Source organism: Nuphar pumila, chromosome 14 (genome assembly GCF_984573655.1).
Source record: "Nuphar pumila chromosome 14, dmNupPumi1.hap1.1, whole genome shotgun sequence".
Taxonomy (NCBI): Eukaryota; Viridiplantae; Streptophyta; class Magnoliopsida; order Nymphaeales; family Nymphaeaceae; genus Nuphar; species Nuphar pumila.
Genome location: NC_143262.1, coordinates 22,815,023 through 22,887,111, shown reverse-complemented (window position 1 = coordinate 22,887,111; position 72,089 = coordinate 22,815,023). Strand labels below are relative to the sequence as shown.

Genomic DNA, 72,089 nt, shown 5'->3' with positions numbered 1-72,089 from the left:
TGAATCCAATCATTCCTTCCAAGTAACCGATTCAGGGTACAATTAGTTGCATCTAGCAATGCAAAGATGGAACACAAACTAGAACTAACACTAGCAAATCTAAGCATATGCAGTACTACGGCAACAAGAAGCAAGTAAAGGAAATTAATGACAGAAAAGTAACTGCAGAACTAATCAATGCATGTAGAATATGACAACTACAGGAAGCATGTAATAAAGACAAGTAAAAAACACAGTCATATGAATATCATCTATCATTATCTCAATTTCCTAAATCTTTATTTAATTCATCCAGAGTCCTCGTGCGACTTTTCTCTACCTCGAAAAGTTATTTCGCTGCGTGTGCCTATGAGTGTAGATGATGCAGAGCACGGGTCGTGGATCACGAGCGGGATCCATCATGTAAGCTGTAAAAAGGTAAATAATTAGCAATTTGTAAAGAAACGAGAGAAGTGGGGCGGATTCGTCTGTGAGCCTAGCCCAACCTAGCATTTATTAAGGGAGACAAAGGCAAGAGCTTCGCCCCTGCCGACCTGCTGAAGCTACAGAGGGTGGTGGAGAACGACAGGGGACCCAACTCTTGCTGATCTGCAAGGAAGATAGAAGGAAACATGGGCTAAGTTCCTTGCCGACCTTCTGTTATCGCAAACAGGGGCAGAGGCTTGCCCCCCTGTCGACCTGCTGAAAGGCAGAAAGACGACAAGGCTTGGTCCCTACCATCTGGCAGAAGGCGGCAAGGACTTGGCTCCTGCTGACCTACCACAAGCAAGAAGGTGGCAAAAGCGGCAGGGGCATCGCCCCTGCCTATCGACCGGTCAAGGGAGAACAGGGGACGACAGACCTTGATCCTGCTGACCCATCGAGACAAGCACAGATGACATGGGCTTGGCCCCTACCGACCTTGCCAGGAGACGAGTGGCAAGGCAAAAGCCCCTACTCAACCAAGGTGAGGTAGGGCTTCACCCCGCCCACCAAGAATCTTGGGCGGCAAGGGCGAAACCCCTACTAGAAAAAAACTCAAGAGGTAGGGGCGAAGCTCCTGCCGAAAAGTCAATAGAGGCAGCCCCCCCCCCTAAGGTCTGATCGACCGGGGTTGCGCTCACTATTGGATGGGGAAGGTGCAGGGTCTGACTCTGCCTGCCAGAGTGCGTGAACGGCTGGGTCAAGGCCTCTACCCGAACGAAAAGGCAGGGACTCACCCTGCCTACAGAAAAGAACCCTAGTGGCAGGTGTTGAGGCCCCTGCCATACGAGAGTTCCAAGGGAAGGAAGAGCATGACAGAGAAGGGGAGAGCGCAAAAAGCGCGATAGAGGCCCGTCGGCCTCCCGACAAGCGCAAAGGAAAGAGAAGAAGAAGAACACGTACCTGGAGAGAAGGCGGGGTCGACTGTCGTGTGAGGTCACCGACGGTGTCGGTCGATGTCAGGGCGATCGTTGAGGTTGCTGCACATAGGGAGCAAGAGAGGAGATGAGGAAGAGCGCATAGGTGAGGGCTCCTCCCTCACCCTTGCGTGTTGTTAAAGGCACGGGGGGGGGGGGGTGCGATTCGGGAAACCCCAAAGGGGTTTCCTCTTTAAGACGAGGGGGAAGGGGAGAGCGGCACAGGGGAGGAAGAAGGTTTTAAAAACCCTCGTCCCCTGCGTTGGGTGTTATAACCCTAATGGGTTATCAGATCTGGGTTGGATCTGGATCCGACCCTGGTCTGATTTTTTTTCTTGGATTTATAGTGTTCCTAGCCACAATTGTTGGAAACTTTTCACCATTTTTCTTGGAGATGGTAAGGTTGGCTCAGTTGTAGTATATTGGTATACTAAAAAAAGTAGTGGCCTTGGGTGAAAATGCCCTTTGTCATCCTGACATTAGATAAAAATGTCTGATGTTACGACTTACGTTGAGGATACCCGATGTCGGTCGAGGGACATATGCAAGACCTAGTCAATAAAATATAATTATGTGTGGTTAATATACACATGAAAATTGCCTTGGACATTGGGTTTTTGCATGTGACAATACCCACAGAGGGGTCAAGAGGAAACTAAAATTAATTGCAAGTGAAATGCTCATGCATGCAAAATTAATTGTCAAAAACAGAGTTAAAAGTTACAGTATGAATTAGTTTATGTATCATGTGTGCATGGGTGCATGCATCAAGTGAGGTTGTAAGCATGTTTGAATTTTGATGCATTGAGTTTTGTATCATGTGTGGTTGCAAGCATGTTTGAATTGTTTTTGTGCTTAAATGTTTTATAAGGTTGATGTTTGTTGGATTTATGTTTTAGTCTTTACTGCTAGATAATGTAAGATTTCATACAAAAACTGTGAGTTTTCATCCATCTTTTAACAATTTTTAGATGGTGAGGCTCAAACTTAATTGAGCGGCGTGATGGTGGAACTGACTTGTTGGAGATGGCATGATTTATTATTGGTTATTAGGTTCTAAACATTTGGATTGATTTAAACTTTGTGAACTTTAAATTACAGTTTATTAAGTCAAATTATGATTTGAACTATTTCATTTTAAATTATAGTCTGAAATGAATGGTTGGTAAGGTGGATATGAATATGTGATGTACCTCAGATCTGTGGGATATTTTTTGCATTAAAAAATTTGCATTTCGTATTTTTGACAAAGGATCTTGTCTTTAGTGTTTCTTTTAAGAACTCAGTTATAGTGGGCTATTAAATGCTAACACTACCGCATAAGCTAATTTTCTAGAGCTTAGTCTGGTTGGAGCATAACCAAATATTAGTCCTGGCGTCATTTACTTCCTTTAAAAAAAATAAATCGTGTATTTTCGAGGGGTGAATTTGGGGTTGTTACAACCTGAGCCTTTGAGGTATGCCCTACAACTCCTTGTTCTCTCGACTGCTCTGGTTCTGGGACAACAAGTCTGGTAGGGGAGGAGCCAACCCCTCCTGGTCTTGGCTTTCAGTCTGGTGGGTTGGGTCTCCCTCTAACCCGGGTCGCTCCCTTAGGCCCAGATCCTGCTGTCGCCCAAAATGGTGCCGATCTGTGGGTGTTGTCCGAGGACCTGTTGGGCAAAACATCCACAAGGGTCGTGTGTGGCCCTCGTAGTCTAGGCACCACTCTGTCAGGTCTGGGGACAAACCCAGTTTTTGTTGGATTTTTTTAGCAACCCCATGGTGACATCAACAATTAGCATGGAGACGGGCGTGGATGCATTTGTACACTCATGGGAGTTGTTGAAGGGTCGTGGAGTAGGGGCCTCAACTGATGGTGCTTTATCCCCTGTGGCTCTAGTCGGAGATGTTTCAGCATCTCTCGATGTTTCTCATAAGGTTGTTTATATGACGATTAGTGGTTTTTCTGGTGGCAGTCTTGCTGATTCTTGCATATGGGCCCAGGTGGTAGTTTGGATTTTGCCTAATCTAAACCTTCTCAGGCCCTCAATGATTGATGAAAAACACACTTTTTGTCTTCTTCATTTATTTTGTGATAAGAGATAGAGATCATTCATCCATTGCCTTGTTTGTAAATGGGATACCAAGGCAATATAATGGAAATTTTATATTTGTGAGCTCTATAAGCAATGGAAGCTCCTTGTTAACCCAATCTTCTCTGCGCTTCTGGACAACAAGTTTCTGGAGCATTTTTTCTTGCAAAATGATCTAACATCTGTTTTGAGAAGATGATAGTAGATGGTTGTTGGTCGCACTCTACTTATGGAAACTTAGAACGAATATGGCATTCCCAAATTTCAAGGTTTAAGGTCTATTCTGGTATGAATTAAAGTTCTTGGCCTTCCACTTACCTATTATTGCAATGATGTCTTCCGCTTAATAGAGAATGAGTTGGAGGAAAAGCTGGTTGTTGCTGATGATAAGACCTCTGCCCAAGCTCGCTTGCACTTTGCTAGGATCCTCATTGAAGTTCAATCTCATTCAAAGATCCCTGATTCGATCCTTATTGTCTTGGGTGGGTTCTATAAGAGAAATCTTCATATTATACTTGAATCGAGCATGCATATTTGTGAGGTGTGTAATGTAAGATCACATGCCACTGTAAATTGTTCGCATAAGAATCCAACATCCAATGCACCTAGTCTTGGCAAAAGGTAACAACAACAGAAGCACACAGCTAAACGTCATGGGTCCCGAAAGTCTTGTCTGAATATCATAATTCTTTTAAGACTCTTGAGGAGAATCAGGAAGAGGAAGATATTGTTGCTCCCCCCCCCCCAAGCAACCAAATGAGAATGTTAGCACTTCTCACCATAGAAAACATGTCCCTTCTACTGTTTAGAATGTTGGTTGCCTTGTCTTGGAGAAAAGTTAATGCTTGCCTCTCTGCCCAACACATTGATAGCCCAACTTTTTATTCTTCTACGATTATGCATCACACCAAAAAAAAAAAGATACCACTAATAAAAAAAAATTGTAACCTTTTTTACTTTGACCCTGCTTCTTCTCCCGGCTATCCTAAAAAGTAAGAGGTTCAGATAGTGGCTAAGGTGTGCAACAAGGATCCTTTGCATGATCTTGCTCCATTACCTTTGAACATAGTCTTTAGACCATTGATTACAGAAGATCATTGTACCTTTAAACATACGTTGTGTGATGCCCAAGCTAGGTGCACGCGCATTTCTGCCATTCCCCCTATCAAGTTAGTGCTCGAGAGTGCTACAAAGGTGTACAACCCTAAAAGAACTAAAATTGAGATGCTAAATGTGAACTCCGAGTAATCTAACAGGGGGTTCGAGGAGTAGGACCACAAGATGTGCTTAGTCTACAATTGTAATATCCATATTGTTGGCTCTTTACCTATGGGATGAATGAGCACCATCAAATATAATCACCATCTCATCCTGAGTGATATCTCATCGGTTAGTATCTTCGATGTAATTCATTTATAAAATAAGAATGAGAATATTTGTTTTTCTTCTCAAAAAAAGATTTAACTAGCTTCCATCCTCTAAGACGATGTCATAAATCTTATTCTTGGGAAAATCTCAAAAAGAATCTTTGGATATGTAAGATATATACAAAAATATAAATAAAATATAAAACACTACAAAAACCATTTTTATCGTGTTAATATTATGATAAAAAATGCAACACTTTAAGAATTGATGATATTTTGAAAATATTGCATGTTTTGGTATTTCGTGAGCCTCTAGATCATATTTGGACATCGATGACCCCACCCAATGTTTACTTTGTAGGGTCGAGTCCATTAAGTGATCGGTTCTCGGCGAGGGTTCCTCGTTATAAAAAAAGGTATGTGTTTGTGATATCATCGCATTATCAGCAATATTTGTGATAGTTTTGGGCATGTGTGTTTGGAATCTGTTTGGCAATTGCTTGTACAGATCTTCCTCGAGTTCGAGTGCAATAAGTCCCAACAATATGTTTTCAGACTTGGTCGTTAATAAATATAAAAATACCAACAATGATTTTTTTAAATTATTTTAAAATTATTTTAATGGTTTTAACATGTGTTACGTTATGATTGACATATAATAACTTATTATCATTTTTGAGCTGATGCAGCTGAATCGGTGGCCCAACGATTCATTCAAGACCGATACCGATACTAACAACATTGGTATGGATTATGAAGGTTTCATGTGAACAGCCTGCACTAAAAAGCTGCCATTATATAGAGGGTAAGCGAAGAAATTTCCAAGGTTCTTCAAAAGGCCAAGAAAGTAAAACTAATGAAAAAGATGTGATGCAAGCCAAAAAAGAAATAAAATATTTTAATCAAACATCAAATTGAAATTAATTGAATTTCAAATCAAATAGCAAAAAGCCAAAGAAACAAACAACAATTTCAATCAATCAATCCCTTGAAAGTAATCTCTATTCTTCTAGAGAACCTCAAGACTTTAAGGGGGCATTTGCAAAATGGCATAAGGCACGAACTATTTTTGCAAATAGGCTATAAGGCGGGACGCTTTGCCGAAAACCTTAACTTTTATCAAGGAGTTGAGTAACTTTTCAAAAAAAAAAATGAAAAAATGGCTAACAAATAGTGAGAAAATTAAGAAGGAATATGTCTTATGAAATATTAAAACAATTCATTTAAAAAAAATTAAAAAGAATTTAAACAACCATAGGCAAGGGGTATATGAGTAACAAATTTCTATTATAATGGTAAGGTGTAGATGGGTAACATATTTTTAAAATATCTTTAAATATCTAAATCCAAGATGCACGCCTATGCACAAGAAATTTGGAGTTGCACTTGATCTGGTCGAGCCATGCCAATATATTTTTCACCTTGACTTGAGCTCTGCTCAATTAGCTATTGTGCTAGGCTAGGTTTGGTTCTTTTGGATTTTGTGTTGCATGTGCAAGTTATACACTGCCTATCTTAGTGTTATATCTTTTGGGTCAATAAGTACCTAGAACAATGGTTGTTGCCTACGATCCTAGGGTCTCAAATATTAGTCTATAATGGTAGCATATACCATTGGTGATGAATGAGATGTCCAAATCAATTTGATTACAAAGTTCTTTTTAACATGAACCCCATGATAATTTTCAGAGCAATTTAGCCATATGGGCAATATCAATGTGTTGGTGTGAATTATGCCTGAATCCTTCTGAAATAAAGGGAGAATGTTTTAGGGAGTAATAAGAAGGAAAGATAAAGAAAACATGAGGAATCAAATGATTACTTGAAGGTACCAACGGGGGCTATGTTTGTCTGGTAGGACCCGCTTGTGCACATCACTTGCGATCGGATGGCTTCCCTTCTCTGATGCTTGAGCATCTCATTGATCGAACATCATATATTTTCTTTATAATTTATTTAATAAAAATATGCTTTACACAAAGACTTTGCGACATATAGACATGTTTACAATGCATTTAAAACTTTACAATACAAAGTATTGTAGGTTGTTGAATTTTAGCACTTAAAAAAATGCATCTAAACATAAAAAATTTATAATCCAATATGTCAAGTCCGATCAATAAAAAAATCTATTGTTAGATTTTGGACCTTCTTTTGGTTGGATAATCCTATATATATGTGGTAATTATAAGGGCTCCTGTAGTACCTACTCTCAACTAATAGAAGCTTTAGATTTTTAAAGTTTTTAAATTTTTTTTATTGATCCGACCCATTAGATATTATCTATAAGCATTATTTAGTAGAAAACAAGTTTTGGATCATGGGATTATAACATGCATGTATGTTTTTTAATACCTTTACAAATCAATGGCTTATAATGAATCAAAATTTTATGACTTAAAAATCCTTTTTTTATGTCCAAAAAACATGTTCCAAATCATGATTCCTATCGAATAAACTATGTTGAGTATATTCATAAGGTTTAATTGAGAAGATATTGTAATGACCGACCCAGACCTGACCCGGTCCAAGATGCAGACCCGCCCAATAACCTCACTCGGTCAGCCCTGAAGGACGTCTAGCCCTCTTTAGTTTATTGCTTCTTAAATTAGTTAAGATTCTTGTTATTTTATGCCTTTAGTTTCTTGAATTAGGATTCTTATCTTCTTGGTTTCTTGATTTAATTATAATTCTTAGTAGGATACTCTATAAATAGGTATTGCATGATTCATTTCAAAACAATGAAGATTATTAAGAGTTAATCTATTATTGATCTTGGTTTACAACTTGAGAGGTTGAGATTCTCCCTCCACATGTCTCAACATAGTTTGTAGAATAGACATGATTGAGTTTCTCCCTCCTGCCTTGCAGGCAATGTCTTGGGATTCATGCCTTAGGTCAGTTGATCCTCCTTTTTCTTTAACTATTTGTGTTTTAGATGCGCTCGCTTGTTGCCCCTCATACCTCGTTTATAGAATTTGTTCCTCCCTAGGGTTAGTATTTAAATGTGGAATTAGAGTGAGGCTTTCCACGAGCCCAAGATCGACGATCACACGTGAATTTTTGTATCAACAAGGGCCCACACCCTTCCCAAATTCAATCCGGTATGATCTGACATTGTTCTTTTGATTTATGCAATAATTAATTAAATAAGCTATAAATATATATTTTTTTACACAAGATCATACCTGAATCTGGTTTCCATGTCGAATGCTTATTCCTGGTAGCTTTCTAGGCATGTGGTTGATTTATCCTTGCCCGCACCAAGGCCAGATTATTAGTTTGTACCCGTTGATTTAGTCAAAACCATTGGGAAGGTCTGACCAACCTAAGTGTTTGGCTGAGCTCAGCAGTTGTATCATCATTCTTGTCTGGTGTGCAAGAACCCTACGCCTATAGGGTTGTGCACATTTGTGGTGCTTACGGTTGCTCACGAGTGTCTGGTACCCGCATCTCTAGGCTCTAGCAAATTTTGAGGGCCCTGATGATGCAGGGCCAAGATATGATTGGCGAGATTTGCATGGAGTTTCAGGCTCACATCAATCAAATGGACAAGAGGATCAATAAGGTGTTAGCAGACCTTCATTGTCTCCTAGAGTCGTTAAACGACTTGTTATGGTGGATGGTTTTGCTTCATGTCACAATCAATAAGCCCTCTCTGAAGCTCCATAGAAGAGTGAATGAACACCCTTGAAAGGCCCTTAAGCTGCTACAAGCGTGTATTATTGCTGAATTCAGAATAACTGAGGAAATTAGATGGGAACTTCAATGGGTGTAGATATGCATCATGTTTTTTCAGAAGATTGTGAAGCAGAAAATCTTGGAGGATGCAAGGTCGAATCTGACGACATTGTATGATGAGCTCAAAAGCAGGCTTCAACACTGCCTCCAACTAGTGCCATCAAAGGAGGTTGACCATCCATTTGAGACAATTGGCCGCGCAGAGGCAGAACAACCTGCCTTTGGACCCACACCCAAATGCAATAGGTGTGAGGCCATTCAAGGGTTGGACGAGAAGGATTTGTCCAGCACATGGGGCCAATCAATTTGAAGCAATTGTTGATGTACATGCAATAAACCTATCATGGATGAATGTGGAAACAAGACCTCAACCAGCTACTGAGGGTGGACAATGCACTCTACTTCCAAGTTCACCAACCAAGGTAACAGACAAACCACGAGAATCAAGGGTGTTGAAGTAATAATTTAATTGCTGCTTACCGCACATAGGTGGTGTCGGTTGTTGCCTAAGGACACAATCACCTTTTAAGCAAAATCAAGGCACATAAAAAACTTTGTGCCGAGTGTTTGACCTCAGAGGTGACAAGGATTAATTAGTAACACAATATTCAAAGTTCTCGCCTTCAAGACAAGGCGAGTTTGAGAGGGGTGGATTGTTATGAACCGACCCAAACCTGACCCAGTCTAGAATATAGACTTACTCAAGATCCTCAAACAGTCAACCTTAGAGGACGTCTAGCCCTCTTTAGATTCTTGCTTCTGGATTAGTTACAATTCTTGTTATTTTATTCTTTTTGTTTTCTTGGGTTTCTAGGATTAAGATTCTTATCTTCTTGGTTTTTTTATTTAGTTATAGTTCTTAGTTGGATACATTATAAATATGTATTGTATGTTTTATTTGGAATCAATGAAGATTATTGAAAGTTCATCTATTTTTTGTTCTTTATCTTGGTTTACTACTTGAGGGATTGAGAGTCTCCTTACACACATCTCAACATAGTTCATAGAATAGGCAGGATTGAGTTTCTCTCTCCTACTATGTAGGTTTTGGGATTTATGCCTCAAGCTAGTCGATCCTCCATTTTCTTTAACTATTTGTGTTTTAGACCCTTTTTGTTGTTTTTCTAGGCTCTTTTGTAGAATTTGTTCCTCCCTAAAGTTGGGTTCTAATAGATACAACCTACAACAATGACTTCTAGTATGTGGGAGTAGGTACTCCCATAGCACCGTAACATTACTCATATATAACTAGAATGAGAACTGAAATATGAGAACTAAAAATACAGGCATTTTCAATACATTTTTTGCAAATCCAACCATGTGGATGTGCTTGGCATGATGAATTTGCTAGGAATCAAACATTGGATCATGTATTTTTGATGAAAAAGATGTGGTTTTTGAATGCTTGAATATTTATAAAGATCATGAGCCATTGATTTTAAAGCCTTAAAAAAATCTCGTTTATGCATCAAAATTTGTTGATTCAAGAGAGTGTTCATATAAAACTAAGCATGTAGATTACATCCATATGGTTAGATTCAAGAGAAAAGAACAAAAAAATCATGAAAATCGTGGTTCACATATTAGTTCTCATATTTTTAGTTTTGTGATCTATATATGTAGTGGCTAGAATATGAGAACTAATGTGTGAACCAAAATTTGTATATTTTTTTTTCTTTTATCGTGAATCTAACCATACATATGTTATCTACATGCTTGGTTTTATAAGAACCTTCTCTTGAATCATCCGATTTTGATGCATAAATGAGATTTGTTCAAAGCTTTAAAATCAATGGCTCATAAACTTCATAAATTTTCAAGCATTCAAAAATCACATTTTTTCATTGAAAATGCACGATCCCATGGTTGATTCCTAGCAAATTCACCATGCCATGCACATTGACGTGGTTGGATTTGCACAAATAAGTGTTGAAAATGCCCATATTTCTAGTTTTTATATTTTAGTTCTCATATTTCAATTCTCATATATATATATATATATATATATATATATATATATATATATATATATATATATATATATATATATATATATATATATTTGGTGTCTTTGAAGGCACTAAATTATATGAAACTATTGAGTTGAAAATCATACATTTTAGTTTTATTTTATAGATGTCATCTACAATGTTTGTTTAGCAGCAAATGAGTTTTGAATTATATGATTGTAACACATAAGCATGTTTTTTAAGGGCTTCAAAAGTGAATGGTCTACAATGCACTAAAATTTTATCACTCAAAAAATCATAATTTTGGATCAAAATATCACCATCCAAGGCTTGATCCTTAGCAAACAAACCTTCCTGAATACGAGTCTGGACCAGGTGCAATCACATGGCACAAAATTTATGCATTAAGCACATGATAGGCCTCCATAAGGCCTTGGGCCCCACAACTGACAGCCCTGTACCAAAGATGGAGGGTAATCCTGTGCTTAATGCACAAATATTTGTGCAATCATATTGCACCTGATATTTTCACTCCTGAATGCATCTATGTGGTCAGCAAAAAATATGATTGCAAATGATTTTTGGTTGATCGAAACTGAAAGATGCCTTAACCATAGTTTACTCAGTAGATAATATTTTTCAATTAGGTATTTTTCATGCACGTGTATTTTAGAAGGGTGAAAAATCAACGGCTCATATTATTTATGTTAAAATTTGACAATAGAAGATTATAATTTTTTTTTGGTATATTGATTTGATCCAAAACATGTTTCTTAGTAAATAAACAATTGTGAACACATCTACAGTTTCATATTCAGTAAGACACTTGCAACCACATTTTTTTAGGACCTAACTTGGGCCTAACAAGAATGAGGCTTAACTAGAACATTTTTCATATATATATATATATATATATATATATATATATATATATATATATATATATATATATATATATATATATATATATATATATATATATATATATATATATATATATATATATATATATATGAGAACTGAAATATGGGCATTTTCAACACTTTTTCTGCAAATTCAACCATGTGGATGTGCTTTGGCATGGTGAATTTGCTAGGAATCAACCATTGAATCCTGTACTTTAGATGAAAAATGTGATTTTTGAATGCAGTTTATGAGCCATTGATTTTAAAGCTTTAAAAAATTATCGTTTATGCATCAAAATAGGACAATTCAAGAGCCGGTTCTTATAAAACCAAGCATGCAGATCACATCTGTACGGTTAGATTCAAGAGAGAGAAAAATCCATGAAAATCACAGGAGAGATCAAACTCACAAAAGAGTTCAATGTTACGTTACGTCCAAGGCGTGCACTTTAATAAGAAAGCAGACCTTTAGCCGTGGTCAAACACCACTGCTGAAGAGTGTTTTTCTCATGCACGGTCGCACGTCTGAGCATCGTTCAACGATGCACTCGTCTATATGGAAGTAAAAAATATGGACAATAAAAAATCCTCCAAAAAATATTTTTATCAAGTCAATATCATGACAAAAGTGTGATATTTTCAAAACAGGCGATATCAAACTTTGATAAAATAAAAAAATTTGAAATATTTTTCAAATTTTTGACAATATTTGTAATTACGGTCTGGCTGGTGGTTGGACACGTTGCTGATTGGAACAGGGCAGTGGTGATCGCGGCCTACCACTCCTTGGCAGGCTTGCTGTGGAAAAAGCAAATTAAAAAGGAAGGGGGTTGCCAAAACTTATGAACACAGTGGGGTAAATGGGCATAAAATTAGGAAGGATAGCGGCACAGTGACGTTTTTTTTTTTTTGGAAATCTTGTTTTTCAAAAACTTGAGAAATTGAAAATTTTTCATAAATCTTGCATTTTTTTTTCATCAAAGTTTCGGCAATAAAAAAATAATTTTTAAAATATATAAACTATTTTTTATAAGAAATTATTAATAAAAACTATTTAAAAATAAAAATACATGGTTTTGTTTTTCACGATAAATAGCCGTTTAAGACGTAAATATCGCGTTTAAATTGTGGTATTTATGTTTTTCATAAATCTCATGATATTTTGAAAATCTCGCAAGAAATTGTTGTTTTAAACTCAGGCAATTTCAGGCGATATTATCACGAGATTTTCATAAATCTCGCTATATTTGTCACTATGGATGGCGGCTCCAGACCTGGTCTTAATCTGAACCTGCATTTGGTTCTGAAGATTATACCAGATTTAGGACTCAATATGATTCAAGTTGGATCACGGTTTATGTCCACATTTGGACTAGAAATTTGATCCAGTGTGAAACATGATTTTTGTCTATATCCTACAAGTGGATCCAAATTCATGAAAATATGGACTATAATCAGCATATGAAATGGGATCAATTGCATCTGGACCCCGATTTGGATAGAGAGAAGAGCAACATCTAATCCATATTTGAACTGGATCTGGACTCATATACATGCTCAACTGGCCTTAATATTTGACCAAATAAATGATAAATTCGAGTCAGATGTCAAAATGAGTTTGAATACAGGACAGTTGTGGCTACATGTATTGGTTGGCTTCTCTTACGCTCCGTTTGTTTCAATAGGTGAAAGGGAGTTTTTTACATGCAAAGCACAGCCTGCGAGAAATGCACATGGCCCTGCGGGAAATTGCTTCGGAAAGGGGTTCCTATGAAAGGATTTTCATACAAAACCTGGTTTTTGTGTGAAAACATGGGCCCCATAAGTAGGGCTGGGAAACCAGATGAGCCTCTTGTGGTTCGGCTCATGCTCGGCTCGTAAAGAGCTCATTCGAAATCATAAAATAGGCTTGACAAGCTCGAGCATGAACAACCAATGTTCGTCTCAGCTCGGCCCATATAGGCTTATTTATTAATAATAAATATCACATATATTTTATATTATAAAATGAAGATGATTGAAGTGTTTGCCCTGCAAGCAATAAGTTTAGAGATAAAATCGTATAGATTACAAGCTTGCAACAATTATTTGCTTTATAAATGATCTAGTTTGAGCTTGGTTTAGTAGGTTTAGAGTTCAAATTCTATTATTTTTAACTTTTAAAATATATATTTTTTGTAAATGAGCCTGCTCTCGTTTAGCTCGTGCTTTTCATGAGCTCAAGTTTGGTTCGGCTTGAGACAAGAAATGAGCCAAGCTTGAACATCCTTTGTTCGGTTGGTTCCGCTCTTTTACCAGCCCTATCCAGAGGGAAGGCATTTGTTTCACCTACTATGGGAACATGACACCTTTTCATATGAAAATGGCCCATTTGATCACTGAAACAAATGAAGTATCAAGATGACTTTTATTTAAAAAAAAAAAGAACAGTTTGATGCTACAAGGGTTCCTCCTCCGCAAGATTCGTCTACAGAGGATGAGAGAGGGAATAAGATTAGAATAAATGGAATAGTTGACTGACAACATATACTTTATTTCCTTTTCATACTCTACTAGTTAGGTCCATAGTTACCAGAAAACGGAATGGATACGAGAAGCAATCCATGAAGCGGAAGTGACGAAGGGAGTGTTAAAAAGCAATACGAAGCTGGAAGCGAGATATGGTTACAAAGTGATTATGCAAGTGCATGAAAAATAAAGAGGAAACATATAGAAAGCAGTATGAAGCATGAGTGGAAGCCAATAAGATATCACGTGAACACCAATATAAACAATATAAAACCAACATGCAAGCTTGTTACAAAAAAAAAAATTTAATTTTCTAATATGAAAACCATATGCAGGAGGAAGTGAGTGGGAAGTGACAACAAGCAAGAGAAAAACTTCAAGGAAGCCAATTTTTTTCACTAAAGAGAATAGAGTTTCCTATATTTTTGGAAGCGGGTTTTCCAAAGCTGTTCCGCTTTCAGGAAAATGAGTTTCCCCATGTAGCAACAAGCATCTGGTACATAAGTGAGGGCGTACCCAAGTTACCTGTCACATATATATATATATATATATATATATATATATATATATATATATATATATATATATATATATATATATATATAGAATATGAGAACCAATGTGTGACCTGCAATTTTCATGAATTCTTTGTTCTTTTCTCTTGAATCTAGCCATCCAAATGTGATTCGAATGCTTGGTTTTATAAGAGCCCGCTCTTGAATTATCCAATTTCGATGCATAAATGAGATTTTTTTAAGACTTTAAAAATCAATGGCTCATAATCTTCATAAATATTCAAGCATTCAAAAATTACATTTTTTCATCGAAAATACACAATCCAATGGTTGATTCCTAGCAAATTCACCATGCCAAGCACATCCACATAGTTAGACTTGCAAAAAAAGTATTGAAATGCCCATATTTCTAGTTCTCATATTGTAGTGACTATATATATAAGGTAACTGGAATATGTAAACCAATGAAATATGTAAACCGGTATGCACCAAGATTTTCATAGTTTTTTTTTTTATTTTTTCTAAAATTTCACTATACAAAAGCGATCTAGATGCTTGGTTTTATAGAAACAAACTATTATATCATCCAATTAAAATGTATAATCTTTTAAGGCTTGAAAATCAATGACTTAGAATTTTCATAAATATTCAAGCATACAAAATCACAGTTTTTGATCCGATTACTATGATCCAATAGTCGATTCCAAGCAAATGAACCACACCGAATGCGTCGGGAGGGTTAGATTTGCAAAAACCCTATGAAAATCTCAGTCCATACTGGTTTACATATTTCAGTTTCCCTATATATATATGAAAAACATGTACCAGTGTACAGGAATCGAATGTGTGCCTAAGTTTAATCTGTGCAATTATTGGGTTTTTAGTGATGGTCCTTAATGATCTGGGTAGAAAACCAAGCTTTAGCACAGGTCATGACTGCTGCTAAACCCTTTTTTTTGGCTTAACGCCCGCCTGTTGCAGATCGCAGGCATGTGTGTCGATTTGCTCGTCCATTGTTACAGGTTATATATATATATATATATATATATATATATATATATATATATATAGAGAGAGAGAGAGAGAGAGAGAGAGCTAATTATTTATTTCCATCTGTTCCTTTCAGAATTATTATATATGTCAAGCATCTACAAGAACATAATAGGAACTATACCTCCTTCTAAGCCCAAAAGAGGTCATTTCTGTGTAAAGTCCGACAGTGCTATCATATACATAACATCCTAAGCCGAAACAGGACTGTATGGGTTAGATAGAATGTTGCACTCGGGAGTTAAGCCTCTAATGCAAATTCACTTGAACTATCATATACATAACATTTTAAACATCATGAAATTTGAAAATATTTTTGTGCCAAGTTATGAATCAAGTTTATTTTATAATGACCCATCTCCAATAACATTTTCTGAAAATTATGCCATGGTGCCCTCTGTTTACAAGCAAGCAAAATTCCCTTGTGGGGTGGTGTGAAATGGATATTTTCTCTAAAATGGTAGAAAGCACTAGATAGAGTGATTTTATTTGCAGGCACCCTTTACCAATTTGAAAATTTCCCCAGCCAAGTCCTGTGCACGATATTCTGGACCAAAACATCTCACGAACTCCGTGTTTGGATTTATCAAGTACCTATTAAAGAGTTCAATAGGCTGCATTAGCTAAAAGGAAATGGATTCATGACTAATTTGAACAACAAAAACAATTTGACTTTGTGTGCTATTTACATGTTGTGTGACAAATCCACCAGATAATCTTGACCATCTTCATCTAGCTTCTTAAAAAAAACACGGTACTCCTGTGCCATTTGTCTTATTGCAGAAACAGGTCCTGTTAATCCAATGATCCTAGGGTCGATCTCTGCAGTCAGATAGCATCATTCAGTACTTCTATTTATTTCATGTAAGAGACCCAAGTACGAACAAATAAATCTCACCTGTAAGATATGCACGCAATTGGGATGGCCCATCACGTGGAGGATCAATGGTGATGAAAACGGGCACTACCTTCAGGTTATGCTCCCTATCTGATTCTCATTGAAGATGAATCAAGCATTAGATAAAGGAACAGAGACGAGGACCTGAGACACTAGGTGGAACTGCAAAAGAATGACCTAGAGGATAAACAAACTGAAAAATAACACTGCACTACATTTGTGATCAAGAACTATTATAGCATGAAATAACCTTTCAATGTATTAACAGTATTGCAGAATGACTTAGAATTTTGGAATGGTCTGGCACTGAAACTAGTCTATTCCTGTCGGGAAAAACAAAAAGGAATAAAAAAAGTTCATGACTTATGAAAATACTTCTAGCATAGTAGTCATTTATTCCACTAAAGGTGAAGTTAGTATTTTAATAGGATCTCAGTAATATTACAGAGAAAGATTCAAGAAAATGGTTGAGTTTTTAGAGAACAAAAAAAGGAGAAAAATAAGAAAACACTTAGAAGATAATGAACAAAAAAAGAAAGAAAAAAAGTGGCTGAAAAAATAAAAGTTGACTGCATAAGAAGCAGGAGGGAGAATACATAAAAAGCCTTTTTATTTTCAGTCATCATCATGGTGATTGTAATGTAGAGTCAATGAAGTCATTACTTGGATCTAGTTTAATACAATTTGATGCTAAAATCCTTGATGAACGTATGTTGTGTTATCATGGGCAACCCAAATATTTCTAATTTGTTGTTAAATTTCAATGAGACGTACAACAGTTTCCTTCATGAAAATTCATTTTGCCATCCAACACCGGTTGCTTCTTTCGTTTGTTTCATTTATTATATCATTTTTGTTGATCACATTGGCCTAGTTCTTGAAGCACAACTCAAATGTTAGTTAATGTGCTAAGAAATCTCAGATCTTCTATTGAAAAGCCATTAGATCAACATAGAGAGGACTTGATCCAACCTTAAGTTAGGACCAATGGATTGGCAGAACTTATTATATAAATAAACAAATACATACATACATATATGGGTAAATACTTGCCACATTTGTTTTTTTGTACAATCTAGTAGAAAAACATGTTTTTCACTTTTTTTATGGATCTAAATCTATGGATATGGTTTGGCTGGTGGAAAACATTTGAATCATGCAACTATGCCATGTAAGCAGGTTTTCAAGGGCTTAGAAAATTTGACGGCTCATGATTTAACAAAATTTCACAACCCAAAAAAAAATGCTTTTACATTGAAATGACATGTCCAAGGTGTGATCCCTGGCAAACAAAAAACAAACCATGTTGATTGCATTCACGGGGCTAGATTGAGTAGACAAAGCTTGTATCTATGATTTCTAAATAGATAGAGAGAGAGAATACAGGTTTTTGACTAGAAGACCACAATGCCCTTGTACAACAAGTACATTACAAGGGAACAACACAAGGAATTACAATTTTACCCCTGACATGAACCAACACTCCTATCTGGTTTCCCTCAGTTGTGCACCTCTTCTTATCATAAACAGCTTGTCTTATAAGAACCAATCATGCCTTTGTAAGTCCTTTAACAAAAATATGAATAACCTGATTTTTTAACCTACGAGTCAAACTAGAAACACTTTATCTTCATTATGCTCTCCGCATGCAAAGTTGATAGATTTGTAGGCGTTTCATTATTCCATGATGCATAAAATTGAGTGCAATCTTAATTTAACATTATATATTACATAAATGATTGATCCCTTAATGCCTTCATTCCACAAGCTGAGTAGATGCCAAACCCAAGTGATCTTTTTACTTTTTTTCAGAAGACCAAACCCAAGTGAGTTGAGTAGTGAGTGATGCAACGGTTCAATATTTGGCCTCTATACTTGACCTTATTCATTGCTTTCCATTCTTTCAAAATGTGACATGGATCTCCTCATATCTAGTTCAAAAAATTAATCTACATAAAAAAACTCAGTATGATTAAGGGGATCTTTGTCATTTTTGTGAACCCCACACTATCATTATGATCCCCTTGATGCATCTTAATATTCACTTAACTGCTTCCCGCTCTCCAATCCTAGGATCATGTATGAACTGTGAAACCTAGTTAACAACATATGATGCATCAAGACGGGTGAACATTAAATATTGCGAAGTGTTAGATCTGTATAAATGAGGGTATTTATGTAATATATAATGTTATTTATGTCTGTGTTATATAGTCCTGTCATTAGTAATGGCAGCTCTGCAATATTTGTTTCAATCAAGTCTAGGAATCTGTCCAGAAACCCAATTATATATATAATGAGATACACGAGACCTGGTGTGACGTCTCAAATCCTTAACTATTGCCCCCTTTTCTCTCTTTTCTTCTCACCACACAATAACTCAAAAGGTCACACGGTATAAAAGCGGGAGATGCATCCTGGTGGTGGCTCTGGTACCCGACTCATCAGGGTGTACCCGAACCCACCCGAATAACAAAGTGTCAGGTTTGGGTTTTGCTGGGTCACGAAAATGAAATCCCAAACCCGGATCTGTATAATTTCAGAAGTTTTCTTTTACTTAAAATATACATAAAATACTTGAGTCAAGTCAGGTCGGGTCTGGTTGTTAAATGTATTAATATAAATATTATGTATAGTTTGTATTTTAGGTTATTTTTGTATTATGCCTATTAGAGGCACTTTTGTCATTCCCTTGAGAAGCCGTTGGAGCTAGCCCAACAGCTAGTTGAGCCATCTCTCCTTCCCTTATTTGTTTATATCACTGTCACCGATATCGCCAATATTTTGAAAATATCACGACTTACCGATATTTTAAAGTAAACTCCGCCTGTGTAGTTATACACTGCCGGTCCCAAGCCCGGATAAAGGAGGAGGGTTGCGGTAGGCCTGTGACAGCCAGCATAAAAACTTTGTCATATCCTATGAAAATGAACCAATATGAGAATTTCGTTGGGGCGTTCCCTACTGAGCGACGCGCTGTACTCTCTAGGCCCGGAGGCAGTGATAAATGTGCAAGGGTTGCTAGGTCGTCGCCCAGAAGCGACGCGTCACACCGGCGCCCGGGTGTGGTGTCAAATAGGCAAGGGTTCTCTCACTTTGTTGGACGGGTGGGGGTAAAGAAGTTAGTCCAAGACCATAAAATTAGGTTAGCCACTTGGAACATAGGGTCTTTAACTGGTAAGTTGGTAGAGTTAGTAGATGTTATGTGTAGGAGAAAGATTGATATTTTATGTCTTCAAGAGACCAAATGGGTAGGTGAGAAAGCTAAAGTGATAGAACCTTGGGGATATAAGATTTGGTATACAGGAATGAATAGGAATAGGAATGGAGTAGGGATTGTTATGAGTCGTAAGTTTATAGATAATGTAGTTGAGGTCCGTAGGAAGGGTGATAGAATTTTACTTATTAAATTAGTATTAGGTACGGATATTATTAATATTATTAGTGTTTATGCACCTCAAGTAGGTTTAGATGATTCCATTAAGCATCAATTTTGGGAAGATTTAGATGGAGTAGTACAAGAGACATCTTATGGAGAAAAGCTTTTCATTGGCGGTGACCTTAATGGACATGTAGGCATTAGTAGGGATGGATTTGAGAATATCCATGGAGGCTATGGTATAGGAGAAAGAAATGAAAGTGGAGAAAGGATTTTAGATTTTTGTTTGTCCTATGATATGATCTTAGCAAACACTTGGTTTAGGAAGAGGGAGTCTCACCTAGTAACATTTAAAAGTGGGGTTAATACGAGTCAGATAGATTTTTTCCTACTTAGAAAGAGAGATAGGGGTTGTTGCATCGATTGTAAGGTTATACCAGGAGAAAGTGTAGCTACACAACATAGAGTCTTAATTTTAGATCTTAGAATTAGACAATGCCGCAAAAGGGATAGACATAGGATAGATCCTAGAATTAAGTGGTGGGCACTGAAAGGAGCTAAACAAGGAATGTTTGTAGAGCAGGTAGTTAAGGAAGTTGATTGGTGTCTCGAGGAGGATTCAGAATCAATGTGGAATAAGATAGCGGGTGGTATGAGAAAAGTAGCTAAGGAGGTATTGGGTGAGTCTAAAGGCGGTGCACCACTAGGTAAGGATACATCATGGTGGAACGAGGATGTCAAATTAGCTATTAAGGTTAAAAGAGAGTGTTATAGAAATCTAAGTAAGAGTCGTGATAATGAGAATTTGGAGAAGTATATGATAGCAAAGAAGGAAGCTAAAAAAGTTGTTCGAAATGCGAGGGCTAAGGTATATAAGGAGGTTTATGACAAGTTGGATACCAAAGAAGGCGAGAAGGATATTTATAGGCTTGCAAAGATGAGAGATAGGAAATCGAAGGATTTGGGTATGGTTAGATGTATCAAAGATGAAACGCAAAGGGTTTTAGTCAAAGATGAGGAGATTAAGGAGAGATGGAAAGATTATTTTGATAAGCTATTTAATGATAGTCATGCTCAAGATCTTGGAGACTTCTCCATTCCTTTTCATGAGATAAATCGTGACTTCATGCGCAAGATTCAAAAGAAAGAAATTGCAGAGGCTTTGAAGAAAATGAAATCAAGAAGGGCAGTTGGCCCAGATGGTATACCTATCGAGGCTTGGAAATGCTTGGGAGAGAAAGGTTTAGAATGGTTGACAAATCTTTTTAACTTGATTTGGCGAACAAATAAGATGCCTAATGAGTGGAGGAAGAGTACTTTGGTGCCTTTATATAAGAATAAGGGTGATATACAAGATTGCACAAACTATCGTGGTATAAAACTCATGAGTCATACTATGAAACTTTGGGAGAGGGTGATTGAGTCTAGGTTGAGGAAGGTTGTCATGATATCGGAGAATCAATTTGGTTTTATGCCTGGAAGATCAACTATGGAAGCTATACATCTTCTTAGACAACTTATTGAAAGATATAGAGAGAGGAACAAAGATTTGCATATGGTTTTTATTGATTTAGAGAAGGCATACGATAGAGTACCTAGGGACGTTCTCTGGTGGACAATGATGAAGAAAGGTGTTTCTCTCAAGTACATTAGTATAATTAAAGATATGTATGAAGGAGTAGTAACCAATGTCCGCACTTGTGGAGGGGTGACAACCAATTTCCCGATAACGGTTGGGTTACATCAAGGATCTGCTTTAAGCCCTTTCCTATTTGCGATAGTGATGGATGAGCTTACGAGATCAATTCAAGAAAATGTACCGTGGTGTATGTTGTTTGCTGATGATATTGTTTTGATTGATGAGTCTAGAGCTGGGGTTAATGCTAAGTTAGAATTATGGAGACAGACATTGGAAGCTAGAGGTTTTAAGTTGAGTAAGAGTAAGACTGAATATATGGAATGTCGGTTTAGTAAGCAACGAAGTAGTGATGGGAGTGTAGTGAAGCTTGGTGAGCAAGATATATCGGTGAATGATTATTTCAAATATTTGGGATCCATCATTCAAAAGTATGGAGAAATTGATGGAGATGTAAATCATAGGATAAAGGTTGGGTGGATGAAATGGAAAAGTGCTACTGGAGTGCTGTGCGATCGTAGAATGCCATTGCGGTTGAAGGGAAAGTTTTATAGGACGACTATTAGACCCGCTTTACTATATGGTACGGAATGTTGGGCTGCCAAGAGACATCATATTCAAAAAATGAGTGTAGCTGAGATGCGGATGCTTAGATGGATGTGTGGAAATACAATAAAAGATAAGATTCGGAACCAAGAGATACGTAAGAAGGTAGGTGTTGCACCCATTGAAAATAAGATGCGAGAGAATCGTTTACGGTGGTTTGGACATATTCGGCGAAGGCCTAATGATGCTCCAGTTAGAAGGTTGGAGAAATGGGAAAATACATTAGTTAAAAGAGGTCGGGGTAGGCCTAGGAAGACTTGGATGGAGATGATAGGAAAGGATATGAATGCTTTGAACCTCACCGAGGACATGGCGTTGGATAGAAATGATTGGAGGAAAAGGATTTATGTGGAAGACCCAAAATGAATTTCTTTTTTGGTTCATATCGCTGACCCCAATTGTTTTGGGATGAAGGCGTAGTTGTTGTTGTTGTTGTTGTACCGATATTTTAAAGTAGCCGATATTAAAGGTACAATATTTTCAAAATATCGCCAGAAGACAAAATATCACGATAATATCGCGATATTTTGGGGAAAAACTCTTTTTTTATTTTAAGTTTGCATTTCCATTTTTTTTTGTTTCTTTTATAGTTTAAAAACTTTAAAACATGTTTCTTTATATTTTTGGAAGAAAAATAATGCAAAACTTATTATTTTCTTAGCTTTTTTGTTGTTATTTATATTTTTTTCAATTTTTTAAACTCCCGAGATTTATCAACTTTTGAAAATCTCTCTGAGAAATACCCTCGCCGAGAAATTACCTTTAACGATACAGGTGATTATGGTTTATATATACGTGGGGTTTCACCCACATAGGAGTGTGCTTTTCTTAAACATTTTGTTAATAAAAATATATATTTTATATTGTGTTCAGCCCTTAGTGGTTTGTGCTTGTGAACATTATTGTGTTATTGTGTTTACCCATAATGGTTCTTGTGCTTAGCCCAACAGCGGCCTTGTGATTGTGCTCTCTCTCATTTGATTTCATTACATGGTACCAGAGCCAATAGGCTCTTGAACCTAGTGGTGAACCTGGCGTGGATCATTGTGGTGCTTGCGCCTTTTTTTGGATAATGTGCCAAAGCTTCAAGTGATAATCTTTCTTCATTAAATTGCTCATTATGGAGGAGTTTGTGTTCGTCATGCCTATCGAGTTGAATGGCTCCAACAACCGCACTTGGGCTTTGAGAGAGGATTGGGTGCAATATAATTGCACAAAATTTGTGCATTAAGCACCCAATCGCCATCCATCAGGTCTTGGGCCCCACACCTGACAGGCATGTCCCCAAGATGGAAGGTGATCAGGTGCTTAATGCACAAATATTTGTGCAATCATATTGCACCTGAACTTTTTACCTTCGGCTTCTACCATGGAGAACCACATCTTGTTCAAAGGTCTCATCAAATACATTAAGGGTGATTGTCTAGAGCCTCAACTCTCATTTACGAAAAAGGTGTGCGGATGCGAGTGCAGATACGGGTGCGGATGTGGCGATGCGACACTTTAAAAAAACTTGGGTGTGGGGAGGGTATATATATATATATATATATATATATATATATATATATATATATATATATATATATATATATATATATATATATATATATATAATTTTTAACAATTTTAAGTTAACACTGTGCATGTGTGTGCATTTATGTATTTATATATAATATAGATAAAACCGAACTTGGTTAGGGTTTACTGAATCTATTTTTAGACAAAACTGGACCTGAGTGTGGTTGACTTCACCTGATCCAAAGGAAGCCATGTCCAAGTGTTGCACCAGCATGGGTGCGGGTGTGGTGCCCTATTAGAAGAGTCTGTGTTACATAGAGTGGATAGGAACATAAAATTCCTCGATGAAGATGAGAAGGTCGCTGCCACTCTTGAGTTCAAGAAAAGACACATGGAGTGACGAATGAACGATGCAAAAATCTTTGGGATAACTCCATTCTTGATAGTGTGGCTCAATTTAAAATTGCCAAGGAAGAATGAGAGTTCTTAAGAAATATGTATACTATGAAGGACATGACTCATTGATGGAATCTCCACAAAAGAATCATGTCCTTGAAGCAAGATGATAAATTCATTCGGGATTATTACAATGAGATAGCCCTCCTTTGGAGGGAACTTGCCGTCTTAGAGCCTAAGTGGGAGATTCCCGAAGATCTTCGCCTTAGACAAGAACTTAAAGGAGAACAATTCTCCGTCTTCCTTAATGGTCCAAGGTCTGAGTTTGAAGGTGTGAGAATGATGCTATTCCACAATCCTAAAATTCCTTCTCTCCATGAAACTCTTACCGAGTTGAGTATAGAGGAAGGAAGATTAAAGGAGGACAAAGAAGACAAAACAAGTGACACCATCCTTGCCGCCTCCAAGTTCGGTGCCACTATCAAGACATATAGACCTCCACACTTTGGAAAATAAAACATCAGATGATCAAGGAAGATTATGTCATTTTTGTAATGAGTCGAAGCATATCAATTCGGTTTGCCCAAAACTTAAATGAAAGGTGACTTCGATTGGAGACACCTCCTCCAAAACATGCAATGATGCCAACAAAAAGGGTGGTGAACTTAAGACCTATCTATTGTACAATTGGCGGAGGCTCCACAACAATTTTTCAAGACATTTAATCCTACTTTTGGGACTGCGGTCTCATCCTCTTCTCTGGGTATGACATCTTAGATCCTTGATTTGGGAGCCTCTTTCCATATGACACCTAATAGGTTTTCTATTATCCAATTGTCGCACCAATACAAAATTTTCTAATGTTTGCATAATCGCTAACACTTTAGAAATTACTAGCATTGAAGATTTAAAAAATGATTTTAAAATTTTCTTTTTTTCTAAAAACTGAAATTATTCCAAAATAAATTTAAATTTACTTTCGGTTTCTCAAATATTCGATCGTGAGTATGAAATCTCCTTCTAATCCAAGGGTTGCTTGGTGTAGGATCACCAGTCACAAAAGTTGATTGGAGAAAATCATAGAAGAGATTTATACTATATGGACTTTATATGTATTCTAAGTAACTCTTTTTGTAACTATGTCTAAAGAAAAAAAATGAAATTTGGCATAAAGATTAGGTCATCCAAATGTATTTAAACTATCTCATTTTCCTTTTTTGGAAAAAATTTGTAATGAGAAACATTTTGTTTGCAAAGATTGTATACTTAAAAAAATGAAAAAATATTTTTTTTTTCCTTCTAGATCTTATGAAACTAAGAGACCTTTTGAATTGGTGCACTCGGATGTGTGGAAACCCGCTCCGGTCATGTCTAAAGGAGGATTCTTCTACTATGTTACATTTATTGACGATCATACTAGATATATTTGGATCAATTTTCTTAGGAAAAATAGAAAACCTTCTTTTTTTTAAGGATTTTCATAATTTAATTAAAAATCAATTTCAAACTAACATTCTTATTTTCATTCGAATTCAGGAGGCGAATATCAAAAGAATGTAACTATTACTTAAAGAAAAATGGAATTTTACATCAAAGATCTTGCCCAGAAACCCCTCAATAAAATGGACTTGTCGAAACAAAGCATAAACATATTATAGGGACTACTAGAACACTTCTTATTTTAAAAAATGTTCATAAAACTTTCAAGCCAAAGCCGCTCTTATTGTCGTCTATTTAATAAATAGAATGTCATCTTCCGTTTTAAAAAACATCTCTCCCTTAGCAAATCTTTTCAATGTTGAACCGGATTTTAAAAGATTAAGAATTTTCGGTTATAAATGTTTTGTTCTTTGTGAAAAAAATGACAAATTATCTCCTAAAGCCATTGAATGTGTTTTTTTTGTTATGGAGAAAATCAAAAGGGTTATAGATGTTATGACTTAAAAAATGAAAAACTTTATATTTCTAGAAATGTTACTTTTCTTGAAGATGAAAATGATTTTGAAAAAGATGTGACTAAGGAAAATATTGATTATTCCTTCTTGTTTGATTCATTGCCTAAGGAAAGGAATGAAGCATCTAACATTGATGAAATTTGTGATGTTAATAATGATTGCATTGCTAATAATGATAATTGTGATGATTGCATTACCAATAATCCTAGCAATGATGACGTGAATGATGATTCTCCAACCCTTTCTAGAGATAAAGATAATATTAACAAAGCTAATGATGTTCAAGAGCTTAAAGTCTATTCCCAACATAATAAGGAGGAACAATCATGTGCACTCGATAAGTTCATGCAAAACCAACCCAAGATATGACCAATCTTAGGAGATCAGATTGTATATCTAAGACCCGTAGTAGATTTGTGTCATATGAGCCCTTTTTCCCAAAATATAGAGGTTGTCTATTAGCTATTCATGCCTTTCATGAACCTTCAATATACAAAGAAGCCTAAGATTTATCCCCATTGGGTAGAAACAATGAAGATTGAGTAGGATGCCCTCTATAGAGCAAAAACCTGAGAAATTGTGAATCTTCCTTTAGGAAATAAAACCATAGGATATAAGTGAGTATTCAAAGTCAAAACCAGGAGTGATGAAACTTTAAAAAGTTTTAAGGCTAAGATAATAGCCAAAGGGTATGCTCAGGAATATGAGATTGACTATGAAGAAACCTTTGCACATGTAGCTAAGATGACAAGTGTTTGGACTCTCATAGTTGTAGCTTCTATTAAAAAATATCTAATTTACAAATTAGATGTCGATAATGCTTTTCTTAATGGAGATCTTATTGAAGAAGTGTACATGGATCATCCACTCAGGCTTGATATTAAGGAAGGTAAAGTTCTTCAACTTAAAAAAATTTTGTATGGTCTTAAACAAGCCCCTAAGGCTTGTTATGACCGCTTTAGTAAGTTACGATTGGTCTTGGTTTTATATCTTGTTATACTGATACAACTTTCTTTGTCAAGAATGCAAGAACGGTATCATTATTTTACTTTTATATGTAGATGATATGATGATTACTAGTAGTGATAGAAAGGGAGTTGAATTTATTAAAAATATTCTTAAAAAAAATCGATACGTCTGACATTGGCTTTCTAAGGTATTTTCTAGGTATTGAGGTTGCATATTCCCTTCGAAGATATATTTTGTTTCAAATGAAATTGACATAAGAGATTGTTGCTAGGTCTGGGTTGACAGATGAAAAGGTTGTGGATACCCCTGAAGTAATCAATGCTAAAATGAGGGCTAACAATGGAACTCCTTTAGAGGACCCCACTCCTTATAGACAGTTGTCGTACATAGCATCAGTCAGTTTCAGTATGCACCCACATCAGTTCACATGAGTGCAATCATGCAGATCATTCGATATGTTAAGAGCACTTTAACTAAAGGATTATTTTTCTTATCTTCCTCTTGTTTAAATTTAATTGCTTATATCAATTTTGATTGGAGAGGCAATCCTAATTATCGTATTTCTACCACAAGATATTGTGTGTTTTTTGGTGACTTCCTTATATCCTATGTCACCTGGGTACATGTTAAAATATATGTATACTCGTGTGTGTGTATATATATATATTTTATGTATTGTAATAGTTAATTCCATATAGGGGTATTTTGGTCTTTTCACTTATAATAATAATAGTTTATTAGAAACAACTATTAATATATTTTTAATATTCTTTATTTATTTATTTTTACTTTTTATATTTTGTCTAACCTTTAGGCCCCCCTACCATAGAGTCGTTGGGGCCCCAATGGTCATAAATATGACCATTGAGAGCTCCCCAACGACTCTACGTGGGGAGCTCCCAATGGTCTCCCTCCTTTGTTGTGTATATAAATAGGGGATGTGCTTCCCCCTATTCTTCAATGCTTTTTCCAAGCATATTATCAATAAATCTCTTATTTTTTAATTACTTGTGTTGCCCTTAGTTGGGTCTTTGTATTGTCCCTTAGTGGACTTGTGCTTATGCACCTTGGTTCTTGTATTGTGCCTTTGTATTGTCCACTCTTGAATTTGTACGTGCTTTTGCACTTTGTTCTTGTAATTCCGCTTACTTCATTACATGGTATCAAAGCCATAGTGCTTTTGGTCATTTCGAAAAGTGTTCTTGGTGCTTGCAGAACTCAAGTTAAAGGAGCTCTTTTCGTGGTTCTCCATATTTTCTCGTCTTTCTTCTATCAAGTCCAAATGAAGAATAAACAAAAAATAGATCTCTCCTTCAAATTAAATGGTTCCAATTATATGATGTGGGCGTCCGTTATGAAAAATAACCTCAAAAGCAAGAAGCTTTGAGGATATGTGATGGGCTCTATTCCAGAGCCTCAACTCAAACTCACCAAATTGAAAGCAAATCAAGAAAAAGTGTTGGAAGGAGATGCTCGAATCAAAGCCATTGAAGATCATCAAATCAAGATAGAAGAACGAGAAAACAAACATGCAATTTTTTTTGCATGATTTATAAACAATGTTGAGCTCAAAATATGTGCCAACATTGCTAAGTTCTAGAAAGCTAATGAGACATAGTTCTTTATTATGGATATACTTACCCAAAAAGACCTTGCAAGGCATTTTTTTCTTCAAGAAAAAATATGTACTATCAAACAAGGGATATGAATGTCCGTGACTACTTAAGTACTAATGGTCGTCTATGGGACAAGTTATCCCTTCTTGAACCCAAATGGGTGGATAGTGAGGATGTTGAGCTAAAAAGTGAACAAATGAAAAAAGAGCACTTTTTTCAATTTTTATATGGGCCTGAATCTGAATAAAATCTTCTCTCCTCCATCAATCTAAATATCTTCCTTTGGAAGATGTCGTTGCCGAAATATGCCAAGAAACTCATCTTAGTATGATTAAGGGAGGAGATGAAGTGTTGGCCATTTCTAAACCCGACAGTCATGTGAAATCTTACAAGCCTCAATACTTTAGAAGGCAAAATAGCTATAATGGTAAATACAAAAAGGCTATTTGTCATCATTGCCATGGACCGGGGCACATAAGACCTATGGACCCAAGTTGAATGACTCTCCAAAGAACAAGGTGGCTTCCGTTGAAGAATCCACACCAAAGAAGAATTAACCAAGTAAGGGAAGAGACTCTTTTTCACTTGTTCAACTATCGGAGGCACTTCAACAATTACTCAAATCTCCATCTACATCAGTTGTTGTGATAGCCTCATCTTCTCTAAGTATGTTTTCTTGGATCCTTGATTCGAAAGCTTCCTTTCATATGACACCTCATGAGAATGGTCTATTTGATTTATGCACTAATTTAAAAACTACATATGTTTCCACTGTCAATGGAATATCTTTGCAAAATAAAAGTAATGAAACCTTGGATTCTTTTCAAAAAAATTGTGAAAAATCAATATCGGGATATTTCTTATCTTATCTAAAAGTTAGGGTTGTTCTAACTAAATTTAATTTTTTTTTCCATTTATCAAATTTTCGATCATGGATGTTAAATCTCCTTCTTATCTAAGGGTTGCTCCATGCAGGATCTCCGGTCCGGGAAGTAGATTGGGCAAGGCCATAGGAGCAGTGATCTCTACTTCATGAATTATCTAAATCTTCATCTAAATTCTTTTTGTAATTATATCCAAAATAAGGATATTGAAACTTGACATAAAAGACTTGAACACCCAAGCTACTCAAAGATGTATTTTCTTCTCAGAGAAAAACCTAATAGAACTTTTGTCTTTAAGAAACCTTTTGAATTAGTGCATTCGGATGAAGAGGCGGAAGCACCAATAGAGCGAAAGGCACTCTTTAAGAGTGACCACAAGAGCCAAGAACACAAGCACTAAAAGTGCACACACAAAACTCTCAAAAGTAGAAAATGACTTAAAGTCATAAGTTGGATATTATTGAAGAAAGAAAAAGAAGGGTGAAAACCCAATACATTTACAAGGGGGAGCCTCCTCTATATATAGAGGAGGAGAGCATAAAGGAGGACCATAAAGGGGGCTCCCTTCTAGTCGTTGGGAGCCCCAACGGTCATAAATATGACTGTTGGGGCCCCAACGACTAGATAGGTGGGGCCCCTTATGGTCCTAAAAAGTAAAAACTGAAAAAGTAAAAAGGAAAAAGAAAAAGGGAAAAAAGAAAGAAAAAAGAAAAAAGTAAAAAAAGAAAAGGTACAAGTGGAATTACCAAAACACCCCTATCGGGTTTTTGGTTTATACAAAACAGAAAAAATATATTATGTATATATACATATATACGTATATATACTTATATATATACGAATGTATATATATAAGTATATGTATATATATATTTATATATACATAATTTAACAGGATATTCATATTATGTTACTTTTATCGATGACTGCACTAGATATGTATGGATTTACTTCCTTAACTTTGAATCTGATGTGTTTTTTTTTATATGATTGTCAAAAATCAATTTCAAAGCAACATTTTTATTCTTAGATCCAATTCGGGTGGTGGATACTTATCAAATGAATTTCAAAATTATTTAGGCACCAGGCGATCTATCCGAATAAGCTTCAAAACTACAAGGCGTGTTAGCGACGACTAACGTTTGTTGCTACCCGCTTCTACAAGCATAACACCAAAAATGTCTTAAACTTCCCAACAAAATGGATTAGTCGAGAGAAAACATAGGCATATTATAGAAACCACTAGAACACTACTTATTTCTAAAGACATTCCAAAAAGTTTTTGGGTCGAAGTCGCTCTAACATCAACGTACTTGATAAATAGAATGACCTCATTATCCTTAAAAAATGTATCTCATGAAAAATTATTTGAAAAAAACACTTGATTTCAAGTTGTTGTGAATTTTTTGTTGCAAGTATTTTGTACTCTTACATAAAAGATATAAATTGTTTCCAAAAGCCATTGAATGTGTATTCATGGGTTACGCAGAAAACCAAAAAGGATGTGCATATTTTGACTCTAAGAAAAACAAATTATATGTTTTTAAAGATGTAACATTTTTGAAAAATGAAAATGATTTTGAGAGAACCAAGGAAAACAATGAAATAAATTATACTTTTTTATTTGACCTCTTGCCACAAGAAGAGTTGACCTCGTGTGAAGATTCTTTGAATGATAACGGAGATAATACCTTAAATGATAATGGTGATGATCATGTGCATTCAAATAATGAGAATGCAGAATCACTTATAAGAAATAACGATATTGTTAATAAACCTATACAAATATATACCCGGCGTGAGCAAAGGAATCCTCTAAATGCTTTAGAAAAATACTCACAAAATTCGTCTTTAGAAGAAACCTCTCTTAGAAGATCCAATCGTGTCTCTAACCCACCAAGTAGGTTTGTATCTTATGACACATTGATACCAAATTATAAATCATGTCTAATAGCTTCACATTTCTATCATAAACCATCGCATTATAATGAAGCAAAAAATCTTCCACAATGGATTGAAGCAATAAATATAGAACTTAAAGCTTTTGAAAAAGCTAAAACATGAGAAATAACTTCATTACCCATAAGAAAAAAATCTACAGGATGTAGATGAGCTTTTAAAGTTAAAACCAAGAGGGATGGGACTCTAGAAAGATATAAAGTTAGATTAGTAGCCAAAGGATACTCTCAAGAATATGAAATTGACTATGAAAAAACTTTTGCCCCAGTAGCTAGAATGACTAGTGTTAGGACACTCATAGCCGTTGCATCCACTAAAAGATGACCCATATACCAACTAGATGTTAAAAATAATTTTCTAAATAGTAAACTAAACGAGGAGGTTTACATATATCCTCTATCGGGGTTTTGTATTAAAAAAGGAAAAATCCTTAAACTTAAGAAAGCTTTGTATGTTCTTAAACAAACTCTTAAAGTTTGGCATAATAAATTTAGTAATGTAATGACTCATCAGGGTTTTCACTCTTGCTATACTGACATTGCTTTTTTTGTCAAAAGAACAGGTTCTAAGGTTGTTATTCTTCTATTTTACGTAGATGATATGATAATCACTGAAAGTGACAGGCAGAGAGTTAGTGATATTAAGAATATTTTAAAAGAAAATTTTGATATGTCTGACTTAGGCTTTTTAAGATATTTCTTAAGCATTGAAGTTGTGTACTAAGTCACAGGGACTCGGCAAAGCAGGTGTCGCATCCGCATCGACGCGACGCGACGCAACGCGGGTGCACGTGCGGGTGTGGCACCGGGTGCGGTCAACACGACCCTGAGTGTGGTCAATGCACCCAGGGTCGTTTTTGTCTAATTTTTTAACAATTTTTTTTTTCTGTTGCCCGATCAAAAGGGGTTGCGAAAGAGGATTAGGGCAAATTTTTTTTGCCCTAATCCTCTCTTCTCCTCTCCCGCGCAGCTCCGCTGTCTCGCTCGCATCCTTTCCTCCCGACGCCACCTCCTCCTCTCCCTCGTTGCAGGTACCCTCTCGCTCTCTTGTTGAGTTGAGAGGGGCCGAGCCCCCCACCCTGCTCTCTCTCTCTCTCTCTCTCTCTCTCTATATATATATATATATATATATATATTATTTTTTTTCTGCCGCACCCAAGGTTTTTGAAAGTGCCGTACCCCCGCACTCGCACCCGCACCCATGTGACATAGGTTGTGTACTATCCCAAAGGGTACATTTTTTCTCAAATGAAACTTATTGCAGATATTTGTACTAAGTTTGGTATTTCAGATGACAAGAACATAGAAACCCTCAAAGTGATTAATGCTAAATTAAGATTAGAAGATGGGACTCCGCTCGAAGATCCTACACCTTACCGTCAACTTGTTGGGTATCTCACTTGTCTATCACTCAGCTAGATATAGCTCATATAGTTCACTCTGTTAGTCAGTTTCAGCATGCTCCGACCACTGTACACATGAGTGTTGTATTAAGAATTGTAAGATATATATCAAGAGTATTATAACAAAGGGAGGGAGGAAATCCCAATGATAGAGTCTCAACTACGGGTTTTTGTATATTTTCAGGTGACTCTTTGATTTCGTGAAGATACAAGAAGCAACAAAAAGTATCTCTATCTTCAACAGAAGTTGAACATCGTGTGATGACTACGACAACTATGAAGCTTGTATGGCTAAGAAGTCTTCTCAGAGATATGTGAGTAATCATCTTAATACCTTCGAAGATGTACTGCGACAATAAGAGTGCAATATACATTGCGAGCAACCACACCTTCCATGAGCGAACCAAACATATTGAGATGGATTGTCATTACGTGCATGATGAGTATCTGAGAGAAACTATTACATTGTCGTATGTCACATCGAAATACCAGCTTACGTATTTCTTCACCAAAGCTTTTCCTGCTCGTTTTATTTTTCTCCTTAGCAAACTTTCGGTCATTTCACCATAAGTTTGAGGGAGGGTGTTAAAATATATGTATGTATATAAATACTCATGTATATATGTATATATACATATTTATATATTTTATGTATTGTAATAGTTAATGCCATATAGGGGTATTTTAGTCTTTTTACTTGTAATAATAATTGTTTATTAGAAACAATTATTAATGTATTTTTAGTATTCTTCATTTTTCTTTTTTTACTTTTTATATTTTATCTAACCTTTGGAGGGGGGGGGGGCTACCATATAGTCGTTGGGGCCCCAACCGTCATAAATATGACCGGTGGGAGCTCCCCAATGACTCCATGTGGGGAGCTCCCAATGGTCGCCCTCCTTTGTTATGTATATAAATAGGGCATGTGCTTCCCCTTATTCTTCAATGCTTTTTCCAAGCATATTATCAATAAATATCTTATTATTCTTTAATTGCTTGTGTTGCCCCTAGATGAGTCTTTGTATTGTTCTTTAGTGGACTTGTGCTTATGCACTTTGGTTCTTGTATTGTGCCTTTGTATTGTCCACTCTTGGACTTGTATGTGCTTTTGCACTTTATTCTTATATTTCCGCTTACTCTTGTTATTCTTGGATTCCCCTTCCTCTTTTTGTTCTTCTTCTGCCGGTGATAGAGAGAGAAAGAAAAAGAATGCATTTTTCTTTAAAAAAAAAGGACATATTTCACATTTTATATATATATATATATATATATATATGTGTGTGTGTGTGTGTGTGTGTGTGTGTGTTTATAAGATGGATTGGGTCCAACCCAATCCAATGTCCAAACAAATTATATATATAGCCTTGTCCTCGTACCCGCAATTTTTGAAACTGCCATGCCATATCCTACGTACCCACACCCGTACCCGTGTGACATAGCTGACTATAAAGAGAAAATGACACAAAGAATATATAAATCCAGTGTCCTTGTAATAACCATAATTTTTAGGCATTTATTTAAATATATTATAATATATATTTCATAACAGAGTGATTTGGGCCTGAGATCCAAATTTCAGATCCAGGACCCATAAAGGGATTTTTCGAATAAATTTGCTTCGTAAATTTGATATGTACATATAAGTACAATAATTTTTAATTAATTAAATAATTCGGGGAATAATTATTTAAAAAGGGGTGCGTAGATGGGTCCGGGATCCACCTTTCGGATCCATATACCCGTATAGATATTTTAATATATATATATATAATCATAATAAAATAAAGAAAACAGTAAATAGTGGAGACAGATCCACTCTTTATCCAGCACGGATCCAAACTGGGATTTGGATCCCGAGTCGTAGAGTTCGGACCCATTACCCGAATCTGTAAATAAACTACAAAATGGGGGGTTAAATCATATGAATAATGTTAATTTTAAATTTAAAAAGATAATATTAATTATAAGATAAAAAGAAGGAGAAAATTATGGTACAAGGGGTCGGACCCATAGTTGGATCCACCCGGATCCAACTGAGGATCCGCTGTGCAGGGGCGAACCAGAACCATTTTTGAAATGGATCCTGTATCGCGGGTCACGGTCTCGGACCTGAGTCCAAATTTAAAACAGAGGGGGGCGTTAAAATAGGAATCGTGCCTAGGGCACGATTCTTGTTTTCAAGAATCGGAAACAAAAGGGGGAGGGGGGTTACGCAGGGTGTAACCAACCCCGCGTCTCGCGATAAAGGGGAGTGGAGAGAGGGTTTCGCCCTCTTCACTCGATCTCTCTCTCTTCCCCTGTTTCTCTCTCTTTGTCTGTGTGCGTGCGCCGGAGGAAAGGAACTGCCGGAAAACCTGCGACAAACAGCAGCCGAGTCTACCTGTCACGGCAGCAGTGAGGGGCGACTCCAGCCAGCTCGGTACTCCCGCCACGCAGCCTCCGATCGCCGGAAAGATCGCCGGAAAAGCTTCAAAAAGGTACGGTGCTTCTTGGATTTTGGGTGAGGGATCGAACCTGAGTTCGATTTTGGGTAGTGATTTGAGAGGAGGGGTTCATGCTGTCGGAAATCCCTAACCCTTAGAGTTTGGGGATTTCGGAACCCTAGTTGATTTGTTGGGGGTCTAATTTTTTTTTTCGGTTAAGGGTTCTCGATTTGGGGATTTTCAGTTTTCCTGATAGAAGGGGGGGGTTGATGTATGTAAAAGGGCTTAAGACCTCGGTTAATGTATTTGTTCTTGGATTTTTTTTTTAAGAGGGCTTACGAATTTCTGATGGGGACAAATACCCTGAAATCGTGAAACAGGAGTTTTCCCTGTTTTGATCACCCTGAGCGATTGGATTGGGAATGAAGGTTTCTCTTTTTGTTTTGTTTGACAGTCCTTATGATAATCGATCTGCATTGTTGATTTCTGTCATTTTATGCATGATATTAGTGAGATCGGTGTATTTAAGTTAAAGTTTTGTTTTGTGAAATATAATTTTTGTAATATATTTTCTGTGAGATGAAGAATAATAGATGAATTTACGGGTTTCTGGAAATATTTGTACTAGCCCAGTACATTGATACGTTAGGCTGTTTCCCTTATGGAAAGGTTTATTTTCTTACTTATGTGATGCTGCTGAAGCTCAGTAGAAATGTTCACTTTCATTTTTATATAAAGATTGAAGACAGATAGTTTAAAATCTACATGTTATGGTAAATTGAAGCTTTAGGGTGTTTAGTGACTCTTGATTTGGGTATTTCCTAAATAGTTTGGTTTGGAGGAATCTGTATAGTGGTTAATCTAATTGTTGACTGAAAGAAAACAAATACTTGTTAGGTACCCACCTTCTGTGGGCTATTCCAGTGCTAACCAGAAAATAAAACTCCTGTGTATGTGGGTTATTTTGACGTGGATTTTGTGAAGGTAAACAGCTTGAATGCGTGCTGCGCATTAAGCTAAATATGGTGGTCATGGTTAGTGTTATCCATAACACTAAATCCATTCATGGGTAATAGCTGGAATTATTGCTTATGCTGGAGATTTCCTTTTTGTTCTATTCTTACAGCACATGAATATAGCTGGTTTGGTTAAACAGATTATTATTTGAATCACGAATTTGCTTTAAAGTATCTCAAACTGGTTCTTGAGTGTGGCTTAAGCACATATTTGTAAGATGCAGCATGGGATCATTGAAACATAACCTGAGATTTTCAGTTGTGCATAATAGTGTTCATTTTATACTGTTTAGGGAGGATGGACACATAAAACTGAAATTTTGTATGTAATATATCTTGCTCTGTCGTCTCTAGCATGGTTTTAAAACCCGTGACTCCGAACTCGACTCGTTCTTTATGGACTCGTGACAAGGCGGGTCAACTCGGTGACTCAGACCGGGTTTTGTTAACTTTTGATTTTAAAAGAAAAACAATATATAAATTATCATTTAAACATATAAAAGTTTGTAGAATGACTTAATTACTAGTGTAATTGATTAATAATTAAAATAACATCAAGTAAAACTATATCTAACTTATAATTACTCATCTAATAGCAAGAAATCGAACAACCAAGCAAAACAATAATTCAATATTTCAATAGAAATAAGCCCTAAAGTAAAGTTAAGTTACAAAGTTCATAAATATAAAGTTAATGATCATAACACAATGACAAAATCAAATTTCATTCATCCAAAATTCATCCACTTTTACAAAATATGATATCTCAATTCTCAAGTCAAGAGTCAAGGACTCAAATCTCAAATAGAGGCGAAGTGCTATTATTTGGAACTTCATTTGAATCAATTCTTGAGTTGGAAGTAGAAATTAATGGCTGAATTGGAGTACTAGTGGTTGCATTTTCCCTTGCATCTTCATCTTCAACTCCATCACCACCTTCGTCATCAATAAGATTAGCTTCATCAATGTTTTCAACTTCCATCTCCAAGTCTCTTAAGAAATCCTTCATTCAATAAAATATGACACATTTGAGTTAACATGCAATAGAGAAAGACAAAAAACTAAATTAAAACAATTTTAATTAAGTTAAAATATCCAACAAACTTTTACGATTTTACCTCATCTCCATCTAAAACTCCTTCTTGCATGACCCATTCATCCATTGGTGTTTGCAAATATATATTGTCCAAAGAAATTGGGTCAAGACATGTTCTCTTTAATTGCTTTTCTCTCAGACGTAAATTATAATGGACAAACACTAAGTCATTAAGTTTCTTTTGAGCTAATCTATTTCTTCTCTTAGTGTGAATTTGATCAAAGGTACTCCAATTTCGTTCACATCCAGATGAAGAACATGTTTGACTAAGTATACGAATAACAATTTTTTGAAGATCAGGGGCACATATTCCATGCATTTTCCACCACATTGCTGCATAAAGCCAAAACACACAAAAATGAAAAGTTGATTAAAGAAATATTCTTTTGCACAACACAACAATAATGTTAAAGATAAATCACCTGGCTTATGCTCATCTCTAGTCATAACAGCTATAGAAGTACCAAAATCTGCACTTGCGTCTTCAAATAACTCAAGTTGCTTGCATGCTCTTACTCTAGCTGAAATATTTGGCTCCAACTTCTCAATACATTGAATTAAACCACGCCTTACTTCAGGATGCTTTGTGAATTACATGAAATAGTGCAAATAGTCAAATACATTAAATTGGTAATTGATAAAAGAAAGTTCATATTCAAAAATTAAAACAATTAATAAAAAGATATAAACAAATACATACCTTAGAAAATTGTGGACTATAGTGGTATTTGGGATTGAGATAGTATGTTGCTGCATGAAGAGGGTGATGAAGTTGATTTTCCCAACGATTGTCAATTATTTTTCAATAAGGTTTATACTTTTTCTCGTCATTGTCATGAATTTCTTTTATAGCCTCTTTGGCTCTATCCATAGCTTCATAAAGATAACCCATTGTAGGATTTTCTTCACCATCGACCATTCTCAAAACTTTGACCAGAGGTTCTATAGTTTTAACAATTGATTCTACGACTCGCCAAAAATTACTATTCAATATAATATCCTCCATCTCTTTCCCCTCAGCAAATGATGAATATTTTGAATTGTTCCATTCATCTGATGCCATCATTTTTCTAAGACCACTTCGATGTTCTAGCAAAGATTGAAGCATGATAAAATTAGTGGCAAATCTTGTAGTAACCGGTCTTAGAATTTCTTTCTTATTAGAAAATTGAGTCCTCATTAGGTTCAAAACAAAAGTATGATTGTAGATGAACTTCGTGATCCTTTTTCCTTTTTCCACACATCCAGCTATGCTTTTTATCTTAGAAAAATCTTCAAGCATGAGATCTATGCAATGAGTTGCACAAGGAGTCCAAAATATGGTTTTCCTCCTATCCTCCAACATCTTTCCAGCTGCTTGATAGTTGGCTGCATTATCTGTGATTATCTGTCATTTTTAAATTTCAAAACATTATTAACATACTAGACAAATTATAAATATCAATGTTTAATAGAAAATTACAAAAGAACAAAATAATATACCTGAACAACATTCTCTGCACCTACTGTTTCCACCACTTCATCAAATAATTTTAATAAATTTTCTCGATTCTTCACGATACTTGTTGCATCAACTGATTTCAAGAAGTAAATGCCCCTTGGACAATGAACCAAAAAAATTATCAATGTCCTTTGTGTTGCATCTTTCCAACCATCAGCCATAATAGAACAACCCATTTCAGCCCAAGACTCCTTGTATTCTTTGAAATAATCATCAATTTTTTTAATTTCTTCTTGTAACAATCTTCCAGAAATCTCAGATGAAGAAGGCGGCTTCAATCCCATTCCTACTGAGGAACAAACTTCAATCATCTTCGTAAAGTAAGGAGAATTGACTGCGTTGAAAGGAATGGCTGAATGATAAAAAAATCTCGCAATAGCTGAACATAACCTATCTCTAGCTTTTTTATCCAAAGCTGCTTTTATTCCAAGTTGTTTCATTGATGGAGACCCTGCCTTCACTTTAACAAAAGCATCAAGATTATGCTTTGGGGCATCATTCATCAATTTTTTCCCCTTTATATATCTTTTCTCAGAAGACTCATCACTTTCATCTGACAAGTCCATATCATTATCATTTACTTCAACAAAGGAACCAATCTCATTTACAATATTTCTCTTATATATTTTGTGTTCCTTAAATGACTCCAAATTCTTACGAATTTTTTTTCTTACAGATTCTTCGACTTTGTCACATGGTTCCACCTCTCCTTTAATACCAGCAAGATGATACTTAAGTCTATTAATGCCACCACTCATTTGTTTTGTACACCAAGTACATTGTACCCTCTTCTTTTTCTTATCAAGTGGTAAACCAAAATCCCACACAGGGTCCTTTCCTTTAGTGAATGCTATTGGAGTCCTTGAAGATCCTTCTTCTGACATTTCTTTGATGATTTGATAAATCTAAAACTTTTAAATTTGAAAAGTTAAAAACATAGGCACGGTTAGTAGATTATGCACAAACCCACCAAGGAACAACGTTTAAAAACTTAAAAACATAGTGTCATACAAGTATAAAACTAAAACTATACATGGTACACTACATAATGCACACAAACTGAACACTGTATATGCTCATCAGCATAAGCAAGTTATCATTTTTTTTTACTATTAACACTAGCACGATCAAGTTATCAACAACAAAAAAAACCATTAGTGCATGCTTCGTTGCCAAAAAAAATAAATAATGGATCCATGCTAATTTTTTTTGTCAAATTTGTTTGGTTAAAATAGCGAAAGAAATGATGGCATATTATGTCACAACTTCAGCAGCCTACATCTTCAACAGTGAGAATAAAGCAAACCCAATCTTGGCTGCATCTATCAAGGATAAGAACAAGAAATATGCAATGCTATTGATTTGCACACAAGCTACCAAATAGCCACATTGAATTTCTCCAGAATATGATGGTGAAAAAAATAAACAAAAGCCTTCAAAGAAAAGTGTCCACAGAAAAAGAAGAGGTCTACAACATTGACATACACACAAGCAGAAAAAATAGAACTGCATCTCTTATACAAAGTACAAACATAGATAATAGAAATGTTCAAAATGATATTTATATATTTGACAGGCTGCTATTCAAAATGGAAAAAAGTACCCCTGGTAACCATGTGGAAGTTCTCAAAGCAAAAATCCAGTGAACTTGTCATATATTTATTAAAGGTTGAGGAATTTGACTTGCAGTATTTGTGTGTCTGTGCCTAGTTTTCAATGTGTATTTCAGTGTGCAGGGATAACAATTCAGCTCCTGAAGTCATCAGAATTTGGTGTGGAGAAATTCTACTCTTTTTTCGCAGGTCACCCAGTATTAAACCCCAATCAGGCTTGAATGTTTTTTTATGGGACATTTAATATGTTTATCACCCTTGCATATGCAAATAAAGTGTTCTAAATTAGAACATTTAATCTGTTTATCACCCTTGCATATGCAAATGAAGTCATCAGGGATAACAATTCCCCAAGATGTGTACTAAGTAGTAACACAACATTTTAAGGTATGAATCAGGTGTCTAAGTAAGAACTAGAAGAATGTTGCTACATCTAGTACCAAACTAGAACATTGTTGTTTCCCCAAAAAAATTGAACATATGGTGGAAAACGTGACTGAGCTGTCACAGAATTCAGAGTACGTTACTTGCATCGCTTGTTGAGGCCCTTGTTACTTTGTGACATAATATACTTTCCAGGATTGCAAAACCTATGTTAATGAAAGAACTAGCACATTCTGACAAACTACCATTTCATACAAAAGATCACAAACTAACAAGGGCCTAAATCCAATTCAATAAGAAAATACATGTTACAAAGACGTAAAACTTGGTCAGTATATCAGACTACATCCTGTGAGAGGTACCTGTGAGGCGTACGCTTCAAGAACTGAGGCGTACGCCTCGCCTGTGAGGCGTACGCTTCAAGTGCTGAGGCGTACGCTTCAAATACTGAGGTGAGGCGTACGCCTCACCTGTGAGGCGTACGCTTCAAATACTAAGGCGTACGCCTCACCTGTGAGGCGTACGCTTCAAATACTAAGGCGTACGCCTCGCAGGCGATGTCGCAGCAGCAGAAGGACCACCTTGAATCCAATGTTTAAAAACTCGTCGGAAAATCTTGCCGGAAAAACATACCTGGTGGCGTCGAAAAATGTCGCCGATGGACTATTTTTGCTGGAGAAGACACGTCGGAGCTGCGACGATGTGCCTTCGCCGTCGATGTGCCTTCGTCGGCGACCTGGCGTCACTGTTCACGCCGGAGTTAATGTTCGCGATGCAAATACAAAACGAAGAAAAATCCCACTGTTCACGCCGGCGTCACTGCTCACGTCGGCGTCACTGCTCACGCCGGAAACTCCTTTCCGGCGTCGCTTTTCTCGCCGGATGGTTGGAGCTGCAGCCGCACCTTCTCGGCTTTTCCCCTCTTCAGTCGAGGGTTAAACGCAATGAACAGTGAAAACCCTTTAGGTTTTCACATTTCGTTAACTATTTAAAGGGTAAAATATTTAATATTACGAAACTGCCATTAAAACAAACCCTCCGAGTTGTCCGATTTTTTTTTACCCATGACTCGTCCCGAGTCGCGCGAGTCGTCCAGCGAGTTTTGTAAGAAGGAAAACGACAGACCTCGCTCGAGTTCTACGTGACTCGTGACTCGGCCGAGTCATGCCCGAGTCTTGGTCACCCGAGTATGCCTTACCGGGTTGACCCGCTGGAGGGCCGAGCCGAGCCGAGTCAACGAGTTGACTCGGCGAGTTTTTAAACGTTGGTCTCTAGCTAAACATTATACTTTTGTCTAGAGTTTCATGTGTTATTTAAAAGCTTGTGTATTGGATTGGATGAAAACACTTGCACATGGATGGTACATGCGTGTGGTTGGGTTATGCTTGCATGAGTGTGTAAGAAAGTGAAAAATACACTACAACAAATGTCTCTCAACAAGTTCTCACAAATACATCATAAGAACCACAAAGGTTCACAAAGAGAACTTAAGAATACACACAACCCGAAACGGGTATAAAAATGAAAAATAAACAATTTTATTGATTTGAGATAAAAACCCAAAACAAGAGTAAGTATTTACAAGGGGAATAGCCCCATATTTATAGAGAGGTAGAGAGAAGCCTTAAGAGAGCTGTTGGACTCTCCAACGGCTCTAATAGAGCTGTTGGGGAGTCCAACAGCTCTTTTTGGATTTACCTTTTTGACTTGGTCAAAAAGGTACCTTTTTGACTAGTCAAAAAGGTAAAGGCCAAATCAGTCCAATGATGGACTGGTTTGGCTAATTCTAGTTGTATTTTAACTAGAATTAATTAAACGAAAAATCCTAACTAGAAAGGAGATAAAACATTACATGTCTATGAGATTACATATGAGATATTATATGAGATTACATATTTTAACACTCCCCCTCAAACTTACGGTTGGATAACCGAAAGTTTGCCTAAGAGAAAGTGAAACCTAGGAGCAGCAAGAGGCTTGGTGAAGAAATCGGCCAGCTGATATTCTGAAGCAACATAGGGAAGATTGATGGTGCCACGCAAAAATTCCTCTCGAACATAATGGCAATCCATTTCTATATGCTTGGTGCGTTCATGAAATGTCTGATTGCTTGAAATATAGATAGAGCTCTTGTTGTCACAACACAGATTTGATGATTTTGGACTTTCAACTCCCATATCGGAAAGTAGACGTCGAAGCCAGACTAATTCCATAGTAGTTGTAGCCATTGCCCTATATTCAACTTCAGTTGATGAGAGAGAGACCTTTTGTTGCTTCTTACATCGCCAAGACACCAAGGATTCTCCTAAAAAGACACAAAAACCTGTAGTTGAGTGGCGGTCATTTGGATCACCACCCCAATCTGCATCAGTATAAGCAAGCAATTCTAAGTTAGAGGAAGCGGATAAAAATAATCCTCGAGAAATAGAATTTTTGATATATCTAATAATACGCAAAACTGTTCCCATATGAACAGAAGTTGGAGCATGTTGAAATTGACTGGCTGTATGGACCGCATGTGTAATGTCAGGTCTTGTGATAGATAGATACGATAGAGCCCCAACAAGTTGCCTGTACGGAGTCGGATTCTCGAGTGGCTCTCCATCATCAATCTTCATTTTGACATTCACAATCTCAGGAATATCAACATGTCTTTCATCTGAAATACCTGACCTGACAACAATATCTAATGAAAATTTAGATTGAGTTAGCAAGTAACCTCTAGGTGAGTAGGCAACTTCTATACCAAGAAAATATTTCAAAAAACCCAAATCACTCATTTCAAAATGTGTTTTCAGAAATTTTTTAATATCATAAACTCTCTGTTTATCACTTCCAGTAATGATCATGTCGTCAACATAGAGTAGAAGGATGATAATACCTGCATCAGAATTCTTAACAAACAAAGTTGTGTCAGTAAGACAAAATCGAAAACCAAAATCAAGCATAACCTTACTAAACTTATCATACCAAGCTTTTGGAGCTTGCTTGAGACCATATAAAGCCTTGTTTAGGCGAAGTGTTTTCCCTTTAGGTATATTCATTCCTGGTGGTGGGTCCATGTATACTTCTTCAGCTAAAGTTCCATTTAGAAAAACATTTTTAACATCCATTTGAAAGATATGCCATCCCTTTATTGATGCAAGAGCTATTAGGATTCTAACAGTGGTCATTCTAGCTACTGGAGCAAAGGTCTCTTCATAGTCTATTCCATATTCTTGAGAATAGCCTTTTGCCACCAACCGAGCCTTGAATCTTTCAAGAGTGCCAACACTCTTGGTTTTCACCTTGTACACCCAGTGACAACCAATAGGTTTCTTGTTGTTTAGAGGATGGTCTTGAATGGTCCAAGTATTTGCTTTTTCTAAGGCTTCTAATTCGACTTTCATAGCCTTGACCCATTCTGGTTGATCCTTGGCTATATCATAACTGGGAGGTTCTTCATAGGAATGAATTAGAGCAATAAAGGCTTGATGTTTTGGTGAAAAAGACTGATATGACACAAACTTTGCAGGAACCCTCGAGATCCTAGTGGATTTTCTAGATGAAGAGGCAGATTCATGTTCCCTTGTGTATTTATCCAGGGCACACTGTCTTTCTAAACTTCCTCGTCTAGAGTATTGAATACAATCTTGACTATTTCTATGAGGATCAGAATCAATCACATCCATCTGATCATCTAGATCAATTTCTCTTTCACTATCCTTTGGAACTAGATCCAACAAGAAGGTATACTCATCTATTTCAGTAGAATTTTTGTTTTCAAAAAAACTTTCATTTTCTAGAAAGGATACATTCCTTGAAACGTATAACTTGTTGTTTTTAGGGTCAAAACATCTGTATCCTTTTTTATTATTTGCATATCCTAAAAAAGTACAGGGTATAGCACGGGGAGAGAATTTATCATTCTTATCTGTAAAAACAAAGCACTTGCACCCAAACACCCTCAGTCTAGAATAATCAGGTTTTTGTTTATAAAGCTTTTCAGTAGGAGAAATATTCTTTATTGAGGATGAAGGCATCCTATTAATAAGATACACAGCAGTTAAAATAGCTTCGGCCAAAAAAAACTTTAGGAACTTGATGTGTGATAAGTAGTGTTCTAGTTGTTTCTATAATGTGTCTGTGTTTTCTCTCAGCTAACCCATTTTGTTGAGGGGTATAGGGACAAGATTTTTGGTGTGAAATTCCATGTGAGTTCAAATATTCTTTAAATTCAGTTGATAAAAATTCTCCCCCTGAATCAGTGCGAAATATTGAAATATCATTCTTAAATTGATTTTTGACCATATTATGAAATATTTGAAAAAAAGAGAACACTTCAAATTTGTGTTTGAGAAAGTAAATCCAGGTATATCGTGTAAAGTCATCCACGAAAATTATGTAGTATAAAAACCCACCTTTTGACGTAACTGGTGCAGGACCCCAAACATCAGAGTGAATTAATTCAAGTGGTCGAGTGGAGACAAAAGTTCTTTCTTGAAATGCTAGTCGTTTCATTTTTCCAAGAATACATTTTTCACAAGTGAAAGTTTCAAAATTACAAAATTTTTCCATCTTTGGAAAGTACTGAAGCTTGGATATACAAGGGTGACCAAATCTTTGGTGTAAAAGATCCAAGCCTACTTTTTGAACATTGCAGCATAATGTTTTCTTGGGTAATTCCAAAAAATCCATGTAATATAAGCCTCCTTCTTTATGGCCTCCCCCAATCAGCTTCCCTGACTGGTGATCCTATACTTGACAATCATGAGAAGAGAAGGAAACATTACACCCATGATCAGTTAATTGAGAAACAGATAAGAGATTTAGATTAAGTTTGGAGATATATCTAATCTTTGGAACACAAAATCCTTTTGAGTTTTGAGAGTTATTTTCGAAATTTCCTATTCCTTTTATCTCAAGGGATGTTCCATCCGCAGTAAAAACACTCGATCCACTGAGTCATAACAATGCAACAATAATTTTAAATTTGGTGTCATGTGAAAAGAAACACCAGAGTCAAGAAGCCATAGGGGTTTACCTGGATAGGAGGTGCCAACAGAAGAGATCGCAACTCCAGCTGAGGGAGAAGTTCTTTTAAGAAGAGGTTGTAGAGCCTCTACCAGCTGAGACAGGGACATGTTTCCAATGGATGTCTCATTTGATTCTTTTGATTCAACAACAGCTACCTTCTTCTCATAAGATTTTTTCAACTTTGGACAGTAAGTTTTAACATGTCTGGGTTCATGACAGTAATAACAAATAACTTTTCTCCTTTCAAAATCGCTTCCTTGCCTTTCATTGTTTATTCTCCCAATATGTGGAGGTTTGTATGTGCGAATGTGATTACCTGATCTAGATACAGCTAAAACTGTATCATCATCGCTTTTGTCGACTCGTTTCTTGAGTCTATTTTCTTCCATACTTAGCTCTTCAATGGTATCTTCAATAGAGGAAACATTTCCCCGATGTAGAAGAGCGGACTTGGTTGATTCAAATTCGGGTCTCAACCCATTTATAAATTGAAAAAAATGCTCCGCATTTACTTGATTTTGGCGAAGCTCAATGTCTTGTGGACAATGCCACTTTGGTTCAAGAAGAGCCAACTCTTCCCATAGTTCGGATAAGCTATTGTAGTATTCTCTAATATTTCTCTCTCCTTGAACCATATTCCGAACCTTTTCTTGTAAGTTACATATATGAGCAATATCTTTAAGAGAATACATTCTCTTAAGATATTCCTACGCATCATTAGCATGTTCAATTTTGCGAGACTTGAACACTTCTTTATGTCTACACTAGAAATTAGCCAAGACATGATCTTGGCGTGACCCATTCTCCATTCTTTCCATTCCTTTTCATATGTGGAGATGGCCTTAGTTTTTTCCACCTCCGAAAGAGGTACTTCTCTTCCACCTTCGTCTTTAGTGAGCGTTAGTTTAGGTTCCTTATCGGTTCCATCAACTAAGCCCCATAGACCCTTTCCCCAAATAAGATGCTTCATGATTGAAGCCCATGTTACATAGTTTGAATCGTTGAGTTTTATGGACTTAATGGTGACATTATCATTGTCATCCATTTTACAAGCTTGGGAATGAGAGGGGAAGAAGAAAAGCAAGTGAGAAGAGGAATATTTTAACCACAAAGATCGAAAATAAGTAGCCTTCCACGCCCTTCAAGGCTACACACGAGCACTCCTTCAAAGAGACTTCACTTTCTTGAAGAGTAGTTGCATGACACGCTTCCCAATACACGTCCACCGACCTTGCTTTGATACCATGTAAGAAAGTGAAAAATACGCTACAACAAATGTCTCTCAACAAGTTCTCACAAATACATCATAAGAACCACAAAGGTTCACAAAGAGAACTTAAGAATACACACAACCCGAAACGGGTATAAAAATGAAAAATAAACAATTTTATTGATTTGAGATAAAAACCCAAAACAAGAGTAAGTATTTACAAGGGGAATAGCCCCATATTTATAGAGAGGTAGAGAGAAGCCTTAAGAGAGCTGTTGGACTCTCCAACGGCTCTAATAGAGCTGTTGGGGAGTCCAACAGCTCTTTTTGGATTTACCTTTTTGACTTGGTCAAAAAGGTACCTTTTTGACTAGTCAAAAAGGTAAAGGCCAAATCAGTCCAATGATGGACTGGTTTGGCTAATTCTAGTTGTATTTTAACTAGAATTAATTAAACGAAAAATCCTAACTAGAAAGGAGATAAAACATTACATGTCTATGAGATTACATATGAGATATTATATGAGATTACATATTTTAACAGAGTGCACATGCTTTTGGCACTTTGGCCTAGTGCTATAAATAAAACACTATTTTGGTTTTGTTATGGGATGCATCGATGGCCTAAATGGACCATCACCGACCTGGAGAGTCGTGGGTTTGGTTTCCTATCACATATGTTTTTAACTGCATCACTTAAACCACATAAGATGGTTTGGTACATTACTACACTGTTCTAGTTGTTTATACGGGCTGGAGTTCCGTAAGGGTCCCCGCAAGGGAGAATGCGGGTTTTTTCACTTTACTTTTGCATATGGTGTTGCAAACTTAAAGAATTAACTTTAATAAAAATATAATAAGAATAGTATAATATACATTCTGGGATATCTCATCTGGAGTATGAGAATCTTAGAGATTCGGTCTTGGGGAGACTGTGAGGATACAAAAACTCCGTGTGCTATAATTTTGTCTCCTGAACCCGATATTGAGGTTCTTTCTCCTGGCCACGGTTTTAGGGAGAGTCTGCACTTTACCCGGGAGTGGTGTGTTTGACACAGCTGTTGTTATGGTACCAAGGAAGTGACACTTGTGGGCGTGGGGTGTCCCTTGTGTCCCCGACATTAGATGTGGAGGTCTAATGTTCCGAAGGTGATTCGGTCGAGGGCTAAGTTGGAATCCAGTAATAAAATACAAATTGTGTGTTAAGCTACCTTGGGAACCTACTTGACCTTGGGGATTGTACCCGTTTGGTGTATCCGCGAGCAACGGTAATTAAAAAGAGGAACTTAAGCTTGTGTGCATTTAATAGGGCATGCATATGGAAAGATGAAACTTAAATGAAAGATAACAGAAGAAATCATGCATTGCATATAATCATGCATTTGCCTGTTATGCATTAGATCATGCATGTTTGAATTATTCTCTATATCATGACATGATTTGGTGGTAGCATATGATTTACTTCTTGAAATCATGTTGCAAGGTTTGGTCATTTAGTTCTTAATATATGGTACTGCTTTACTGTTCTTGACTGGTGAGTATATGTAATTGTTGGTAGGTATGGATATTTGAATGCTGCAAATTTTATATCTGCACTCACTCAAATCAATGCATGAAATCTTATCCATGTTCTTTGTCTCGCCTGGTTTCTTTAGAAGTAGTTGTGCTCAGAATTTCGGTTCTGACACCCTGCTTTATTGGTTTTTCACAGGACATGGTGAACAGTGAGGCTGGACTGGCTACTGGAAATGGATGAGAGTCATACTTGAGCTTGTCAACTTCAGCAGGGGACATAGTGGCTTTATTTTTGCTTCTTTTAGTTCTTTTAATTTCTGCAGTTGTTACTTCACTTTTGAGTTGTGTATGAAACTCTTATTGGTTCATTAATAAAAGAGTTTTAGTTAGTTCTTATGGATGATGGTTGCAAGTTCGTTTGTGGTGGTTGGGCTATCTAATGGAAATTGGAACTGTGAGGACCCCGGATCTCTGAGAAGGTTTCCGCATTGAAATATATATATATATATATATAATATTCTGCATTTTCAAAGGGTATGGATTGGGGTCGTTACAGTCCTTGCCTATTGTAGAAGGAAGCAACCACCTGTGGAGAGAGAGAGAGAGAGAGAAAGAAAGAGAGTCGGTTGCACAGAAACTAATTTCGTTACATTAGAGTAGGGCTTCTCTCTATATTAAATAGAGAGAGGCTAAAAGGAAAAATTACAACTAAGTCCTTATGAAAACAAAAATTCAAAACACCTCTAATATAAAAGAACTTTAACCTAAAAACCACCTATTCTCAACACTCCCCCTCAAGCTGGAGCATAGATATCAATCATGCTCAGCTTGTCACAACATTTTGAGAAATTTGGCCTAGCAAGAGGCTTTGTAAACATATCTGCAACTTGGTCTTCCGACTTTAGGTATTTGGTAGTGATATGACCAGCTTGAATCATATCTCTTACATAGTGGCAATCAACCTCAATGTGCTTTGTTCTCTCATGAAAGACAGGATTGTTTGCTATATATGTCGCCGCTTTGTTATCGCACATCATGGACATTGGAGAGGAAAACTTCACCTGGAGATCATGAAGAACTTTGCGAACCCACATCAATTCAGCAATTGTTTGGGCCATAGCCCGATATTTTGATTCTGCACACGACCTGGAAACCACATTTTGTTTCTTCTCCACGAAATCAAGTTGTCTCCCAAAAACACACAGAATCCTGTGGTAGATTTTCTATCTACTACAGATCCAGCATAGTCAGCATCAGAATAGGCTATTATCTCCAGAGTTCCACCTTTCCTGAACAATAACCCCTTTCCAGGAGAGGATTTTAGATATCTAAGAATCATTATGGCTGCATTCCAGTGTACCTCAGTTGGTTTGTCCAAAAACTGACTAACTTTGCTTACTGCTAAAACAATATCTGGCCTGGTCACAGTTACATATAATAGCTTCCCTACTAGGGAGCGATAGCTTTTGCTATCAACTGGTTTTGACCCTTCTTCAAACAACTGAACTTTATGGTCCATGGGAATATTTGTTGGTTTAGCTCCCAACATGCCTGTTTCCTTTAATAAGTCAAGAACATACTTTCGTTGAAACAAAACCATCCCTTCACAGCTCCTAGCAACTTCTATACCCAGAAAATACCTGAGTGAACCAAGGTCTTTTGTAACAAAGTGTTTTGAAGATGAGCCTTTGTGGCTTCAATAGCTTTCACATCATCTCCTGTAAGAATGATGTCATCCACATATACCACTATAACAACTATGCCAGAGTTAGTTTTCTTTATAAATAGTGTATGATCTGTTGTTGATCTATTAAAGCCAAAACTTGACATCACTTCAAACAACTTTTGAAACCATGCACGAGGACTTTGTTTCAAGCCATAAATCACCTTTCTCAATCTAGACACTTTCTGACACTCCCCCTCAACCTCGAATCCTGGAGGTTGTTGCATGTAAACGGTCTCAGATAGATCACCATATAGAAATGCATTTTTCACATCGAATTGGCACAGGCTCCAACCATACTGAATAGCAACTGAGAGAACAAGACGGATGGTACCCATCCGTGCAACCGGAGAAAAAGTTTCAAAGAAGTCAATACCATATGTCTGAGTATATCCTTTCGCTACTAATCTGACCTTGTACCTTTCAATAGAACCATTAGATTTGTACTTTATTGTATACACCCATTTACATCCAACAATGTCAGCATCTGCTGGGGAATCAACCAGATCCCATGTATGCTGAGATACTAAAGCATTCATTTCTTCTTGCATAGCCAGCTTCCAGCGATTATCAAGTTCTGCCTGTTGATAGTTCAGAAGAATGGTTTCAGCAGATAAGGCTGAAATAAAAGACTTCATCTGATTTCCAATTCTGGCATCGGAGACAAAATGAGATATGGGATATACGGTACATTGTCGTGTCCCTTTTCGTAGAGCAATAGGCCTGTTATCATCATCCTGAAGATCACTATTGTCAGTAGAACTTACCTCAGGAGAAGAAGAAGATGAAGGCTCTTGCGGAAGTGGAGCTCTACGCACATATACCAATGGAGGATTATTAAATCTGGAAGGGGATGAAGTTTGGTTCGGTAATGAGGGCACAGATTCCAAAGGAAAAGGAGGTATAGGTAATGGAAAAGACTCAGCTGGATCAACCTGCAGCGGGGAACCGGAAATAGAGTAATATGGAGAGGATTCCAAGAAAGATACATCGGCACTGACATACTCTCGGCGAGAAATAGGATCATAACATCGATAGCCCTTTTGATTTTTTGGATAACCTATAAATATGCATTTTGTAGCTTAGGCGGCTAATTTATCACGGTCAGGGCCAAGTTTGTGTACAAAACAAACACATCCAAATATTTTTGGTGAGAAAGAAAAAAGTGGGGCATTAGGTTTTAGGATATGTAATGGAATTTGATCACCCACAGAAGACGAAGGCATGCGGTTGATCAGATAGCAAGCAATGGTAATCGCATCACCCCAGTATAACGCAGGAACATTGGATTGAATCATAATGGTCCTGGCAACATCAAGCAGGTGTCGATGTTTTCGCTCAGCCACCCCATTTTGTTGAGATGAATAGGCATAGGAAGTTTAGGGTTGAATGCCATGATCTTGGTAAAATTGTAACAGACCTTTTGATTTAAACTCGAGAGCATTATCAGTGCGAACAATCTTGACAATAGATTCAAACTGAGTTTTTATTTCAAGAATTAAGGATTTGATAATACTTGGAACTTCAGATCGTTCCTTTATTAAAAATACCCATGACAACTTAGAGAAATCATCAACAATAACAAGATAATAACGACACTAAGTCCTAGTAGGAATCTTACTAGGACCCCATACATCTGCATGAAGAAGTTCAAAAACTTTATTACAAGACTGACTCTGACTCGAAGGGAATGAACTTCGGTGATGCTTGCCCAACCTGGGATAAGCATGGTCGGCCAACCTCCCATACCACGTCCACGTCCAGATTTTCCACAGAATGTACATTGAAGCTTTCCTCTGCCTCTCATACCACGTCCACGTCCACGTCCACGTCCTCGTCCTCTGATATTCTGAATATTTCCACGCCCATAACCAGATGAGACAACAAGAGCAGATGACTGAGTCACAGGCTGAGATTGTGGCAGAGAGATCGCAAGTCTACTCAGACGATTGTAAGCATCAACAAGAGTGGGAACATCTGATCCAGTCAACATTTAAACTTTTGCAACAGAAAAATCTGAAGAAAGACCTGTAAGAAAACGAGCAACCATGGTTTGTTCTTGATGATCATTTTGCTTCGAGCAACAAAGAGGCTTGTGAGCATTAAGTCTTTCAAACGCAGCTTTGACAGAGGCATAGTACTGGGCCAAGGTCTGATCTCCCTGTTGCAAATTATATATTTCCTGTTAGACTTGCAGGATACGACTCACATTCGTTTCTTGTGAGTATGTATCACGAAGATTGTCCCACATCAGTTTGGCAGTATTATAGTAGATCAATCCATCTGCAATATGGGGTTCGACACTATTCATGATCCATGACATAACTATGTCATTATCTTCATCCCAGGTAACATATTTTCCCAATTTCTCAGTGGGTTCGCCTTCCAACAGAATATATTTTCGACGATGTCCAGATACCGACATCATAAAAGTTCTGGACCATCTGGCATAGTTGGTTTCATTCAACCTTACGGAAGAGCCATACGAGAATGGGTTGGCAAAAGCCTTATACTCCCCAATATGTTCCATTTTAGAATCACATTTCAAATTTTCAGCCATACTGCTCATTTGAACAGCAAGTATCCAAGTGGAACTTTTCCAACACTGTAAGAAATCAGTCCTGCTGTTAAAAAACAGCCCACAACCAGCAGGGAATCACTCGAGCTGCTTTCACGACAGAGGGATAGCTTGAACTAACACAACACGAAACAAAACTCGACACAACAGGGAGTCACGACCAGTGTTGTACCCAAACACACCACGATAATATTCAATTGCAACACAGATGATCACGCCAGCTGTTGTTCCCAAACCATATAAGGCATAACAGCCAATAAGACTTCAGAGGACAATTAAAGAGATCAAACATATCTCGATCACACGCAACAAGTATAGGAAATAAATTTCAGAATCACGGCAGGCACTCAATCAACACAGAAAAACATGAAAAATCACGGCTGGCACGCAGCAGTACATAGACTTGTTGCGTGACCCAAACAGCCAACAACACAAACAGCACAGCAGGAACAACCAACAGCATAAACAGCACAGCAGTCACGGCAGGCACTCAACAGCAGGAACGCAACTCGTCAATGTCCAAGAAATCACGACAGGAGATCACAAAGAAAAAAAAACTCCAGATTCCAAAATAAAAAAGAGGTTACGGCTCCAGGAAATCCTCGCTGGGAGCTCCATCCTTAGATCTGGGTAACATCCCAGATCTGTTATCAGATCTTCCACAATCGCTGAACAACAAACCTGATTTCACGCAGTCGGGGTTTTTCTTTATTCGTTGGTGATGATGAGCCTCTTGTGGGTGATGATGAGCCTCTCGTGATTACGCTCCCGAGATCGAGTGCTCTGATACCATGTAGAAGGAAGCAGCCACCTGTGTAGAGAGAGAGAGAGAGAGAGAAAGAAAGAGAGTCGGCTGCACAGAAACTAATTTCGTTACATTAGAGTAGGGCTTCTCTTTATATTAAATAGAGAGAGGCTAAAAGGAAAAATTATAACTAAGTCCTTATGAAAACAAAAATTCAAAACACCTCTAATATAAAAGAACTTTAACCTAAAAACCACCTATTCTCAACACCTATCAAAAACAAAAAAAAGAAGTCTGGTGTGCGTGCAGCCAAAATAGTGAAGCGTCAAAGCAGGATGGATTATAAAGAACTTGACACAAACAAAATAGAACAAAGAAAAGGCAGGGGACCTCATACCTAGTATGTCGACTGTCATTGCCATCTTCTCAATCTCTTTTGGACAAACATCAGGAGAAGAGGTATACCCAAAGTACATAATATTCCAATTCCCTTTGAGGTCTTGCTCATTTACACATCGAAATTCTGAGTCAACTAAAGAAAATGGGCCACCAATTGTGGGTCTATTTAGAGTACTCTCATGGCCCTCTTTGCTTTCACTTGACCCTGGCAATAAAACAAAAATATGAAGAGTCACAGGCATCCAAATAGAAGAAAATAAGTCTTAATAGCATGCAACCATGGGAAATATTCCAAACTGCTCACATGCTAGAATATTCTCCCAGCAATAAGTTCAGATATTTCAGCAGAAAAGAATGTTATCAACTTGAATGACTTAAATCTAGCGACACAAATGCAGTAAAATAACAAAATCAATTGTGGTATAGATATTGGAAACTCAAATAGTGAAGGCAAAAGTGAACTATGAAAACAGACTGCATGAGGCATTGGAAGCATTTGTCCAGATGTCACATTTAACCAGGATAGAAAAGATGTAGAATTGATGTAGTTGCATGACAAAGCAGAGAAGTTTTAACGGCAACTGTAAACTGTGAAGAAAAGGAAAGCAATCTTCAAATACTTGGTATTGTACTAGAACTTCACAGTGAAAGCCATACAATGTCAAACCAGCTACAAACTTAGTAGCATACAACCAAGAAGAATTGGAAGGGGAAAGGAAAAATGAATGAGGAAGCACTTTAGGTTAGAAATAACGTATATTAGTCATGTTTTCCTGTTGATGGGATAAAAAATATTGATAACTACATTGTTTTTTAAGCTACTTTTGACGAAAATTAACACATGCACAAGCATGGAGACATTTCTCCGAAAACACATTGTACATGTGATACAATTGTCAATAGCAGAATGAAGTCTCCAATTAATACTAAGCACTCGTACTTGATTCCAACTTCTCACAGGCCCCCTCACTCAGATCACTTGAACCCAAAACACTAAGATTGAGACTAGTTGTCAAACCATAAGTTGCATCATCCATGTAGGTAATTCAAGAATTTTACTGGAGAAAAATTCTTAACCTATCAAAAAGCTTTAGCTACTCCTAGCAATGTTTCCGAGGTACCTCTTCAAAAGCTGCAAAATAAAAATACCTCTGGATAGGTATCCTAGATGAATGAGGAAAAGGTTTAAAATCATGCTAAAACCTTATAAATACTGAATGTTATGAACATTTGGGAACATTACAAAGTGGGAAGCATGTCAAATATTATGATTACATGGATATACCGTATTCTTACTGAACCAGTGTTTTCTCTAGTTAAAGGTTCAGCAACATGGATGATTAGTTTGTCTTGTAGAACTATCAAGGATGAACCATCATAATGTCATAGAAGGATAGATGATTCAGAGGCTTTCTCCACGAAGCCTAAAAATTCTCCTGCTTAAAGCACTCTTCTAGAGATTACTGAAGACAACACCTCGATATTGACAATATACATTTATCATCAAGTCTAGGGGATTATGGTGAGTTTATGGACAATCCAGATTAATTTCAATAACTGATTCACTTCTTTCCAAACATAATATGTCAACAATTACTTGTGTAGATGGCCAGTATGGTCTTGTACTCATGATTATACCCATAGATATATTGACAACATACCAAAAGAATAACAATAAGTCCAATCATGGGGTTTTCGCAGCTTCAACTCTGAAGTTCGTATGTCCAGTAGGTCAGTCTAAGTGTGACTGCTGACAACCAGATGTTGAGAAATAACACGGGAAAGCTGAAGTTTGATTAATACTATAAAAAACAAGGCACAAAAAAAAAACTAGTATAGAGGTCACGTATTTCCTAGAAAAAGAGTTCCATTTTCCTCACAAGGTTCAAATGTTCCCAGCACAACTTTTAGCAAGTCTCCCTGTAAATTGTCAAACTCCTCAACCTCTACCAAGTCCACACTCATTCACAAGGTTTATCATTTGAAGTTCACGTTATTTTTACCTGTTGATAATTAGTTCATTACGATGGCAACCCTTAGTTCTAACTTGCATTGTGTGTATGTGTTTGTGTGTGTAGAGAGAAAGAGAGAGGTGGTTAGCTAAATCAATTGCTGAACACCAAATTGATATCAATAAAATTTTACAGAAAGAAAATGGCAAGACAGAAGCAAAAGAACAGATATTGATACAGTAGAACCTTTCATAATTGCTCTCCGTTCATCATTATAATGAACCAATAGGCCAGCTCCAGTAATCACCAGTAATGCTGCTGGCTGCAACAATTGCAGACTTGCAGTTAACACACATAAATCAATCAAGCTGACATCTACTTAAAGTGCCAAGACAAGTTCCTCCCTAGATCAATGAAGAAAATATATTATCTTTTAGTGAGAACAATATGACATATACAGTAAAGTAAGCTACTCAACACACAGAGAACAAGATGAACATCTTTTCAGTGACTTAAAAAGAAAATTAAAATGATGCATACAACAATATAATAACTCCAAGATTGAGAATGCAATGTTTCCACTGGCAGTGGAAGGTTGGTAGCTGCCCTTTTGTTGCTATGATGGGGTGCTGCAGCAAGCCCGCGAAAGTGCCTCAGGAAGGGACCATGCCTAAGTTTGAAAAAACACTTTCAGATGAATGGATATTCCCATGGATAACAAATATGATCTTGACTACACTAGACTACTATAGAAAGAAAACTGTGTACACATTTGAAAAGCCTGAACAGGCTACACAGTGAAACAACATATCATTCAGGACAGATAGACGTAAACTACCAATAAATTTATGAGCACTTTTTCATCTATATTTAAGAACAACTATGTGCAAGTTCTGGATAAAATCATCCATAAAGGGCAACTTGATTTCTATGGGTATCTACACATCTAATTTTGAAGCAGTACTAGTTTGAGGCAATGTTGTAAGTATTGTATCGTATCATACAATACGGTACGATCGTATCGTAACTATTGGAAAAATTGATACAATATCATATCTGTATTGAGTGTATTGTACAATACATGGTGTATCATACAATACATGGTGTATCATACAATACACCTTCGACGCACTTTAAAATGGCTGAATCATATTTTTTTATTTTTGTGGTTTTAAAGACCTCTTCAAAGCCAACTTTCTCATTTGTATAGATGCCATTAGAAGGGTATCCACGCACCCTCGGATGCATAGGTTGAAGAAAAAGCATGCATTTTGAACGAAGAAGACATTCAGTGGATCAATATGGAAGGAGCAAAGGAAGTAGATGATGAAGAGCCAACGTATATTGGAGACGACATGGATGCCTAAGGAGGAGGAGGAGAAGAAGAAAATAATGATGATGATGATTGAGGTTATGTTTTCAAAAAACTTAGTTATTTAACACTTAAGTGTTCATAAACTTGGTTATTTTCTATGTCACATAGGTGCGGGTGCGACACGGGTGCGGCGCAATTTCAAAAATTTTGGACACGGGGACTCAGCTATATATATAACAATAATTCTAGTAAACAATTAAAATTAAGGTAAACACATCTATGGGCCATGGTTAAAGGGAAAAAAACTTGAAACTATGACCTTGTGAAATGGTCCATAATCTGTACTAGTCCAATTTTTGAAATGACCCCTTTACTATAGCATTCACATCTTTGTGATCTGTTCAGTTTTGACATTCAAATGTTTAAACTTTATACGTTAACAGTTGCACAGACTGTGCAATGCAGTGAATGTGCAGTTGCAGTTGCACAGTCTGTGACTGTACAACTGCATTGCACAATCTGGTTATATATATATATATATATTTAAAAGATATATAAAAAATGAAATTTTTTTGTTTTTTGTCCTAAAAATGGATATTTTTGGACTCGGTCAAAGTTGACCGAGTCCAAAATGTGGACGGACTTGGCCTTGACTCGTTGACCGAGTCTGACTCGGCATTGACCGAGTCCGGGCCGAGTCTGAAGCCGCACCCGTGTCAGGGCGTGTCGACTCGGGTGTGGCGCCTCCCTAGCCGAGTCCGTGTGACATAGGTTATTTTGTTTTTGTTTATGTAATATGAAAGTATGAGTCTTATGGCATGTTCTTAATTGCAAGATATTTAATATTTTGCATTGTTCTTGTGAGATAATTGATGTTTGATGATGCCTTATGCAGCTCATAGAGACATAAATGCTTCATATATGATTTTTTGGTTGTATTTTGTGCAATTCATCATTGTTTCATGTGTAATGATTTTTTTAGAATGTTTGTTATTTTTTTATTTTTTTGGAATTTTTGAATTTTTTTATTACAAAATTAATGATTTTCTATGTTATGTGTATTTTTTTTAACCCAACCGATACGGGTAACGATACGATACTTACAACCTTGCTTTGAGGAAAAAGAAAACATTGATCAATACATTTTACTATAGAAATATTCTTCTAAAATGGTACATTGATAGATTACTCGGTTTGCCCACCACCTTATGGATTACATAGACCATGGTATTTTGAGATTAACAGCCAAAGATTTTTATGGATAATCAGCTCTGCACCTTCAACAAGAATTACAACTTACAATTTTGGACACTCTTTTCAAAAAGTCGTGTTTTGGGGAGAAAGAAATGCCTTGGCTGAGACACTTTCCTTTCCCATTATTAAGCCTCACTCATGTATGCTTGCACACACACAGACAATGTATGCATTCCAGCACACATTCAACGTGTACATCTTCCATCTTGCTGCAGAAGAAAGAGGTATCTCTAGTGGATCATGCAATATACAACCCACATGCATTTATGTATATCTTTTGTGCATGCATAGAGAGAGAGGTGACACTCAACAAATTCAAAGATTGGAAATTGGATGCTGGTTTGTGAAGTTGCCAGAACCCTTGACATCAGAGTTTGTGCCAGCCCAAAATCACAACTTCACATAGGAAATGAGCAATCCTCAGAAAGCATGGCATAAAACATAGAGTTCACTGGATTAAATTCTGTGGACAATGCCCCCGTGCAAATACAAGTATAAATGCTTTTAAGCAGAAATAGTCTGTAGGCTTGGCAATAACAATAAAGAACCAAGGTGCAAGTATGATTCCCTAGTGCAAAGAGAACAGCACGTTGTAGCACACAGATAAGACACGATAACCATACAAAAACCCCACATAGTATCCATGCCTATTTGCCAATGCCTCATTTCACGAGTACCATTATTCACATTCATCAAGCTTGTGAAAACATGATCTATAGAACAAGTGACCTTCGCCTTCATGGAAAGTCAAGACAAGATCAGAAGTGTTCAAAATAAGAAAAAAGCTTACAATGTGAATAGCATTCCAGGGCGATGGATTGAAATGATCCAAGATTCATTGGAAAACTTAATTAGAGCACTATAAGCAGTAAAGGTCCACTGGACTCTTTTAGGATGTTTAAAGCACCACCGATTTTTATGTTCCCTCAAGTATCTTATTGGAATTAGGAGTTTGAGCTTATAACATGGATACCACAGATACCTAACTCAATGCACTGTAATAGATAAATAATACCCTAAACACAACAACACAGAATACCTTACATACACATCAAATATCTAGTCGATAAATCTAAGGGACCAACTTTACTACAAACCGCTAGCATTTGCCTTTAGGCGAAATCATTAGCGTCATCATCATCATCAAGTCTTATCCCAATTACATGGGGTCGGATTTATGAGTGCTCAATTTCTGTCTATCTAGAACTAAAACTTCCGTTACTTTTACAATCTTTCATGTCACTGCCAACAGCCTCCCTCCAAGTCTTCAGTGGTCTTAGGGGTTAGATCCATCTAGTGCCAATCCCGAGCCTAGATAAAGGAAGAGGGAGTGACAAACGGCCGTGAAACTTAGCCACATCCTACGAAAATGAGTCCTAAGAGGCTCATACGAAATGAACTGAGTTAAAGCTTGGATACAGATGCAGGCTTCCTTGACTCTATCTGTTGAACAACAATCCCACCTCTCTCTCGCACATACGAGCAAAGTAGCAAATATCCCGAACAGCAGATTCTTATAGGGAAAGGAAACGGCGGATCGAAGCGCGGGTTCCTTACCTCGGAACGAGAAGACGGTTGCAGTTGGTGGTGAGATATCTCGAATGGAAGATGAAGGAGCGGAGGGTTCGCATTGTCTCATGGTTTAGGCAACAAAGCTTCATTCCTCGCGTGAGAATGTGAGGATGAGATCGAGTGTTCTAGCGACGACCGGAAAGAATGAAGCAGCGGCAGCCCCGATTGGTTTCCATATCTTCTAAGAGGGAAACAGAGAGCAGGGACACCAGTGAGGAAGATGGAGGTTTGTGGAACGAACGCTTCCCTTCGCTTCTCACCGTGATCTAGGAAGCGAGCTACCATAGAAGCGAACACGCAGAGCGGTGTCACAAGTAATAGAACGTTGAAAGACGGGCGCCGTATTCCTGACCAAAGCAGAATGGCAGAGGGGCGCGCGCAATGCGGTCCGCTGTTTGGGGGGCGACCCATGCCAACTTATGGATGCAAATGGGTTCGGGTGTAGACAGGATGTCCTATCTGTATCCGATGTGTTAATTTTGGATTCGGATTCTTAAAGCAGGATCCGAATGTAACTTAGAACCAGATTCAGATTTTATTCAATTCTCATCAGCGTTTCAGGTCAGATCTATTATGGATTCAGATAATATCTGGTCTGATTGCTTTCTTTCTTTTTCTGATATGTGAAGGGCTTGTTCTTGATCCTTTTTTTATTGGATATAGTATTGTCACATATATTTGGGAACTAGATTCAACACTAACTCATTGGATGTAGTTCGGATCCAGAGCTACTGTTTGCACTTCGAATCAAAGTCATCGGAGTGTGTGTGATTTTAGCATATATCCTATCCATTTCCACCCCTACCAAAAGCAAATTTCATACTCAGAATTAAACATTACCAAATTTGACATAATTAGAGCTTAACTTAATCAGGCTTGAGGTCAAATGAGAAGATCTCTTACTAAACCTGGATGCAGTGGTACCAGTTAATGTTCTTATGTATCCACTTCAAAAAGATGAGCTTAAATGTTATATTTGAAAACACCTATTGGTTTTGGGCATTTAATGCAAAAGATGGCTAAAAGGTTACCAAAAGAGAAAAAAAGATGAAATGATTTTTTTCGGATAAAAATAAGTACTTTCTTGTATGGCATTGATAATAAATCAAATATAAGTCATATATTATTGAGTCAATGAGAAAATAAATCCTTGTCATTGTAAATCTCATTGGATTAAAAGTCGCACCGTCTCCAATGTAACTTTGATGTCTTTTGCCCAAAATTAGTGCTTGTATTCTCTCTCTCTCTCTTTCTCATGTTAAATGGTTTAGGACCAAGTATTGCACATATACTTATATTTGGGATTTGGATATAATTTTAAAATTGGAGAAAAGTCGGATATTAAGCTGAAAAAAATCTTCAAAATGTACATATGTTAGGTGTGGCATGTATAAGTCTTTCATTTTCAGCTCTATTTAATTATGATTCTAAGATTGGACTCAAGATTTTATATCTAACTCAAAATATGTGTTGTATTTATCTTAATTTAACACGTTTTGGATTGTTTCATAGTCATATATATAGTAAAAAAAATATACTAAATTGAGTTTTTTTCAAAATATATATATGTTAGATGTGACATGTAAAAGTTTTTTTTTTCTTATAGTTCTATTTAATTATCATTTTAAGATCAGACCCAAAAAATTATATCTATTTCAAAATATGGGTACCCAAAAAGACTTTGTTATTATGTATGATGCTTTAAAAATCCATTATCTTTATTATTATATAATATTACAATCACTTTGTTAATTTCATACATATTTTTTAATTTCTTCTTTTATAATCGTTACATGCCTCATTGGTTTTTTTATATAAGTACCTAATAAGACTTCTTTTATTTGATCTTTTTTTGTTTTACAATCATCTTTTTTGCTTCAAATATGCATTTATGAATATTACATATATAAAGATTATGCAAAATTATTCATGGTTATAAAACATAAATAAAATTTTGTTAATGAGAGTTTTTATACTTACCTTTGGTTTTTTCAACAACGCTTTTTATATCATGATAATAGTTTAAACAATTTATTGGAAAATTTAGGGTAATAACATTAATAGTAGTATACAAATAAAAAAATTAAAGTTTATTTAAAAGATGATAATTGAAACCTTTATCTTAAATAGTTTGAAAAAGATATCACTATTTTTTTCTTTATTTTTTGGGTGATTGATGAAATGGACTCAAAACTTCTATTTTTTTTTGTTTTTCACTTTTAATTTATTTACAATTTTTTTCCTCTTATAATTACTTTTGCATTATAATGATAATTTTAATTTTTCAATTTTTATAAAAATTATTTATTTATATCAATGAAAAGCAATATACTTTAATGGTACTAAGTAATTTTTTTATTTTTTATACCCATCTTTTACAATATATTCCCTCTTGAACACAATCTCATGGTTTCTTTTTTCTTTGCTACTAATATTTATTTTTATGAGATAAAAATACATAAAATAATAATAATCATAATGTGTAGTTAAAACAAATGTGTAATATTTATGTATAATATACCTATTATTAAGCAATTAGTTTTATGTCTTAATGATATCATAGTGAAGTTTTGATCAATCCCTTTATAATATTTTGCAGAGAAAAGTGAGTTAAACACATGTATATATCCATATAAGAAGTCATTTTATCGCTCATTATTTTTATTTTTTTTGTAGTTTTATATCTATTGTTTTATTTTCATGTTTAAATCTTCAAAATAAAAGACAAGGAATATTATTGAAAATTAATCAAAGGTAACTTGCAAAGTAGCACTCACATTTCATATGAACATTTACAACTATGTATATAAGGTATGATACATGTGAAGTTCTATTATAAATACAGCATAGAAAGTATATTTGATTCTTTTATTTTTTTAATAACATATAATTGTTCAGAATTTCAACTTCTTTAATAAGATTTTTATACCCCCTTTGCCCCATTGTGCTTCTCCCAACAAAATATTCTAGCATTTTTTGTGCGGCTATTTCTGGTGACTATTTTCGATTGCACTTCATCGATGACTTTTTGAGCATTCAGGACATCATCGACGGTGAGATATTCTGGTAAGCACATCTTTAATGGTTGAAAACAATTATTTTTTGATATTTTTAGAATGAATCTGTTATTTTAACTAAATATTGTCATAAATTAATTATTTTGGCACTCTTTTCTTATTAAATGAATAGATAAATGTACAACTCTAAAAATTGCTTCATATTTTGCCTATTTATGTTACTTTGACGTTCTCTTTTTCGATAAGTACATATTTTTGTTATTCTCTCTTTCTAAATATTTTTTTACTTTTATGCATGCATATTTATCCTATCATTGCATTTTATTTCTTAATGCTACTTGATTTCACTCTTGATCATAAATCTAATACATTTTGTGGATCTTGATTTGAGTTTCATGATAAAAAAATATGGTTTAATTTATTCTAACATTGCATTATTTTAGTCTATATTTAAAATGCAATGGGAAAACAAAAGTTTTTATTAGACAAATGTTCTTTCAATGAAGAAAAAGCTATCCCTCTTCTCATATGCCTCTTAATTTGTACTATAATTTGATTGTGTTGCACAAAGTTTGTATCATTTATGTTCATTTGTATGATATGATGTTTGATAGATGCAAGTGTTCGCCTTGATTTTTCTATTTTGGAGTTTTGTTCATGATTATCATGTCTTTCGAAGAGACTGTCATGGAGGCAACAACACTTACACCAACTCTTACTGATGGAACATACCAAACAGAGTAACAAATCACCTTACCCACTTACTGATTCATCCTACTATGAAATATGATTGAGTCTTGACATGTGGATAAAGAAGGAACATAATCCATTGCCAAAAATATGGGTGACTCACATATACCACGATGAATGTCGCATGAGTAAGAGGAGGCTCAGAAAGTTGGGCTCAAATATTCAGCTAGAGGAGGCAGGAGATATGGCCACTTGCAATGGTAGTGGTGAGATGCAGAGAGATAGTGTGGACATTATAAGGGTGGGAAGGGTGGAGGAGGTACCTCAACAAGGGGAGGATGTCATGGTTGAGATGGAGAATTTTTTGGAGAAAATAGATGGTGCAAATGCTGAGGTGGTGAATAATGTTGATGATCCTCAACCGAAGGAGAAGGAAAAGGAGAGTGAGGGTCCTTCTGCAGAGAAGGTACCTCAATAAAAGAAGACCCAGATTGCGGAGAGTATGCATAATGATGTTGGGGAGTATGATGAGGCAACAAATATATGTGTTTGTGTTGATTCTTGCAATTTAATCCTTAAAATGTTATATGTGTGTATATGAAGCATGTATGTAAGATCGCTATTTTGAATAAACACTTCATTGAATAATTTGTCATATACGTGTGAGCATATTTTTAGGATAAGTAGTATTTGTATAGACATACATTCATTAAAATAACTAGTTTTATTCTTACAATTTATTGATTAATTTGGTTGTGAATTTAAATTAGAACTTGAATTTCAACATATAAATTAAATGTTTAAGATAACTAGTTAGTAAGATTATAAGTTGAAGTTTGAGTTATAATTGAATTATGAGTTTGGAGTTGAAATTGAAATTGAATTGTACAAAAAAAATATCTAGATTAGTTTGTATTTTAATTTAAAATTTTAAATATTAATTCTATTATAAATTTTAAACTTCAAACAAAATTTGAATGGTGAGTTTAGATTTGGATGTAAATTTAAATTTTAAGTTAGATGCTTTCATATGAATTATGATATTTAACCAATTTTATGCAAATTTTACTATGATTGCTGGATTCACATGTTCAAAAGTCAGAGGATCCAACGCCTCTTATGCATTGGTTCTACCAGTTCCAAGCACATTTTTAGTTCTTAATATTATAAAAAAAAGCAAAGGATTTGCTAGATTGAATGCATGCATTTTCAAAAAAATTTGAAGGTCACACCATGAAAAATTTAGTAGTCTGGTAGATTTCATGGAGCAATTATGAAACTTGACAATCAACATGTTTAAGATATTTGATTTTGAAAGATGTGGCACACATCACTAGACTGAAGTGCTATGGGAAGCCAGTGAATGCACATCAGTTTGGAGATTTGAAGCACCAATATAAAGTCTTATTGAGAGCACCTGAGGATGCATTCAAAGGTGAAAAGTTAAAGTTGTTATAGTTGAGGAAGACATATGACAACAACAAGGATAAGAGAATAAAAGAAAAAATACCCTGTGTTGGAGGAAAAGTTGATCATAAGATAGAAAAGGAGTTGAGGGCATTCTTGTTATACTTCTTGAGTACTTGTTTATTCATCGATAGTGGTGGAAAGTAGATCAATGTATCATATGTGCAACTGTTGCAAAACCTGGATCACATTGATGAATTTGCATGGGGAGAAGCTTCACTTGCATACTTGTATGCAACATTGACTTAAGTGAAGCGTGGAAAAAATTGACCAGCATGTTGGTGTTGTTGGAGGTACAAATATTGATTTGATATAAAACATGATTTTGTTATCTTTATTTTACTAATTTGTGTATTGATCCTTACATGTTTGGATATGAAAGCACATATCCATTGAAAAGCTTCTTAGATGTGACTCAATCTCTCAATTTTCACATATTGCTATGTGGACCAGGTCACGCGCTAGAGAGGAAGAGGAGGGGAAAAAGTTGCATGTGTTGACCGAAGCATATGTAAGTATACATTGAAAAAATGGTTATATTTTTATAAATAGTGCAATATATGACTAACCACGAGTGAAACTTCATTATATAGGTAACATGGTGCCCATATGGAGAAGATGTAGTGGAGCAGAAACTTCATGAGAAAAGACATTTGGTTGCACAACATGAATAAAGTTGAACGCCAAATGGCTAGCCGAGTTGTTCAACAGTTTGGATATGCTCAGCAATAACCTCATCACCCTCACATCATTAATAGAAGTGTGTCATCTTGTTTGAATGATAGGTCAAATGATTACCCCATATTATTCTCCTTTGACCTGAAAAACTAGTATGATGGTGATGATGACATCAACTTGTATTTCATAGGACTCTGTCACCATAAGAACGTAGTTGTTGACACAAAGCAGTTTTCAAGTCATTTCATGGTGAAGAGGGGCATTGAGATGGTAATGCATATATACCTATGTATTTTTTTTATTTATAAATTTATTTTTATTAAAAATAGGGTAATGCATATATATTTACACATATATATACTTTGATTACAAATGAAATGAGAAAAAACAAATAAGGGCAAAGAGATAGAAGCAATGAAGAACTATAATTATAGAGAATGTAGACTTAGGTATTGCAAGAGCCAAAATCTGTAGGCTGCATGATTTGCTTGAAACTAAGGATAAGAAGCTCTCTAGCAAGGACCTCATTATACATAGTCCACAAGAACTTTCACAAACTTAGACAGAGTTGCTTTCTAGCAAGGACCTCATTATCTCTAGCAAAGATAGGGAGATCTCTAGCAATGATAAGAATCTTGAGGCACTAAGAGCATGAGGGCAGCAGTTGCAGCCTCCACAATGACATTCACCCTATTTATTTTAGTTGTATAGTTAGATTCACAAACAAATATAATTTATATAGATATATTCTTTTGTTTGTATATACTTTTTTATCATTGTGAATGTGTAAACGTATATACATGAATGTTTGTAACAAGAATATATATATTGTGAATGTTTGTAACAGGTTCATTTTAAATAAATGAATGAATGATTGTATGAGCATGCTTATTTTTCAATGAATAGAATGAATGATTGTATGACCAAGTTCATTTTTTGAATGAATGAAATAAATGATTGTATGAGTAAGTTTATTCTTGAATGAAGGATTGTATAAGCAAATTCATTTTTAAATGAATGAAATAACTGATTGTATGAGCAAATTTATTTTTGAATGAATAGAATGAATATATTTATGAGCAGGATCATTCTAGAATGAATGGAATAACTGATTGTATGGGTAAATTAATTTTTGAATAAATGAAATGAATATATGTATTTGCAAGTTTATTCTTGAATGAATGCAATGAATGATTGAGAAAGTTTATTTTTTAATGAATGAAATGACTAATTGTATGAACGAGTTTATTTTTTAATGAATGAAATGACTAATTGTATGAGCATATTCATTTTTTAAAGAATGAAATGAATATATATATATATATATATAAGCAGGTTCATTCTTAAATGAATAAAATGAATAATTATATGAGCAAGTTCATTTTTTAATGAATGAAATAAATTATTGTATAAGCAAATTTATTTTTTGAATGAATGAAATGATTGTATATGTGACCATGTTTAATTGAACGATATTCATACATTTTAATGTGTGAACCTCATGGCATTTGTAACCGAGGAATTAACTTTATCAATTGGATGACATTCACGTATCAGAATATGCGAACCTCATGATATTCAAAACTAAGGAGTTAACCTCATCAATTAGATGATATTCTCATATTGAAAGATGCAAACTTGAGAACATTCACACATAAGAGTGTGTGAAAGTCATTTTATAACAGACAAGAGTTTCACACATATGTGACAACATCCGCAAATATGGTTTCAAGTTTATACATTCTAATGCATGAATGTCATCTAATTGATAAGGTTAACTTCTCAATTGCTAATGTGGTCATATATTTACGAATGTGGGGACCTTCACGTGTTATTTTCTTGTGGATATCAAAAATCTCGAAGATGGACATTTGCAAATATGTGATCATATTCACAAATATGGTTTTAAGTTCGTAAATTCTGATGTGTGAATATCATGCAATTGATAAGATTAACTCCTCAATTGCGAATGTGGTCACATATTTGTGGATATGAAGACCTTCGTGCGTTATTTTCATACAGTTCTCGCAAGTCTCCAAGATGAACATCTATAAATATGTGACTACATATGCAAATATAATTTTAGGTTAACACATTTTTATGTGTGAATGTCATCCAATTAATAAGGTAAACTCTTTAATTGTGAATGTGGTCATATATTTGTGGATATAGGGACCTTCACACCTTGTTTTCATGTAGATCTAACAAGTCTTCAAGATAAACATCCAAAAATATGTGACCATATTCGTAAATATCGTTTTACGTTTGCATATTTTGATGTGAAAATATCATTCAATTGATAAGGTTAACTCTTGAGTTCTAAATATGGTCACATATTTGCAGATGTGGAGACCTCCGCATGTTAGTTTCATGTAGACCTCGCAAGTCTCTATGGTGAACATTCGTAAATATGTGACCACATCCGCAAATATGGTTTTAAGTTCGCACATTCTGATATGCAAATGTCATCAAATTGATAAGGTTAACTCTTCAATTGTGAATGTGGTCACATATTTGCGATGTTGAGACCATCATGTAGATCTCGCAAGTCTTCAAGATGGACATTCGCAAATATGGTTTCTGGTTCGCATATTTTGATATATGAATGTCATCCAATTGATAATATTAACTCCTCAATTGCAAATGTGGTCACATATTTGAGAATATGGGGACCTTTGTGTGTTATTTTCTTGCGGATCTTGCAAGTCTCGATGATAGACATATGCAAATATGTGATCACATCCATAAATATGGTTTCAGGTTCGCATATTCTAATGTGTGAATATCATCTAATTGATAAGGTTAACTCCTTAATTTCAAATATGGTCACATATTTGTGGATGTGGGGACCTTCGTATGTTATTTTTATGCAGATCTCGCAAGTCTTCAAAATGGACATCCACAAATATGTGATCAAAACCACAAACATGGTTTCAAGTTCATACATCAATGTCATCCAATTGATAAGGTTGACACCTCAATTGCGAATGTGGTCACATATTTGCAGATGTGGGGACCTTCATGCCTTATTTTCATACGGATCTTGCAAGTCATCAAGATGAACATCCAAAAATATATGACCACATTCGTAAATATGGTTTCAAGTTCACATATTCTGATATACAAATATCATTCAATTGATAATGTTAACTCCTCAATTGCGAATATGGTCACATATTTGTGGATGTAGGAACCTTCACACGTTATTTTCTTATGGATCTCTCAAGTCTTCAAAATGAACATCCACAAATATGTGACCACATTAAGATGTGTGAATGTCATCAAATTGATAAGGTTAACTCTTTAATTGTGAATGTGGTCGCATATTTATAGATGTAGGGATTTTTGCATATTATTTTTATGTAGATCTCGCAAGTCTTAAAGATGAACATCCTCAAATATGTGACCACATTCGCAAATATGGTTTTAGGTTCACATATTTTGATGTGTGAATGCCATCAAATTGATAAGGTTAACTGTGGGGACGTTTGTACATTATTTTCATTGCAAAGGTTGTAGTGTAGTGGACTTTATGAAAGTCGAAGACATTCACAACGTACTTGAGAATATCAAAAGGCATTTATGGATTTTCTCGAGGAGTATTCACTTATGTGAGGTTCTCAGGTTATATTCACGAAGGTCGTATTGTATTTGTGAAGGTCGTACTATATTTGCAGAGGTTTCATTAGAGTGCGAAAGTCAGGGACATTCACAATAATATTTGTGAATGTCACACACATTTGCAAAACTCCTTAGAGGATATTTACTTAAGTGAGGTTCACAGGTTATATTCGCGAAGTTCATGTTGTATCTGCAAATATAGTACTGTATTTGCCGATGTTCGCATAATCTTCTTTTTATTAAAGAGTTGCGAACTTCCTACAACATAGCTATATATTGCGCAAACCTCAGCAGGGTCGCATGTGCGAAGAGGAAAAATGCCTTAAAAAAATCAAGAATCGACAATTTTGGATATGCGAACGATTTTGTCAAATTGCTAGGTATTTCAAAAAATGTGCCATTTTGCATGGATAGTATAATCATTTTATGTAATTTTAAATATGGTGTGAAAAATGGGTCTCATTAAATCTTGATCCATTGGATATGTCAAAATCATACTAAAGATAGCCAAAACCCAACCTGAATTGGATAGGTTTTTGGTCCTAATTTATGTATGGGTCTGATGAGACCTACTTGACCCAACCTAGTTACAACCTTTATAAATAGTGGAGTTGAAAAGAGGTTGGATATAAGTCAGGTAAGGACAGATCCCAATACTGGTTCTAACTTTTGAAGGGTGGATTAGGTTTCAGATCTAAATTCATCTTGAATTGTATAATGATGCTCAAGATTCAGGTAAATAATGGGACATTAACATGGAAAATCAAACTGGTTTTTAATGAAAAAGATAAACCACTAGAGTTTGAACTCATCATAATACAGAACCGTCCATGTATGCTTATATGATTATAACCAAGATCTAAATAGACCTTGCCTTTGTCAAGATCTGAACTAGATTCAAATACATATTATCTGGATCAGTTAATGTTAGCTGAATCCAGTTTTTAAATGTGGGTTAAAACTCCCACCCGTTTTCATCCCTAATAAATAGGGCAATAATGGTAATTATGGATTTGTGATGCATCAAAGCAAAAAAAGAAATTTGGGTTTAGGACAAAAAGGTAATTTAATGGAGTGGAAAGACAAGGACAACTTGTTCCCACTTTTTAGGAGTAAAAATGAGAATTTCAACATATGAGTTAACGTAGACTCATTAAGCCACCGATGATTGACAATTGGATGCATTTTGCTTAACTGTGAGAATCCTTTGGCGGACATCTGAAAAGCCAAAAGCCTTTGGTGGTTATATTAGATAGAGAGAAAACTTTGGTGGTTAGTTGAAAATTACTTTTTTTTATTATTTTATATTTTAAATGTATTTTAATGATATTTTCATAAAAAAAAGTTTTTCAAATTTCAAGTTTTTTTTAGATATTTTCCTAAGAATGATTATCTATGAGTAGGGCTGGTAAACCAGCCAAAACAAGGCATGGTCGGGCTTGGCTCGTCTGATATTCATGTTTAGCCGAGCCAAGTTCCAGTTCGACTTATCACTGAATGAGACAAGCCAAACATGAGCAGGCTCGTGTAAAATTATTTCATGTTATTTATACATAGTATATATATTTTTATATATAAAACTTTTTATAAATTGTCCATATTTTATTTTTATATTTTACATGCATCCTTTTATATATATATATATACATTTTATATATTACATAAAATATATATTACCCATATATATATATTATCTATATGTGCACTTGGTGGACACCTTGTGTTCTGGCTTGACTCATTTAGTTTAAGCTAAAACGAGCTGCTCGTGGCTCGGCTTGCTATGAACAGATCATGAACGAGTTCGTGATGAGCTGAGTCATGAGCTGCTATGTTCATTTACTGGCCCTATCTACGAGTATGCAAACAACGAGGACAACCACAAAGGGGAGGGTGTTGTGTGTTCTCCCCCGAAGACGCATTGTTTGCTACAGTGCGTGTTCGGGGGTCCGAATAAGCGCCATGTATATAAGCATATGGGGCTCATATTCCCGTGTGTGTCAGCATCACTTAGCATCGGAGTCTAGTGCGGTTGCAAAGACTTAATTACCCTTTCCTGCTATTCTCGCCATGAAACGACGGTTCAAGAAAATGACAAAAATGTCCTTCATTAAAAAAAAAGGGAAACGACGGTTTGAGAAAAGGACAAAAATGGCCTCCATCCAGAAAGTCAAGGATGTTGTTAACTCTCCAAAGACCAAATGTTTCATTTTTGCCCTAAGCAGTAAACTTTTGCACCATCTACTATAATAGGAGCTTTGTTTGACGATGCACCTTTACTGTGGTTTGATGCCGCCGAAGCAACCTTTGTTGTCATCTCGAGTCCAGGTTTCCGCCTTGGTTTTTAGCTTGTGTTACAACACATTGTCAGCTTCTCGTTCCTGCCTTGTGTTACAAAACATTCTCGGATTCGCGATCGACTGGTTCGATCAATGGTGGGCGTCATAGGGGCATTTGTCAACAATCTCTTTTTACAGTCTTCTCTACTTTTTCGTTGTCGTTAGGCAGTATAAAAGAAAGCAATGATGCACAAAAATTCCAACAAGTGCCATTAAGGCATCGTGAGTACCTTTCCATGTC

At 36.0% G+C, this 72,089-nt stretch overlaps 1 protein-coding gene across 1 annotated transcript; it reads right to left on the bottom strand.

The window, feature by feature from the left end:
- Positions 1 to 15,763: 15,763 nt before the first annotated feature.
- Positions 15,764 to 60,429, bottom strand: LOC149816619 (protein HCC2-like). The gene is made up of 7 exons (XM_089986848.1): positions 60,025 to 60,429; positions 56,439 to 56,568; positions 56,145 to 56,220; positions 53,945 to 54,151; positions 16,409 to 16,498; positions 16,200 to 16,332; positions 15,764 to 16,104 (listed from the first exon to the last, which is right to left on the bottom strand). The coding sequence occupies exons 1-7, from the start codon at positions 60,126 to 60,128 to the stop codon at positions 15,996 to 15,998; spliced, it is 849 nt and encodes a 282-aa protein (XP_089842974.1). The 5' UTR covers positions 60,129 to 60,429; the 3' UTR covers positions 15,764 to 15,995.
- Between the last annotated feature and the right edge of the window lie 11,660 nt (positions 60,430 to 72,089).

Bases quoted from the DNA above. Each gene is read 5' to 3' on its own strand.
- LOC149816619 (XM_089986848.1), bottom strand. From the start codon at position 60,128: ATGAAGCTTTGTTGCCTAAACCATGAGACAATGCGAACCCTCCGCTCC. The intron at 56,569-60,024 runs GTAAGGAACCCG...TTTCAAACTTAG, and splicing joins AACCGTCTTCTCGTTCCGAG to GCATGGTCCCTTCCTGAGGC. The intron at 16,105-16,199 runs GTAAATAGCACA...ACTCTTTAATAG, and splicing joins GTGGATTTGTCACACAACAT to GTACTTGATAAATCCAAACA.